Source organism: Terrapene carolina, unplaced genomic scaffold (genome assembly GCF_002925995.2).
Source record: "Terrapene carolina triunguis isolate 2854851 unplaced genomic scaffold, T_m_triunguis-2.0 Scaffold113, whole genome shotgun sequence".
NCBI lineage: Eukaryota > Metazoa > Chordata > Testudines > Emydidae > Terrapene > Terrapene triunguis.
In genome coordinates this window covers 11,988,868-12,060,956 of record NW_020664464.1, presented here as the reverse complement: position 1 = coordinate 12,060,956, position 72,089 = coordinate 11,988,868, and the positions used below count along the sequence as shown (strand labels likewise).

At 40.4% G+C, this 72,089-nt stretch overlaps 1 protein-coding gene across 1 annotated transcript; it reads right to left on the bottom strand.

Annotated features, from left to right (window-relative positions):
- Window positions 1-18,740: 18,740 nt before the first annotated feature.
- Window positions 18,741-67,611, bottom strand: ALDH1A1 (aldehyde dehydrogenase 1 family member A1). The gene is made up of 13 exons (XM_024211020.3): window positions 67,455-67,611; window positions 56,094-56,198; window positions 46,788-46,928; window positions 40,900-41,029; window positions 39,692-39,753; window positions 38,280-38,408; window positions 35,121-35,234; window positions 32,470-32,572; window positions 31,564-31,748; window positions 25,425-25,589; window positions 23,667-23,824; window positions 22,010-22,084; window positions 18,741-19,352 (listed from the first exon to the last, which is right to left on the bottom strand). Exons 1-13 carry the CDS (start codon window positions 67,548-67,550, stop codon window positions 19,280-19,282), a joined length of 1,536 nt encoding a protein of 511 aa, XP_024066788.1. The 5' UTR covers window positions 67,551-67,611; the 3' UTR covers window positions 18,741-19,279.
- Window positions 67,612-72,089: the final 4,478 nt, after the last annotated feature.

Here is a 72,089-nt window from a genome sequence, read left to right as displayed (position 1 = left end):
GGTAGGATTCTGGGAGAGGGTGTGTTTATGCTACAGGGGTATCTAAGGGGTCAGCACTCGTTCCAGAGTGCTGGGCATGGTCTGTATTCTCAGGAAGGGGTGCTAGACTTGCACCCTAAGAGTGTACATAGCAACCCCAAGACAGAGACAATTCAGAGACTCTGGGAGGATTAATAATGCAATAATAAAATAAAAGACTAATAAACAGGCAATTTAAAGTTAACACTAGTGAATGAATACTTAGCTATTACTTATATCCTGATAGCATGTCATCAAGTGTGGGTAAAAAATACATCAGTCTGACAACTAAATCCACAGGAGAAAGCACTGGGAGAAAATATATGTTGGAGAGAAGTACAGCAGAAATCCTTGTATTTTTTCCTTTTATATTTGCTGATTAAAAAAAGCCATCTGGCTCAGAGTGAAAATACATGTGCATTGGTGTTTTTGCCAGCAGAGGTCACAGCAACACAACCCATTACAGTAGTCATAGCATAGAATCTACGACATTAAAAGTTAAAACCGGTGTGATTTGTTTACTTGAAACCTGACCATTTAAAAATAATTTATGTTCAATACCTTGTATTTGTTTTATGAGTTTTTTTTAATAATGTTTTTGTTAACCAGAACAAATAATTAATTAACAGAAATGTGAGGGTTTTGTTGACAGTGTTCAGTGTAATACCAGCACACTAACACTGTTGTTCTGTGGCTATATAAAAAGAAACTGAGGAATAAGGAACTGAAAAGGTCATGTGACAAACCTAATCACTAGAACTGGGCAAATTCTACAGCAATTTCCCTCTAACATTTGTTTGAATTTTGAATGAAATAATTTCAGATGTGTTCACCTGGGAATGAGTTTACTGGCCTCAATGTTTCATAAATTCACAGGGGTCAGATGGACCATTAGGTCATCTAGTCTGACCTGTGAAACACAGGCCATTGGCTTTCATCTAGTTACTCCTATATTGATCCCAGTAATGTGTAATGTTAATAGAAACAGCAAACCTTAATCAAATATTGGCAAATATTCACAGAAAGCAAACTTTCAAACTCATAAACATGAGCTTTTGCACTCACAACCTGATTCTAAGAGTTACACTCATACAGTCAGGGAAGAGGAACAATATGCCACGTGACCAATGCCCAAACTAACCAATCAGTTCAGCCTGAATTTTACATTTTGCCTGATCGGTACTCATCTCCAACCAGCTACAGACTAAGAATCATTCCCAGAAACTATTCAGCAAATAGTTTCCAGTAACAAATAAACAAACTAAGCCGCTCTCAGAAAATTCATAACCAGAAAAAGATGAATTTCATCATGTAGGCTCATCCTTATGACTTATGCACCAAGTTCTACAAAGAACACAGCAGTGTTCTAGTTCCAGTTAACTGTTCCCAGTGGCCCAAACAAACACCACCCAAAGAGATTGATTAAAGTGAAGGCTGAAACTTCTATTAGGAATGATGTAACAAAGCTAGCAGAAGAACAGCCAGGTGGCTCCTCCCCACACAAACTACCCAGCAAGACAAGTCCAGTCCAGTTTCCAAACAAACCACCATCAAGGCAAAGAAATCCTAAAGAGGAAGTAGCTGCCAGCCCCTTCCTATGAAATCTATCCAGGGATCAGGACCAAGACCCCCCAGATTCCACCTTACCCTTCCCTCATGCAAGGGGTAAGTATTGAAATGTGAAGTGCCTCTTTTTGCAACTGAACATTGCATGACAAGGCAAGGGCTTCAATATATGGCAAGGGTCCAGCCATATGCCACCCAAACAGGGACTGCCATGGCAACTCTGACTCCCTGCTACCTCTGGAAATCTACACTAGACACCTGCCAAACAGTTGCAAAAAACAAACATCCCTCCCACCCCCTCTAGCCAAACTTCCTGTGTGCTGTAAGGAAGACTAATAACCCCCCACAGCTAGCTGTCATTCTGCAATGTGGAAAAGGTCCTTCCTAGCCCCTCGAAAGGGCATTGGCTGAAATCCAGAGCAGAGTGGGAAATCTAGCTGTAAGAAACAGGAAAAACACAAAAACAAACCCCAGAGAAGGGTGGATGGGACAAAGAAAGCAGATATGATTGGCAGCCCACACCCAGCAGGAGGAATATAGGTTGCCTGATTGTTAACAGATGAAGTAGTGAACTCAGATATTAAGATAACTTTTATTATTATTTTCTCCATTTTAGTCTTTACATGGGGCTGTAATTTTAGTATTCTATGATGTGCCAGAGATATATCGCAAAATCCCATCACCCTGTTTTTTTACATCTCTGCCTAAGCAGTGGCCATTTCTACCATGTTTACAGTACTGGCTAGCATTTTTGAAGCTATCCTCCATTGTTTGAAGGTATCTTTGCATTTTTGTTCCTCGTTCCAAGGCCCCTACACAAAGCCATTCTGTTGGTATCCTCAGTTGCATGGCCCAAGATTCAATGCACACACTTCTCCCTTCCCCACATCTGCCCCACCCCAGGGGTACAGCTCAATGAGGGATGGAATGTAAGGGATGGGGGGGTCACATATCCAGAAATGTGAGTTTGGGGACGGGGGAGGAAAAGGGGAAAACTGCATATGACGATTTTCTGTTAAATGGTGTAGCGTGGCTCTGCGCTGTGCTCTAAAACAGTGGTCCTCAACCAGGGGTCCGGGGCCCCCTGGGTGGCTGTGACCAGGTTTCAGGGGGTCCTCCAAGCATGGTCAGGCTCACTGGGGCTCAGGGCAGAAAGCCAAAGCCCAACTGCATGGGGCTGAAGTCCAGGGCCCTGAGCCCCACCACCTAGGGCTGAGCCAAAGCCTGAGCAATGTAGCTTCGCAGGAACCCCTGTGGCACAGGGCCCCAGGCAGTTGCCATGCTTGCTACCCCCTAATGCCAGCCCTGGCTTTTATATGCAGAAGAACAGATGTGACACAAGTGGGCCGTGGAGTTTTTGTAGCGGCTGGGGGGGGGGGGGAAAGGGGAAACCAGAAAGAAAAAGGTTGAGAACCCTTGCTCTAAAACATCATAAACTTGCCCCCAATTTAGATAATTGGATTAAATATATTTGTATTTTATATAGGGAAAGTCCTCCCCTGCCTCCAAAAGTAATGATATCCCCTTTTCCAATGCATGGCATTTCCCTCCTGTGCTGACAAACTAAACAAGTTAAAGTAATGTCACACAATCCCCTGCTGGAAGGCTAAGATATCCTTTTATATAAATCCTTCTGCAAATATTCCTCTAGTCTACTGATCTGTCTCTAACTATTGCTGCATTTTTGTTGCGCAATGTATTTCTATTGAATTATGGCAAAGTCAAGAGTATATAGAGTAAATGGTAAATAAAATCAGCTTGTCCTGGATTTGGAATCAAATTTCAACTGGATAAGTCACTGCTCCGCTCATTTCCCCTTTGAAAGCCTCATTGCTATGTAGTGCTGTGTGCTCTGAACATTGTGTCTCTTGCAACCTGGCCACAGTATTAGCTTCATTTTAGTGGCAGATGAACTGATCTCTTGTGTAATGAAGGTATTTCTCCTGTACTGACAGCCAGAGAAAGACATATGCAAACTGTGAATGTGTCTTTAAAATTCAGTTTAATCTTATCTGGCACCACACACTAGAAAATGCTGTTGTCATAACTATATGGCTATTGGAGGATGCCACTTCAAGGCACTTAAGAGTGGTTAGGTGCCTTATCTGGGTGCATTTCCATAGTTTAACATGTCAGGACTTCTTTTAAGTTTAACTTCATTCTGAATTTCCCAAGTTTATAGTGCTTGTTTTGAAGATTACTACAACATCCCTGTAATCTCTCCCCGCAGTTTACTGATATGTATGCTCAATTTGTACTTCCATTTAATGTAGGTTTTCTCTGGGATTATAGAGAGAGAATCTATAAATCTTGAGGTCTTGAGCTTTTGGATGAAGGTGGTTGATACATGTGAAGTATTATTATAGGTTGGGATAGGTGAATCTTGTGATTTAGTGACACATCTGAACGATGACACCACTGATAATGCAGGTTAAGAGAGAGAGAGCGAGAGCGTGTGAGTTTGCATGTGTAAAAAGACCACCATTGGCCTCCGTTTCTGCCCCTTTACACAATCTATGTGTAAATCTCCTCTACTGCATCTTCTACCTTCTGGAACAGCTTTTGTGCATCTTTCAAATTCAGTGGGGAATTGATAGGGCAGAAAGCTTATCTGAAAACATATCTTCTCCCTTGCCAGTAGGGAGTCTTGATTTCTTTCAACCACTCCTGTTTATTATTTTTTACTTTGCAACTTTATTATTTAAGCCAGTAAGACAGTTAAAATATGAACAAGATTTGGCCCTGTGTATCTTATCCACGTGAGAAATCCCATTGACTTCAGCCAGTTATTTGCGTGCATAAGGTGAGCAGGATTTGACCCTCGTTCTGTGCATTTTATGGTGTAAAAGTGCATGTTTGCACTCTCTCTCTCATGGGGTGATGGCCTTTTTGCATTGGTTTTTCAGCAGCAAGTGATTTCACAACTGCCGCAATGAGTAAAATTTAAACAGATATTTTCTGTTTAATCATGTAATGGCTTATTTATACAATGAGAATTTTAGTTTTAAATATTTAACTTGTTTCTGGATTCACTCAGCTCTTGTGCTCTTTGTTCTGCCCTCACATTTGTTATACATTTCCCTGGTTGGATGCCATTATTAAAAGTCTCACCTTCAAAATAATTTATTCTGCACAACATTCAAAAAGAAAGGTTTGTTTTAAAGATGACCAGTTGGTTTGTTTAACAAAAAGAGAACTAATTGGAATCTTGTTGGTTCACATTTCAACTTATTCCAAGCCTTTCAGATGAAATATGCTTCCTAGAATGTAAAACAACAACATTCCAAAGTCAACGAAGCAACAGAACTTGGTGGACAGTTCATTCTTCTGCCTAGAGCTTATCAAGATTCAAAGGGGATTGGATATTCATATGATATGGATATCCAGAATTATTACAGTTTAATTCTAACAACAGTTTGGGAAGGAAGAAAACATCATGTGTCAGGGCTTAAACCAATTCTAATTATTAAGGATTAAGATGAGATCTTCTTATAGAGCAGATTATCACACATCTACCTACGATAGTGTTTGTTGCAGCCTCCTCTGGAACATCTGGCTCTGGCAAATTTTGGAAGCAGATGGACCATGCGTTGGTTTCAGTATGGCACTTCCCATGTTCCTATATCAGCCCAACTCATGTGCCTAGTCAGGGATGGTGCCCAATTCAATACTCACTGATGTCACTGGCAGTATCTCCATTGATTTCTCTTGGTGTAGAATGGGGCATTTGGTGAAATGGCTGCTTTAAACAAATTTGGGAACTTCTAGCATTCAACACAGTACACTGCCTGAGAGCATTCTTAATAATCTGTAATAGTTTTTATGCAAGTGTTCCAATTCAAAAAGAGTAATTTAAATTTCTGGGTCAAATCCAGTCACCCAGCTCTCCTTCCAAGCAGCTGATCTGGATGCTAGGGAAGTGGAAAGGGGAAGGAACAACAATTTGAGGTTGCAGTAAATATCATGGCCCTAATAGGTACCCTGCGGTGGGAGGTGAAGGGAAGATCTGTCCCCCCCTCACTGTTTGTCCATCATTACAAACACTTCTTTTTCCAGAGCCACATTATCAGGATAAATTATATGTCATCCCATTCTGTTCTGATAAATAGATTCCACAGTATCTATAACATACCATATAATAGGATAGGATTATTGATACATACATTATGATGTATATATATATGGGTCACAGGCAATCGGTACTTATTCTACATTTCATCTATGTGCACCCTTTACAATATAGTACAACAAATACATTAATTAAAAAAAAAAAAAAACCTTTCAGCTAAAGAAGGGAATATCTTAAAAAAAGAGTCACCTGAGACATCTCTGGTGCTACATGAACCAATAGTACTATCCCTAGCCACAAAGTAACCACCTGGGAACCACAATAGAGGCATCAATGCCCCGTCATTCCAGGCTTGGTATTTAGCAAGGTATGGGGAAGTGACAGATAAAACATCAAGGTTTAAAAAGGGTTCTGCTTGATTAGTTATGGTGAGTACAGCATCCACGCAAAAGAAAGCAACATCATGCAATTATTGAGACAGGAGCATATGATCAGACATGATCAGTCTTACATCAGTGCATAGTCTAATACACAGACATGTTTCTTTTTGTTGCAGGAAACTAGGACACATCTGAAGAGGAACATGGTGACTCAGCACAAGATGAGAGCACTGACTGGGGGTGCATCACAAACCATAAGAGACACTTCATATTTTGTTGATTAGAGAACCTAGGTTCATTAATGATAACATTGCTTAACAATAATGGTTCCAAATCATTTCAGTTGATTGTTTCCATTTATCTATTAAGGTGTAAATAGAGAACTAATGAAGATCAATCTTTTAGTAAACAAATCCTGAGGTGACCTGATATGCACTTTGATACAGTGTGTTTCTTAGATCTTGTGCAGTTTCTGTAACCAAGAGCAGCCATACAGTTGCCCAGCCATAAGTAGTAAGGTGATTCCAATGCATTTTGTGCAGTCAGAGTTAACATTCTGCATATCTCTTGGTTGCAACTTTTAATAACACTAATAGTTTATTCTCCTCAACCACATTAAAATGGAATATTATGGAATATATACTACTTGTGACAGCCCACGGGAAGCAAGCTCATCAGGGAGGAAACATGAGGTGGCAGAAAGTGACTTCAATTTCCCCTGAGCAATGGGGACCATGTGGGGGTTGCATAGTTTAAAAAGTAGGCAGTGTTAGTTGAGAAGGGTGTTTGGCCAATGTGGCCATGGAGTGCTCTTATCCAACATCTCCCCCAGTAACTCCCACCCACCAAGATCGCCTGGAGCTCTGACAAGATTCAGCATTGTTTCCCCCCACCCCACCAGTAAGAACCCTGAGGGCAGCTGGTTGCACTTACTCTCCTTCAGGCGAATCTCCCTTTGGGCCACATGCGCTCCTGCAGGTGCAGGGAGATGTAGCTTGACACTTACCTGTACCAATGTTATTGAACCTGTCACCCAAACTTTCCTGTGTTTTACTGTGCACCTGGGATTAGAAAAACCTTAGTCTGAACATATGTATGACTAGTGTGAAGTTAACAGGAGCTATTGGGTGGTCAGTAATTTTGAATTTCAGGTCTTTTATTTCAGTGTCGGAATATAGATTTAGGAGCTTAAATTTAAGCTTCTCCTTTTTTAAAAATCATGGGTACTGTGGTAATCTGTAGTGCAGAGACAAAAATCGCTCACCTGTCTCTCACTAAAACACCTGCCAAAAGGGAAATGATAGAGTGGTATGATAGAGAATATATAGTAATTAGTGTATTAGAACTGAACAAGTAATTTGCAGCGAGTAATTTGCTCTATGAATTTAGAACCCTTCTCTTCATGAAGAATGTCTGCAAACTGATCATGATTTCCTTTAATTTATTCATCATTCAAATGTATTCATTAAATTATTTTTATCCTGTGGATTAACCATGCTGTACATGTTTGGTACCCAATACTGAAAAGCTGGGCTCTATTGGTTAGTAATGATTGATTGCATAAGCCAACTAGCATTGTTTCTGTTCCCTTGTTTCTATTCCCTGATTTGATGACCCAGAGCGCCTGAAGAAGCTAGTGGGGCCTCCAAGGGGAGGCAGACATTCAGGGAAAGGTAGCAGATAAACAGGATTAAGGATTCCTTTCTGTGCCAATCAGGCCATCCCTGAGGCATCATTCTTAGAAAAATCAGACTAGTATAAGTATTGTCTGGGTGCAGTGTTCAAATCTAGTTTTCTAGCTTCAGTCAGTAATTCCATGTACCTGCACAGTCCTAGCTGTCAAGGACACAGTCAGATCCTTGCCTGGCTCAGTTGACTGTCTCCATTCCATGAAATCCTGTCCAGTCCCCCTTGCCGCAACCAATCCCATAAATTAGACCACACCCAGTGTGACTATTCTCATGCTTGAGTTTACCTTGCCTGTCTTCAAGTACTCAGGTGCATGACCTTAACATACACTTCCATGCATTTTATTGTGAGTAAAACTGATCATTCACAGAAAAACAAAAAGGGGATGTGACTGTGGCTCCATAGTATTCATTTTTCAGTCTGATTGGATATTTGTAGGCAATTATTGTGGAATTCTCTAAACTCTACAATGTATCGAGTACCTCTCTATGGTAGTTTCTCAGAAATCCATTTCTTATTTTGGTTTATATATACACAATGGCTCAAATTCTGTTGTTAATGTGGAGTAATTCCATTGATTTCAATGAGATAATAAACCTCATGCTTAAGGGTTTAAGGTAGTCTCTAACTATTAGGCATACGTTGCATGGCAGGTTATTGAAGCATCTGTACAGGCCACTCTCAGAGACAGATACTGAACTAGATGGACCATGGATCTGATCCAGTCTGGTACTTCATAGACTTTAAGGTCAGAAGAGACAATCATGATCATCTAGTCTGACCTCCTGCACGTTGCAGGCCACAGAACCTCGCTCGCCCACTCCTATAATAAACCCCTAACTGAGTTACTGAAGTCCTCAAATCATGATTTAAAGACTTCAAGTTACAGAGAAATCATTTGCACTAGTTTAAACCTGCAAATGACCTATGCCCCATGTTGCAGAGGAAGGTGAAAAATCCCCGGGGTCTCTGCCAATCTGCCCAGTGGGAAAATTCCTTCCTGACCTTATATATGGCAATCAGTCGACCCTGAGCATGTGGGCAAGACCCACCAGCCAGACACCTGGGAAAGAATACTCTGTAGTAACTCAGAGCCCTTCCCATCTAGTGTCCCATCACCCACCATCAGAGATATTTGCTGCTTGCAGTTGTGGATCAGCTACATGCCATTGTAGGAAGTTTCATCATACCACCCCCTCCATAAACTTATCAAGCGCAGTCTTGAAGCTAGTTAGGTTTTTAACCATCATAGGAATGAAGGTCTGAAACAACCTTCCAAGGGGAGAAGTGGGGGCAAAAACCTTTCTCTAATGTCAGCCTAACTTGTTGATGGCCAGTTTATATCCCTTTGTTCTTGTCTCCGATGTTTAATGGAGACACTCCAATTTACACTAGTGCAAATGAGAAGAATTTGGCTCAAAGCTTTGTTTACTCAGTCCCATCCAACTATGTTCCATCTATCTATGCAACTTGTCCTTTGGACCTGCTCAAATTTCTGATTTCCCCCAATGTGGATTCAAAATATTTGTTCATTTTACTTCCCATTGTGTCTATGAATGAGCAATGTTGCAGATGAAAATTTTGGTTGAAGTCTCTCCTCTATATATTGAATTGTTAAATCACTTTGTGAGATCTTACATACACATCTTGAAAGTACCAGTCTAGAAAAAGTAATGTATTTTCTTTCCATTCTGACTCTGAGGTCACATGAGAACCCTGGAGTGATGTCAGGAATGACAAAAATCATTACTATGTTGGATAATGGAGGGTTATTAATAATTTTCCCTCTTTATGCCAGATGACTTAGTGCTATTAACTGAGATATTAAATTGGGCTTGTGCATTTATCTTTGGGGGGGGGGGAAATCAATAAATGGACCTGAACCTAAGTACAAGTGAGAAAAGGTCACTAGCTCAATAAATTTTCATGCCCATTCATCTGAACTAGAAATCCAATCAAACAGGTATTTTAGCTATGCTGTCTAATGGCACTTAACAGAGCTATGAAAAGCTAGATCTCAAGCCCATTTTCTGTCAGGAGTAGTCTATATTTAATCTTCCTCTTCCTCACATGCCCCATAAGAATCTGGGGATGTTTATCAATTGATAAGATTTCTTTGTGGATCAAGAGAGGCAAATTTTGATAAACAAATAAAACCCCTATTAAATAATTTGTTTTCACCACTCCACTTTTCCTGATTGAAAATAAGGGAAGAATAATCCAATTATTTATCCTATTTAATTGTTTCTAAAAGCTTTAGGTTAGGGCTGGTTAAGAATTCTCCATCTAATTTTTTTCAGTGGAAAATGCAGTTTCTGAAAAGTCAAAATTTTCTGCAGGAAAATTTCATATTGAAACAAATTAATTCAGTTCAGCATTAATCTGTGTCTGAGCTGCGGTAGTGCCTCATGGGAGTTTTAGTTTGAGAGACTCATGCCCCTGTTCTCCGATGTGGGCAGTGCCCTGTCTGGACTACATCTTCCATGATGCACTGCAGTCTCTCCTCTGGTAGAAATTCCATGGTGCTTCGTTGAAGTCACATGGCCATCGTGCATCATGGGAGATGTAGTCCAGTCAGGGAGCCCCCAAGCTGGAACCAAGCCAGAAGAAAATGTTTTAATTCAGAAATGTCTAAATGTTTCATTTTGATTGAAAACGTTAAAATAAAAAATTGATTTTCCAAAAAATCTTGATTCAAAACTTTCCGTTCAATGAAAAATGTCAATATTTCAAGTTGAATCCCAATTTGAGATGAAAATAAATGTCAGAATATCAGAAATTCTGATTTTTGATCAGCTCTATTATAGGTACATTATTTGCTTTTATACAATTTGGAGAAGCCTGAGTGCAGGATGATCTTCAAATAATGAGTGCAATCCTAGGACATGAACAGAGGTCAGGGCTATTTTTAAGTGCATCGTTAATCTTGATTTTTTTTTTTTTTTTTGCAATTGTGGACTGATATTTGATGAACTGAATATTTATATTAGATTCAAAGTTTTTGGAACTGACCTAAAGGGATTACATTTGCATTGTTGTAGCCATGTTGGTCCCAGGATATAAGAGAGACAAGATGGGTGAGGTAATATATTTTATTGGACCATCTTCTGTTGGTGAAAGAGACAAGCTTTCAAGCTACACAGAGCTTTTCTTCAGGTGACCTTGGGCAAGTCATTTCACCTCTCTGTGCTTCTGTTCCCCCACAACCTCATTTTTTGCCTTTCTTATCTATTTAGACTGTGAACTCTTCAGGCCACAGACTGTTTCTTACTACTTCTTTGTAAAGTCCTTCACATAATGGGGCCCTGATCTTGGCTGAGGCCTCAGGTGCTGAAAATAAATGATAGAGAGGTATTGGTTTCACCACTAGACCTCAATCTTGCAATGAGCTGTGAACATAGACCCCCCCTCCCTCATACTCAGCCTCATTAACTACACTGGATCTCTGGGCAAGTGCAAGGAATGGATCCACCTGCATGGACCTCACAGCAGGATTGTGATGTAACAGGTCTTAATACAAATTTAGATTTCCAGCATCAGCTGCTTTATTATAACTAATGATTTATTATTGATCAATTATATAGCTCCTCAGAGTGTGACACAGCTTTGTAGACACATACGACAACCGATAGATCCTTGCCCCAGAGAACTTACAAGCTATGGGTTTGATCCTGCAAAGAGATCCTCTTGAATGGACCCCCACTTCCCACACAGGGTCTCACTGGAGCCAGGGGACTGAATGGGATCTGGGTCTGAATGTGTAGATCTTTTTGCAGGACTGGGCAAACACTGAGAAAAAGGAATGAAAAAGAAATGGGAAGGGATGCAGAATGAGCCCTTCCCCCCCCCCTTTTTCTGGTAGCATTTTATGGCCACTGTGATGAATAATTGGAGCAAGGAACATTACCGGTTATACTCTCTCAAAGAGCCTGAAAGAGAGCCTCATATTAATGGATCCAATGTCCTGCTCCCCATCCTCCATCTCACTGATGCTGGGTCCATATGCCCACCTAGGGTGTCAGCTAAGACCTATACCTTCACAGGCCCTGGTGCTTTCACTTAAAGCCAGCTGAGAGGCAGCTAATGAGTCACCTTTGCAGTGGGCCCTGCTCCTTCTTAAATGGGCCAGTCACCCTGTGACAAGCTGGGAGAGACAGAGATGCAGCAAACAGCAGCCAGTTATATCATGTCTGTGTTAGAACTGCAGTTGTGTCTCTCTGCCAGTTTTAAAGCAAGCATTGCTGGGAAAATTTACACATCATCTTACAAGTTCTTTTGGTTAATGCATGAGCACTCTTCAGTCTTTGAAAAAATGCTGTAATGTTGGATTTTTTTTTAGGGGCGTTGTGGCAAGCAGCAAGAGAATTTGCTCCCTGCTTAATCTCTCTAAGTCAATTTGGGGTCTGAGTTGCTCTCTTGGAACTGGAAATTGGTATTTGGGCTGAGGTCTGTGAAAGAGACAGCCTACATGCTGTTTGTGACCTCTCTGTTCCAAAAAACAAGTTGAACTGAGAACATCACTGATATAGTCTCAAGTGGGATGCCAACTTGTAAGGCCCTGACATCTGATATCATTTGGCAAGGTGAGTTCTTATCAATTAGGGAGTCATCAAGGAAGTTGCCCAGTTTCAATGGTTTGTTTCAAAACATGTAATGCTTATCTAAAATCACTAGATTATTCTGAGTGGCTGGACTCCTCTTTTGATCAAGGTGCATCAAGTCTTCAGTCATAACTGTCAAGGAGTTAGTTATTATTTAGTCATAATAATAATAATAGCCTATATTGAACAGAGGCTGGTGCATCAGGAGGCACATAAATTCAAATATTTACTCTTCTTCAGTCATATCATAATGGTGGCTGTTTGTCCTGTCTATGAGTAATGTTTGTTTCTGATGAAACATGAAAGAGAGCCCGCAACACATTCAAACCCATTTCTGGTAGGTAAGTCTCACTGAAGTCAACTCCATACCAACAAACCCCTTGCACATGTCTCCTCTAGCTTGCCTGTTTCCAAAGCTTTCTCTTTGGAAAGTTTTTGCTACTTTAGCTGTGTTCTGCCCTCTACCCCTAAAAACCCCTGTTGTATTTTGGCTAGCACATCCCCTAACTCTCCCTGTTCACTGTATGAGCTCTGGTAATAATGTGCAAAAGCAGCTGTGGTCTCTTCTGCTTTCTAGGTCAGTTTATTATACTGTGGGTGAATCATCTTTGTCACTGCCCTTTGAGGACTGTTTCATTAGCTGGAATATCAACAGTCAACCCATTCTATTCCCAGGTCTGTTTATTGGACCTGTACGCCTGTCCAATATTTCATACACCAAGTGATTTATGTCTTTCCTACAAGACTGTGTAACACTTTGACTGAATCAGTTTATGTTGGGCTTCCAGCTCTTTAATTTTTTGTTTCCAGAGCAGTTTATTCGTCAAGCCCCTGTTTCTGTCTCTGCCAGACAAAGGCTATAATTCAGCCTCTGAGAACGTTCTTTAGGGCCTCCCACTAAGTTCCCAGAGAACTATCATTCCCAATTTTCAGAGAGCCTGCTTTCACTCTGACAGTTATTTTAAAGTGGGCTTTTCCTTAAAAGGAATGATTTAAATGTCAGGTTTTAGTAAATGGGTATTAGCAGCCTTCAAGCCAGCAGAACTGGCACATGCCTTGAATGAAAAGAGGGGACATTGCAACAATCATGCAGGTCCAACAGGTGGATTTTTCAGGAGGAACCTCTCCTGGAATGGATACTAGGGACTGCTGAGAAGCAAATTTCATGGCTTCATCTTTTACAGCATTAAATTCAAGCTCCTCATCCTCCCCTTGAAAACCCTATATAATCTCACCGTAATCCTTAGCTCTGTTCTCATTTGCTCGTCTTGCTTCTTACATTCCTGCAATTTCTCTCACCTTCTTTTTCTCCCACATGGCTTTTATGCAGTCCCCTACACCTGGATCAGTTACCCCCTTCCATCCCCTTTTTGGCTGCCAAGTTCTTGTGCTTCAAATCTCTCCATAAGCCCTGCTTCATCAGGGAATTATCTTTTTAGCCACACCAGTAACCCCTGCACCCTCAGTGTCTTGAGTGGTTTTTTCCATCTTGCCTTATATCTTAGGATCTGAACCTCCGACAGCTTGGGTGCTAGGTAACCAGGGGATTCTAAGAGCTACATTTATTTGGCCCACCTCTCTTGCCATGACATACTGCTACAGCTGTGGTCAGCAGCAGCCAAGCTAGATCCTCCTCATTATAAAAAAAAAAAGAGGGGGCAGCTGGCAAGGTGTTCTCTGGCAGGGCTGCAGGGAGTCTCTCTCCCACTTGGTCTGAAATAGTCAGAATTTGGTGATGTTCCAGGCATACTACAAAAGACAGCTATTTGAGAGGGCTGAGGGTATGCTTCCTATAATGAAAGGGGGGTGGAAAGGAGCTTTGAAGGTAGCTGGCTGGCTACATTCCTGTTCAAATGATTACTTGAATGCTGCTGCAATTTTATTGCATTACTAATGGTGTAACATGGCAGGGCTTCTTGCCAGCCCAAGCATACACTGCCATGCCCAGTCTCCTTTAACAATGTTTATTGTCCAAACATAAGCAAAGAAAAACATTCCCTTAACTCACCAACTGTCTGAAGTGTTCACAGCTGTCCCACCCAGGGTCTCTGGTGATCCTGCTTTGAGTCTTACAGCTTCCCAGTAGCAGCCAGCTCTCCTACCTCCCTAAGCTCCTAGCTCCAGGGACCCACCACAGGTGTTAACTCCACATCTCTGTGGTTTCTACTCCTCAAGCACAGCCTGTCTCATTTACTCCTCCTTTCCTGCCCTCTGACAGGTCTTTATAGCCCCAGGTATAGCCCTTCCCCCTTTAATTAGCTCAACTGGGTTACCAACTCTGACACACAGGAGCTATGCCAGGTCTACTCAGAGAGACTAGTTGTTCTGTGACAGTTGAATCGGTGTCTTTTCATTATTTAAATCTAATATATAAAATAAATTTGGCAGGTGCCTCAGGAGCAATCAGTTTTCAGCTTTGAAAACAGGCAGCTAGACCACCTCTCCTGTGAACCTTACTCTAAAATGGTGGACACAACTTCACAAACCTGCTAAATAACAGATGCCAGTGAGAGGGCCTGATCAGCCATTGCCCTTCTCCTGTTGTATACCATTGACTTCATCAGACTTGCACTGGCAAAAACCAGGAATAACACAGTAGTGAATGAGGGCCAGAAAGAAAGGGTCTCTTTAATTGCATCTGCAATACTTGTAAGCATAAGACCTCATTTATGCATGCACAAACTAAGTAAGTACAAGCCATTATACCTATTTGAACATGCCATTGACAAAGGTTGTGCCTGTGGATGGATGGAGTCCATAACGTCGTGGCATAGTTAAGGAGACCCTTAGAGCATAGCACAGGGGTCGGCAGCCTTTCAGAAGTGGTGTGCCGAGTCTTCCTTTATTCACCCTAATTTAAGGTTTCGCGTGCCGGAAATACATTTTAACGTTTTTAGAAGCTCTCTTTCTATAAGTCTAGAATATATAACTAAACTATTGATGTATGTAAAATAAATAAGGTTTTTAAAATGTTTAAGAAGCTTCATTTAAAATTAAATTAAAATGCAGAGCCCCCCGGACCGGTGGCAAGGACCCGGGCAGTGTGAGTGCCACTGAAAATCAGCTTGCGTGCCGCCTTTGGCACGTGTGCCATAGGTTGCCTATCCCTGGCATAGCACTTTCAATGAAATGTTCACATGTAGCCCCCAATTCCCCGTCCACCTCCCCCAGGCTTCTGAGGACAGCCTTAGACAGGTTGTAACCACTGCAGTTCTGCTGCATGGGTGGGGAGGGACAGAATATCAAGAGTCGACTCAGGGGATGTGCCCCTTATGTGCTCACAGAGTGAAGCCTTGACCAGGGCGTCTAGTGTGACTGAAGTTAGGAGCTCTTTAGAGGCAGGGTGGGTTGTGGCTGCAGGATCTACTGCTCTGAACATCCTCCAGTTTAAACCCCTCTCCCTGCTGTGGAGAGTGCAGGTACAAGGGCCAGGGAAGTCGTAGTAGTGCCACAAAGTGGCTCTGCTCCTGCTCTGTACTCTGGAGAGGACTCCTCCAGTACCCAGCTGAGTTACTCAAACTGCATATTGGGGCAGGATTTGGACCTTTATGGATAAGACCTTCCATATATTCTGAAACTCTCCTGAGTTGAATGTTTTTGTCAGACAATTAGACCTGATTGACCTTCTTATGTTACCTGGGCTACAGTACCTTGGTTTGCCTCATTCAGACATATCTCAAATACTTTGGACAAACACAAACATGTTTAGTCTTTTAGCCTTATTTAATTGCCAAAAGGTGTATCTCTTTACATTAGCAGTCCTTGAGAACAACTTCAGCACAGTATCAGATTAACCCAGTGTTAGACATGGCTCCACTGGAAAATATTGTGTATTCCTCTTTGGCTGAATGGCGGAGTTTGCCTTTACGTAAACACACACACTCATCTGACCCAAGATGTTTGCAAAGACAGGAGCGTAAAGCCAGTGTGAGATGCCAGCTAGCTGTGTATGTCCAATTTTCAAATGATATTTAGTCATTGAAAGAGGGCACTCTTCATCTGCAAAATTGGAAACATGTTCAGATTTCTTGTGTGTTAGAAACTGCCAAACCACAAAACCAGATTCAAAATACTGCATAAAGCTCTAACAATTTTTAAAAACTGAAGGCCATGAGAGATACATGCATATATCTGAGGACAGATTTCAGATTTCCCTCTGTTTCTATGCCTTCTTTTCTTTTTCTCTTTCTAGGGTGAAATTTCAGAAAGGTGGTCACTGCTGGCTTAACTTTGCTCCAGTGGGCCTTTTGCCACTGACTTCAGTAGGAGCCAACAATCATAGCTTTATAAAATCCTACCTCTAGACTCCACTTTGCCTTGTATCTTGCCAAGTCTTTAATTCTTTTTAGTATCCATGTTTCCGCTGACTATTTTTTCTACAATTTTTTCATCTTTAAATGTTTTGCTTCATTTTCCCCCTCCTGAACCCCTCCTTCCTTCTTTCTTTCAAGAAGGTTTTCTTTTCTGATTTGGCCTCTATTTTACCATCAGTGTTTTCTCTCTTGCTCTTTCCCCCTCAGTACAATCTCCCTCCACCACTATCACCATGCATTTCTATCACTGTTGATTCCCCCTCTACTTTTCTCTCTGCTCAATTTCTTCTACAGCCCCTTAGTCTTCTGCTGATGGGAGCTGGAATGTGGATCCTGCTTATTCTCCAAATGTGGGTGGTGATGAGACTGTTCTGGAGCATGAATGAGTTGATTTTGGGGGTATCATCTTCCAGAAAAGGATAATATAGAATCCTGTGTAGAGATAGGTCTGGCCACCAAGACTGGATCCTGATCTTATCTTCCCCAAAGTCCAGGGGAGTTTGTTAGTATCTGGAGAAGGGGCCAGATGTGAAGTTCCAATCTGGGTTTTGGTTGCGCTGACAAATGTCTCATAAGCTATATCTACACTGTAACGTAAGCCCAAGGTTAGCAGACTCTGGGTTCTATAACCCAGGGCTTCAGTGTCTACACTCATCTGTAACCCCAGGTTAGGAACTGGTGAACCCTGGGTCCCAACCTGGGGCTCCAGAATCTACATTGCATTATGCAGGCCCGAGTCCAACCACCCATATCTCAGATGTCCTAGCGCCTTCCCAAAATATGGCTGCTCTAGCCCTTTGTTTGTGGTGCAGTGTGGGAAAACTTGACAGTACACCAAACTTGACTGTGTAACGGACAAAGAAAATTGACCTGTGGGATACTTTTGGCAGACTCCCAGAGCAAGAGTCCAGTAGGGCTGAGTCTACAGTGCAAAGCAATAGGGCTCAAACCCAGGGTCTTTGCTTGATTCAAGCTCAGACCATCCACCCCATTAGAATCCTGGTCTGAGCCCTGGGTTAGCATGATTTGTGTGTAGACAGAAGGGGAGTTAGGCTTGAGTCTGAGCTCAGGCCCCGTGCTTACACTCCAATGTAGATACACCCCTAATAAATACAATCCTCTTCCATTCTGTACTGTGCAACAGCCTCTGTATTGTACATATTTTCTGTTTACTAATGTACCATATCCTGGCTAATGGACAGACTATATTTGTAGGGCTGTCAATGGGGAGGGAGAGCCAGTGCAACTGCCCTGGGTCTTGACTTCAGCAGGGTCTAGGACCACTAAGCATCTCTGATAGTGGGTCTGTGCTGTTGCAGCACTCTCTGTGCCTCACAGTGCAACTCCAGGTCTAGCTAGTGGCTGCTGGGGTTGCTGCAGGCAGCCTGCAGTGGGAGGGTGTGGGCAGAGGTGCTGTATGATAATATCAACACACTGTGCTTCCACCACATAGTACGAGGAGCCCTATTGTGTGAGAGTAAGAATAGGGGCGAGAGAGGCTGAGAGAAGGAGATGAAGAACAACAAGAGGGATCAGGAAGAAGAGGAGGGGAAATAATGGAGAGACGAGGTTAAAGAGAACAGTTGGAGAAAAACATTGAGGGGGGGTGTATGTACACAAAGTGGAGAAGAGAAACAGGACTGAGAGAGATAATGCAGGTGTACCACCCCAAAGGAACCCTGCTTCTACTTCTTGTCTGACTTTCTAGGGGTTTATACCATGTTCATGACTGAAGTCCTTATTTGGGGGCAGCTAGCCCCTCCCACTGCATGGCTCCACTCTCTCTTTAGCATGGCAGCTCAATTAGAGCTAGTTTGAGTATGTCACCTCAAGTTGCAATTTACACCTCCACTTTTAAGTGTAGACATACCCTAAATGCTGGACTCAGATTATCCTGGTCTCTGTATACCTATGTATTTGTTACAGTTTTCTTCTATAAGTAACATTGTCAAAGAATTAGGCTTTCCTAGAGCCAACTTAATATATTTCTAATGACTTAAGCACATTTAGTTGAGAGTACTGCCTATTCTGTAGCATCCAACGTGTACTGTACAGTGCTCAGTGAATACTATTGCCATTTTAAATGTCAGAAAAAGAAACAATATTAGATTTGAAGGTAGATTTTAATAAGGTTTACATCCAGATTACATGTGTGGAGTACTTAACATGATGAACAAATTCAGCATTCTTAGAAATGTATCCAGAACAAATCTATGATTTTCCAAAGAGACAGAGAAGAATAGCCATTTGATAGTAATTTGTAAGTGCTTTTGCTAAGGTCCTGAAATGTAAAGCCAGCTTGCCATCTAATATTTAGAATAGCACATTAAATCAAACTGCACAAGCTGTATGTATTGGAAAAAAAGACATTTTCATAGCACTACAGATATCTCCCATTGAAAAAAATAGTCCTTTCTCAATAAGAATTTCAAAATTTGTTAGCTATGTTCCAGGCATTAAAATGTCCCTTTCTCAGTTAATTACATGTAAAGTTTCTACATTAATCTCGATCATGTTAATGTAAGCAAATTCCTTATTTGCAAGTTAATGAATAATTTGGGATGTAAAAATTTTCACAACACAATTAACCTTTGCAGATTTGCTTAGCATTTTGAAGATGCTAAATTCCGCCCTGAAGCAACATTATGAGTTCTTCTGTGGAATTTTGATTGTGACAGTCTTAACTTCTGTATATTCGTGAATGCCATATTCTCCCCTAGATAAACGAGAAACAACAATAGCACTCGCTGCAATGCTGATCATATTAGTGATGTCTCAGAATGGATCTGTTATAGTACTGTGCAACTGGCCACATTTTCTTGGTCTCCTTGGAAGTTTTCAGTATAGCTAGGCTACTGCTGGATGCTATTTTCAACACAAAAGCAATTGCTTCCCAGGAAAAATGTGTCAAAGGACTTCCATTTTGGTATGAAACAATATTACTGAAGCAATTTAGCACATCTTTAAACTGCATTTCTGAGCCCCAAATCAGGAACTTGTCACAACATACACCTGCATGCTTACAGAGTCCCCTTGCAGGGACTTCCTCAGCTGTCTGAATTTTCCTAAGATTCTTATTCTTGGGTGAATGAAACATAATTAAACCATTATGGGAACTTTTAGTTAGCAAAGAAATTGTATACAACATTATGTTTAAATATTGTTCAGGCTTTGACATAAACCAACAGAAGTCAGGAAACAAAGTTAAATCAGACTGACCCTTAACCTGTCATGATGGCCCTTTAAATTTCACATTGTGAAATCAGGATGGACCTGTATGCTTTAATTTCAAGTTACCTAGATGTTTTACATTTTATGCCACACTGTCTAGACATAATTGATTGTTTTATAGCATATTAAGCTAGACCTTGCTACAATCTAATTATATCTTGGCTCCTATGACCATACTATTAAGTATGCATATGAGAAAAGCTGAGATTTATCAACTATCAGGACCCTACACTGAGAAATCCTTTACTGAGATTACTTTCACGAGGCAACTTGGCCATTCATAGCATTCATTTATTTACTTTGTAACAGCAAAATTGTATAACCTGCACTGTAATGGTTACCTTCTAAGTTTTCTTTTAGCTTTAGTTCTAGATATAGCCTGACACATTTACTTTCTTGTTCTCTGTGTTATTTATCACACATTTGCTTGTTTGTGTGTCCACTCCTTGAAAATGTTTTTGCCAAATGTGGTGTATAGAAATATAACATAAAATTTTATTCTTTTCCATATGACTTTTCTCCGTAAATTCTCATTCTCTCTCTCTCTCTCTCTCATGTTTGGTTTACTTATGACTCAGATTCCTACGTTAGACACCCAAGCCAATGGAAATGTTGCCTCCTGATTGTCCTTTTATGTCACTCCATTAACTTTGATGATGCACTCCTACACAACATGAGGGAGGAGATTTTCAAAGGCACTAATGGGAATTAGATGCTCAACTTCCTTAAAAACCCTTATTATAGAGAATACCAGTGTTTACATTATTTTTGTACAATTTCCAGTGGTGAAATCATTCTCTAATAACTGTATGTATCTCCTGATTTCTGGAAGGGGAAAAAAAAGAGTGGTTTCTAAAGACAGTGGTTCAGAAATGGCTGCCTCAGGTATTTGACACATACCAAATTTAAAACAGTCTTTGATAGCAATAGCTTAAATCATCATTTGTTCACTTTGGGTGGGATTTTCAAAAGTGCCTAGCTTTGGCCTAGCTGTTCCCTTCAACATTAATGGGAGTTTTGCCAAAAGGAGCAGATTGAGGCCACTACTGAGTGCTTTTGAAAAATCCTACTTGTTATCTCTAGAACGAGAGCATTAACTCAGATGCAGTACACCTGTACATATGTTATTATCAAATTAATTCTGTTATTCGATGCAAGTATCTATCATGAGACTTAATGAAAGGGAAAATATTTATTGTTTTGACTTTACCCTTCAGTTAACAAATTAATGTAGATGGAACATTGTTGCTGTGATATATTGGTGTTCTTTAGAAACTTGCAAATGGCTGCTCTCAATGTATGTTCTGAAAATCAGAAGGCATAATGCTATTTAATGCCACAGGCTTCCATGATGTCAGGTGTTTCATGATATTACTCATTACATGACTCATCACATTTGCTAATATTACAAGTGGGGATGAGTGAGCTGGCTCAGATAAACCAACAAGTGATCCAAAAGGAATATGAACCAAACTTCAGAGATTCAAAAGAGTTTGGTTCGCTTTTCATTTGTATATACCTTTCCACTTTGTGGTTTGAGTCAAAACCAGAGGTAGAAAGACTGAAAGACTGTGAAAGGCTATTTCTGTGGATACTTTTGAGTAAAGTGGAACTGGGAAGCAATTTAAAAATGTTGCCATAAACCTGCAAACCTGGAAACGTTCATCTAAACTAAAATGAACCTCCAAAACTTTTGAAATTTGTGCCTCACTAGTTACAATATGCAGGATGGGTTGAATTTTCAAAAACTGAGCACCCAAAGTGGAATCCACAAATTATACAGGAGCCTTCAGGTAACTGCATGAAAACATTCCTGTGTGCATGCAAAATGGAAAACTGCACCCACAAATACCAATTTTGCATGTACATGTGAGCCCTTATACCTCACCACAAGTGCCCATTCTTTGAGACACTGGCTACAGTGTTAATAATTTAATTACTGACATTTATGAAATGATTTGCCTGATGCTATATGTAATAACAGGAAAGCTCTGAACTTTAGCTGAAATATATGACACTACAGACCCTAGGTAAAGCGTTCTAGTGAGAAATGGTAAAAGTGGTCCCCCAAAGTTGAGTTTTAGAATTCCTGGGAATGTCATGCAGCTAAACCCTAGTGTACAGATCTGAAGCATTACTTACAGTTCTCGTCCATTTCCTGACATTTTAAATCCTCCAAAAGGACACTGAGCAGATACTGAACTATAGCAGTTAACCCTGAAAAAGAAAGATGACTTTACACATCATGGGCCAGATTCTCAGCTGGTGAACATCAGTATAGTGCCTTTGATTTCAGTAGAGCTATGGTGATTTCCACCAGCTGAAGATCTTAAATATACTTACCAGGTATGTTGTTCATAGTTCAGTGAAACAGTAATACTTGCATTTACAGTAGTAGATGTTGGATTTGTACTACAAATTTAGGGTCTTCAAGGGATAATGATGATTTTATATTTGTAACTGACAACTATAACAAATCTCCCCCTATTGAAAAACTGTGAAGTTCTGGCACCATTTTTCAGAGCCCAAGGAACAGACAGTGTCTTTCAGGTTTGTTCTCAGAAACAAAATCTAGGGTCATTTCACTATTCACTCAGGATATTCTGTTGGATTCTGCATGACAGTTCCACTACACTATATTATTTGCTGTTGAGGACAAGAAACCTCAGTAGAAGTGTAATTACCTATGGCAAAAATTGTTAATAGGGCTAGAAACTAGCAGAATTAATAGTGTGGGCAGAGGGAGCCTTCTACTGGTTCAATTGATTAGTTGACTCAGTCCTCAAGAATTTTCAACTGAGAGATTCTTCATTTCTACATCTTCTAATTCCCTTCTCTTTCACTGCCAGGTCCCACTGACTTCAACACTGGCAAGTGAGGATTAGGAAGAAAACAGAGATTTCCACAGAGAACAACATTTATTTGAGACAAGAAAATATATATTTTTTAAATTAGTCTCTTTAAATGTTTTTGGTTATTGACTACTGGGATGCGTCACACTGGCTCTCTCTCTAAAGGGTTTATACAATTTTAAATACTCTAAAGAAAAATACTTACTCTTGAATCAAAACCCTAAAATTACTTTTGTAAGAAGGTGCATTTATTTGGTTTACCAGTAACCATACATTATTCACAAAAGAATACAAATCTTATTGGACAGGGGACTGGTGCTAATTGTGTGGTGTTTAAGATCTAACACAAAATAAGGCCAAGCTTTGGGTCCTTGAAAAATCTGTCTACCCCTTTCACTACCATGTGCCACTTTACTGGTGCACCAGGGCAACTCTCAATGTGGAGAACTGCATTAATTATTTGAGTCTTTCTCTCCATTCAGCTCATCCCCAGGGTGCCACTCCACCAAGGTTGATGTCTGAAGCATTTTAAGAGAATGGGCTTTTTAAGGTAATGTGGGAAACTGAGTTTTATGAACTGAGTTTGACATGCATCTGATGAAGTGGGTATTCACCCATGAAAGCTTATGCTCCAATACATCTGTTAGTCTTAAAAGTGCCACAGGACTCTCTGTTGAGTTTATATTGTGCTACCACAGTATTGTGTATGAAGAGTCCATCAAGTCACCTGGACTTTCTAACGGGCAGATTCATGAGAAATACTAATAGCAAATGAGGTATTGGAGGGCAAGGGGACGGAATCTGCCTCTCTAGAGATCAGAAAGGTTTAGAAGAAAAACATATATAGTAAGTCATGCAATAAAGTGTTGTTGAAATGGCCTCCTATTTCAGCATAGGCTACTTTATAAATATTATCAATGAGGGATAATTAAATCATTGTTACATACCATACTGTTCCAGCCTGAAGAGCAGTTGCAAATGTCAATGCTTTATCAAGGTCTTTGGTAAAAACTGCTGCTGCTAACCCATACTGAGTATTGTTTGCCCTCTTGATCACTTCATCTACAGTTTTAAACTTCATGATTTGCTGCACTGGCCCAAAAATCTATTTCACATCCGGGGGAAAAAAAAAAAGGTGGTTAAAATCTGTGGAAACTTCAGCATGGTTTACTGTTTGAAATAATTTATTTCAAAAGTATTTATTTCTGTCAGATGAGTCTTATTCCTATGTTATTAGTCAAATCAAGAAAATAGACTTTAGGGCATGATAACTAAATGTTCAGTACTATCCTAAGTGCAAGTGAAGTTAGAATAATATGGAGTCTACAATTAATTAAAGTAAGATGATTGTAAACATGAAAATAATTAAAGAGAAACAGAAGATCATTTAATACCTAACATGAAGTTACAGGATGTTACCAGATCTGTTCAGTGTTCCAGTGAACTCTTAAATTACTTATTTTTTCGTCAACTCCATTTTTAAAATTGAAAAAGACATTCAACTTTTCCTCTCATAAACCTTTTATTAGCACTTTATCTCCACAGGTGCCTGCACAACTAAACAAGGAAGCCAAGTAAAATAACTAATTCTACTCTCCTTCTGGGTGTTAACTATTATACAGGAAAATATTCCATTAGACTCAGCTCTTCTTCTGTTACTGGGCAATTAATTTAGCTCTGTGTTCGCAGCCAGAAATTACAATGCTGCACTATTCAGTACTTCTGTAACTAGGGATAGGAGACTAGTACTACATAGGCTCAGTCTTGTTCCCATTGAAATGAATGGGAGATTTGTGCACGACTTTACTAGCAGCAGCATCTAGTCCTAATTTTGCAACTAAGGCTACATGAATTGGTTTGGATAAAAGAAGCAGCCACCTGAACATCCCCCCCACCTCCCAATTAAAATTGAAAGTCAACCTCTGAGGTTCAAAATTGTAAATTAAACTTGAATATTTTTAAATTGTCTCTGCCCATCCTGGTTTCGTCTAGATCAGTGCAGATAACAGAGAGGCTATTCTTGTGGGAGTGATGTTCTAACGGAAACCAGTAAATCTGGTGAGGAAGTATATTTCTGTGAGATTTCCCACCTGACTTCTAGACAAAACAAACAAACAAACAAATGTTCCAAAACAGCTTTCAAATCTATTTGACTGAGAGGTTATTTTTAAACCACTCTCCTGTTGCTCCTGGCCCCTCAGCATTCATTCTAGAGGCACCAGGGCTTTTTTATTCCCTTTAAGTTAATCTGTTGACAGCCAAATTGTGAACCCATGGGGGTGCAGCTACTCAACAGAATAGTTCCACTGAAGTCATTGGGACTACTGCAGCAAATAGCTGCTCATCAAAGGGTTCACAAGCTGTCCCTGAAAGATTTGTTTTCTCTGTTATGTGTTACCCTAGCTCTGGCAGTATAGGGTGATGTAACTAACAATTCCAACCACTGTACCTGTTGTCTCATATATAGACTCTAACTGGAATCTTTTTTAGCCAGGCAGATTATTCTCCTTTTCCAGCACATTTCATTGAGTTGACTAAGCTAATGTAAGTAACTAAGAAAGAGATTGTAAATAGAACCAACCTAGAATGAAAGATTTATTGCGAAAAATTTTATCTACCAAATTGACCTTTTAAATGGATATTTTGTACAGACATTTAAGCAGAGAACTGCGTGTGAAAGTACAGACTGTCATGAATTTATTTACCTCTTCTTTGGCGATGCGCATATCATCTGTAACATTAGAGAAAACCGTGGGCTGGATGAAGTAACCTTTGTCTCCCCATGGACCTCCTCCACATTCCAGTTTGGCTCCTTCTTTTTTCCCACTCTCAATTAGGTCAAGGATTTTACGAAACTGCTCCTTATTAATCTAAATGAAAATATATTGCAGGAGGGATAAAAGTAGCATGTACTGATAGCAATCCCTTCCCAACCCATTAATCGCTCCTTAACAATGCTGTAGCTTCATTAAACCTTACATGTTGAAATGAAACAGCTGGCAAGCCTCATAAATTTTTTCGTCTTTAACTTCTCAAAACTTTACAGGCTTTTCCCATATACTGGTATATGGGTGGAGTACTTAACATGATGAACAAATTCAGCATTCTTAGAAATGTATCCAGAACATATACCGGTATATCAGTAATTAGAAATATAAGCACAGTACAAAGGGTTAAATGTTCTAAATGAGCTGATATTCTAGTTGCATAAAAAATAAAGATTCTCCTCTATAAAATACATTAATTGCAGACTTCTTTCTGTACTCTGAAATATGTGGGATTACTATTGGCCCATGCAAGTGGGCATCACTGAGACTGATCCTGCAGTCCTAATATAGGGCCCGATCTAGCACTCACTGACGTCAGTGAGATTGTTTGGGATCAAGTATACTGGCAAGCCTTCCCAAGAACTGCTGGATTGGTCACACTCTTCTACTAACACTAGTAGAGGGAGAAAACACAGCAGAATTTCAATTCAGTACTATTTCATTTTGTTCTATGACTGGAAGTTGCTGGCATACAGAATAACTGTTGGCATTGAGCTTGAATGGCAGTTTGTTTATTGTGTTACACCAAAAACAAATGCAAGCAACGCCAAGCATATATCAGCTTGGCAGGTCCATCCGAGCAAGATGAGGAAGGAACAGGCATTTACAATGGGAATGCAACTGAGACAAGCCATTCCCAACAAAATGGCAAAGTTGATAACAGAAAATAGAGTTGTACCATGTTAGAAAGTTATTATTGTGGCAGCAAAATAAACACTCTATTGTACAAAATTTCCCTACAGAAAGGAATGGACAAGTAACTCTGTATATGTTTCAAAATATAAAACCAACAACACAACCTGTTTCTTATAGGTTGAGAACCTTCCTATCTTGTCCATTTTCTTTGTGATTTTTTTTCTGCGTGTTTTTGAGGTTCAGCCCTACAAACACCCAGTCATGAAGACAATGAGAGACTACTCCCATGAGTACGGTTACCCCTATCCATTAGTGTAGATAATCTGGACAGCACAACACTCAAGTGAAATCCTGGTCCCAATGAAGTTAGTGGCAAAACTCCCATTGATTAAGTTGAGTTAGGCACACTATGTTTACTTTTGCCCAGCATTTATCAGCATTCTTATTGCGCAGTTTTGCCCATTATTATATCATTTTGCTGAGGGGGGGAAGGGAGTTCTATCTTCTTGCTTAAGATGACATGTACAGTACTTTAGAGAGATGAGGTGACAACTAAACTCTTGCTACAGAATTTGACTTCAAGCCAAATCTCACTGTAATACTCAAATGATTTGTCCAGTTCTTAAAATTGTCAACTGCTAAAACCATTGTTTACAGTTATCAGGGTTGTGTTTTAAAACCTTACTGGTAGAGTTTCTAAGTAAACTCTTACTTAGTTTAGTAATAAGTAAACTCTTTAGCTAATAAAGTATACACAGAAAAGTTTATCTGGGAAGCAGTTTTTCTTCTTTTTCATTCGTTGTGGTCTGGTATCATAATTCACCATGGATGTTTTGCACCTCATCCCTTTTCCACACAGTAGAGAAGGAGACTGGAGAGTTGACTAAGCAAACAGAAGGACAAGGCGGGAGGCCAAACACTTCAGCTTAATCAGCTCTAGTATTATCACACTCATTCCCATAAAACAGTATTTTTAAAAGGCTTTGGAGAACCCTGGGTGATTTCAGTCTATTTTGGAAGGTTCCAACTTACCCAATGGTTCAATAAAAGCTATGAGAAAAGCTTGAAAATATTTAAGAGGATTGAAGTCTAACTGTTTTCCCACCTTGGCCACCCACTATACTTTTAAGCAACTGCCTTATTGTACCCAATAGATATACAAGGTTACTGTTATCCTCATGGGCAAAATATCTTTGATACGTGCAACATCATGAAGAATAGAAAATATTGAATTGAAATAGCTGGCAGTTGTGTCCACTTTCCAAATTAACTCTTTGGGGACTTCAGTTATAATGTAAACTAGATTGTAAGCTGTTCAGGAAAAATTCTGTTTCATACTATTTGTTTGGACAGCACCCAGCACAATGGAGCCTTAATCTGGTAGAGACCTCTGGGCCCTATTGTAATACCCAAATAATAATAAGTGATGATAATGTGTGAGTCAATGTGCATGTACACATGAATATGTGATGATATAGTGTGCTCCCATGAGTACCACTGTGCAGGACCTCCCGAAATAACATCAAGTGTCATAACATTGACAATAGAAATAAAAGTGTCATGACCAGGCCCTTCCAGTATAAGAGACAGGTTTCACTGAGAAGCTGGGAAGCTCTGCTTCCCTATGGAATAAAGCTCTCATTCTTAGCCTTACATGGCTGTTTGATAACACTCTTGGAAATGATAAGACTTTTGCATATAGAATCTCAGATAGCAATCTTGCCAATCCTGGGTATTGGGCTAAAGAGGGAACATTTCTCTAGCAGGTCAATTAAAAAAACTAAAATAAAATGAACCTGTGTCTCCTACATGTTAGAGTTTAGCTGGAGACACCGATTGTCTACATTCTGATTGGGTCCTTTTAATGACATCACACCTGCACACAAATCTCCAGTGGAGTCCAGTGGGACCAAGATTTTCCAAACTGGGTCCCTCAGACACCAAAATAAGTGGCCTATATGGGAGCTGCTGGGTGCTCAGAACTTTTCAAAGTTAGGCCTCTTAGGGTACCTAAAAATGGACTTACAAACTTTAAGCACCCACTTTGCAAAATCTTGGTCCTGGTACCTCAATAATGTAAAGAACAAAACACACACATCCCATGCTCATTATATTTAATGGATATGGGGGAGGAGAAACAAGAAAAATAAAAGCAGCATGAGAGGATGAAGAGAGGCAGCTAGAGTAGAAGGGAAATGGGCAGAACTAAAAGTAAGAGTTTTAAGCTACCTCCTCCCCCAAAGTGCACAGCTACTCTTTCAACTCCAGGGTCTGGCCCACCAGTCACTTTTAACTCACTTTCCAGTACAAAAAATGTCAATATTTCAATTGGAGCTCTTGGTGAGTTGAAAGAAGCAGCTGCGTCACAAACTGCTGCTGCCTTTTGGACTGCGAAGAGGTCGAAAATAGGAACTTACAGAAAAAAGGGAAGGGTTTGAAATAATTACTAAACAATACTGTTGTTACTGTCCTGAATGTGTGTAACTGTTGTTCACCATGTTCAGCTGAATCCAGTCCATCATCCCTTTTTCAATTCAGTTTTGAAAAACAGTCTAAGCAATAGTATAGTATAGTGATTCTGGGGATAAAAGCTCTGCTGGCCTGGTAGGAAGATAAGGGGTGCTGGTGAGCTGAGAATGAAAATGAGGGCAAGAAAGGGACATGGTGGGAGTGGGAAGAAAAGGTTTTTTTATTTTCCTTTTAAACCTCTTCAGAAATGTACCTTTCAGCAGTTTGACCAGTCCTTTTGATTGTGGTAGGTTTGTTTTCCTCTTTCATATCAAGCAGGAGTACTTAATTTTAAACTCAGTACAGCAACAATAACATGAGGGTGGCTTCATGTTAGCTCAGTATTAATCACACACTAGACTAATCACACACACACACCTTAATTCTCTGAAGTTCAGTGTTATGAACACCGCATTCCTTGGTGTTTATTCAACCCAGGATATGGTTGAAAGGACACACCTTTCAAACTCCCCAGCTAGGATTGTTTTGGATGTATTTTTCCATCTTTTGTGATGTCTTTGATTATTTCAAGTGTCAGTACAGTTGCCAGGAAGAGGAACATTTTATAACCATCCAAAGAAGTGGGTTGTAGCCCACGAAAGCTTATGCTCTAATAAATTTGTTAGTCTCTAAGTTGCCACAAGTACTCCTGTTCTTTTTGCAGATACAGACCAACACGACTGCTACTCTGAAACCTGTCATTTTATAACCATTAATTTTGGGGAGTTTTCTTTGCTCAGCTCTAGTTTTATCATCTCTAAGAAGATACTTTTATTCTATAAGGATCAGGTACACAGTGAGTAAAAAAGGTATATTTACAGTACATACCCTACAGTGCCTGCTCCCATTTTAGTCAGACGTTAGACAAGGAACCATCTAACAGCTCTATAAAGTAACCTAAAAAGAATCCTTATCAGTTGCATAATGTTATATTTTAAAATATGCTTAATTGGATATTTATGTAACAGGCTAAGGTTCTGCAGAGCAAAATAGTCACCACCAAATTGTGATACAATGTGTTTAAAATTTGCAATATTTTGGGGAGCAGAACTGGAAGCACAAGAGCCTTGGAGGAGTGGGGAAAATATCAGTAACTGACTTCTGCACAGCTGTTCACTTATAATACAGTGGTAGTACTTAAATATATTATTGTTAGAGGTCTCTGATTAGTATAGATGGGTAATAATAATTTGAACTTCTACAATGGCTTTCATCTGAGTTTTCTCAAAGCACTTTAGGGGGTGGGTAGGTATTATAGTATTATCCCTATTCTATAGAAGAGGGAACTGAGACAAGGAGGTGAAGTATGTTGCCCAAGAACATTTACTTAAAGATAGTAAGGCATAAAATGCTGGTCTCCTGGTATGTAATCCTCTCCAGGACTCTAATATGTGATGTTGCACCCCATAACGCTTTATGGAAATATGCTTATGAATGTAAATATGACATAACTGGAATATGTTTTATGCTACATATGCCATGTAACATATCTCCGCAAGTTATGATCTACTGAATATATTCATCCTATTTGTATGCATGTATCATTTTTGTATTTGAAGTTATAAATATTGGCTGTGTACTTGTGTACCTGGGGTGGGGGGAACTGTTCATATCTCTCTATCAGTGTTATAGAGGGCGAACAATTTAGGAGTTTACCCTATATAAGCTTTATACAGTGTAAAACAGATTTATTTGGGGTTTGGACCCCGTTGGGAGCTGGGCATCTGAGTGCTAGAGACAGGAACACTTCTTAAGCTGTTTTCAGTTAAGGCTGCAGCTTTTGGGAGACGTCGTTCAGGCCTCGGTCTGGGTTTGTAGCAGGCTAGCGTGTCTGGCTCAAACCAGGCAGAGCACTGAAGTCCCAAGCTGCCAGGGAAAATAGGCTTAGAGGTAGTCTCAGCACATCGGTTGGCAGTCCCAAGGGGGTTTCTGTGATCCAACCCATCACAGTAATTAATAATGAATATATTTTAAAGTGTGGTGCCTGTCACAGAGGCCCACTCACTCCAGGAACCACAGCCTCCTCTTTGTGACTCAGCCCTCCAGCTAGGTCACTATGAATGTTTCCCCTTCCGGGGCAAGGTGGAAGGGTGAAACAAAGACTTTCCAGAACAAATTGTCCCAGGCAGTCCACTGTCCTCTGCTTGGCCTGTGCCATGTCCCCAGTGGCTGGTAAGGGAAACCGGGCTCACTCTCTACTCCGGGTTCCAGCGCAGGGACCCTCTAAACAGCAGCCAAGGTCTACACTCCTGTTCCTTGCTGCTTTTCCTCTGAGCCGTCTTCTATCTTCCTGGCTTCCCCCCTCTTTGGGTTTGCCAGCCTCCCAACACTCCTCCCAGGGAATAACTGTGGACTATCCTCTATAGTCCTAACACACCTCTGTTCTCCCGAAGGAGTGACTGCAGCCTACTTCTCTACAGCCTCCTTCTGTTGCCAACTACCTGGCTTTATACAGGTCCCTCCTGTTCCTATCCAGTTGAGCCTCATAGCTGATTAATCACTCCCTGCTCCCTGGCTGCTCCTCCAGGTGCTGCCTATAGGTTAATTGGGCCTAATATACCCTCTCAAGGCCAGTGTGGGGAGTACACCCCATCCCAGTGCCTCTTTGCCATAGCATTACAGGACCATAAAAAGTTAGAGAAGTATAACTTACCTGGGGACCTTGATTTACACCACAAGACAGAGGATCACCAAGGGTAATTTTCTTAGCTCGCTCAACGCTCCTGCGGACAAACTCTTCATAAATAGGTTCTTCCACAAAAATCCTAGAGCCTGCTATGCAGCATTGACCCTGATGGTAGAACAGACCAATGTGTGCAAGTTCCACAGCACTGTCCACTGCAATGAAATGAATATTTAATCAAGTCTCATTTCTTTACCGTCTCTACATATACTGGTTTTGAATGCTCAGAACATGTGGAAAATCTGCCTTGCCTCCCTTTGTCATGCCACCTCATTTGTAAAACTTTCCACTGTGTGGTCTTTTAAGGCACAGATGATCACCTGCTTACATGTATCCAATGCTACTATTCAAAAGACATCTAAATATGATACACTTAGACAAGTGCACCTTTGAGTACATGGTACAGAATTTTCATTCCACATTTTCTCATGATGCTGGGTCAACAGTGCCAAAAGGAGCATTCATTTGTGGTAGCTGAAAATGATCAACTTTCAGCTATCCATCTGCCTGAGTTAGCAGCACTCTTGCCAGTAGTCCAGAATCTCACAGATTCATATCCCACAACAGAAGCTAGTTTTGTACCCAAAGCTGATATTACCACACGTTACTAAGGGCTGACACACTGACAGAAGTTCTGTCCTTCCATGAATGTCAGATCAAGGTCCTTTTTTCCAAATTTTAAGTGAAAATTAAGTTAAAGGTCCTGAGGCATGACTAGAAAAGAATGAAGGATCCCACATGGGTACTGGACAAATGCAAAATATGGTACACATAGAAAAGAAATAAAACAAAAGTGATTTGGATACATTGTCTAAGACCAAGAAGCAAAAGAGGAAGGTAGCTATAACAGGAAAAAAGATAAATAGAACTACTAACAATCTGCATCCGCAAATATGATATTAGGACTTTTCCCTCCAAGTTCCAATGTAACCCTCTTCAGATTACTCTTTCCAGCAGCTTCTTTGATCAGTTTGCCAACCTAAAATGTAGCACAAAAGAGAATTTAATCTAAACATTTTCATAACAAAACCCATAAAATTTAAAAGTGTTGTTCCATCCCCAGCTCTCACTTTCCCAAAAAAGTGAAGGTTGGGTTAGTAACCGTCCAATACAAGAATCATTAAAAAACATTTTGGGGGGATCAGATGGTGGGATGGGTCCCTGAGTTTTATGTCCCTCAGGAATTCCCCCATCCTCAAACCAGAGATAAGCCCAGGTCCCACTAATGCATCTGTGAAGGGTTATTCTGTGGCTCCCTCACGTGGACACAGCACCTCCCTCACCAATCATGTGCCTGTCTTGGAGCAGCACTGAGCACTAACATCACCCTCACCTCTGTAACACAGGCATTCTGAGGTAGGGGGCAGGAAAAGTTGCAGTCACAGGGCACCAGGGCTCTGATCTCCCACCTTCTCCCATTCAAGCAGCCTTCCTCTACTCCAGGCAGTGGGAAAGACCTTTGAAGCACCATATGTGGGAGGGGAGCTGTGGAGAGGGGAATCTCTGTCTGCACAGGCCACTCTTCCCTGGTCCAACGTCTACCTCTTCAGCGGGATGAGGTAAGGACGCCCAGAGGGGACTAGAGAATATGGGAAGGGCAGACACAGCCCATGGCACCATTCTGTTTCCCCTCCACCTATTGCATTATTAAGGGGACTCCCTTGCAAACTGGACTGGAGAAGGTAGGGTGGCGATGCCAGCTTCAGTGTGAGGGATAAAGTGGGTAGAGTCCTGTCTGTTTTCGTTGCAGCCAGATAATTTGGGGGAATTGATAGTGCCTAGATCTTCCTGCTTCCAGGAACAGCTGCTCTTTCTTGCTGCTAAGTTACTCTGTGAGGGAAGGAATTGTCATTGATTCCTGGCCTGGTCTCTCATGGCTGCAGGGTTTGGGGGTTTCCTCCACTTCCCCTGCACCAGCCAGCTGTAAGAAGCTCTGGAGAAGCTCCACCTGCTGCAAACTAGCAGCTAATGGGAAGAGTTATGTTGCCAACCCCTTACTGATCTCCATTAGGAAGGTCTGTGGGGGTTCTTCTCAGACCTAGAGATTCCTGGGAGGAAAAGCAGCTATTGCAGTCAGTGGATATGGACCCTTGTCATATGAGAGGTGTGTTAACCTTTGGATGCTACACCCATGATAGATAAGTATATTCAGTCTCTTACTCACACTCCTATGTGGCACACTCTTATAACATTGGTGTTCTTAAACCTCCCACAGAAAACACATACAGTATAATTAAATAATGCCCTTATTGGGCAACTATTAGCTCAGATCCTTGCTTTTTTGTAAAGTGAGGATTGGGGAAATTATCTGCCACCCCTCTTTAAATTATTGAATGGAAACATTATCAAATGCACTTTTCTTCTCAAAGAAAATTTCCTTTGATATATGAGTTATTGATGCCATCATTTATTTATGTCATGGTAAAGGCCTAAGCAGGGGTAGGCAACCTATGGCACGCGTGCTGAAGGCGGCATATGAGCTGATTTTCAGTGGCACTCAGACTGCCCGGGTCCTGGCCACCGGTCTGGGGGGCTCTGCATTTTAATTTAATTTTAAATGAAGCTTCTTAAACATTTTAAAAACCTTATTTACTTTACGTTCAACAATAGTTTAGTTATATATTATAGACTTATAGAAAGAGACCTTCTAAAAACGTTAAAGTGTATTACTGGCACGTGAAACTTTAAATTAGAGTGAATAAATGAAGACTCAGCACACCACTTCTGAAAGGTTGCCAACCCCTGGCCTATGGCATTAGTGATCATCTACACTAGTGGGTCTCAAACTTTTGTACTGGTGACCACTTTCACACAGTAAGTCTCTGTGTGCAACCCCCCTTATAAATTAAAAACACTTTTTTTATATTTAACACTATTATACATGCTGGAGGTGAAGCAGGGTTTGGGGTGGAGGCTGACAGCTCATGACCCCCCATGTAATAACCTCACAACCCTCTGAGGAGTCATGACCCCCAGTCTGAGAACCCCTGATTTAAACAGAGGCCCATCCTGTAAAGATTTATGCATAAGTTTGACTTTACACATGTGAACAGTCCAATTGACTGTAATAGGATCACTCATGTGCACACATATGCATAAATCTTTGCAAGATTTGCGCCTAGATTTCAGGTGGTTTTCCCTACCAAAATGCCATTGTTGAAATTAAATAGTAGAAAGTTCCATTTGTTGCATTTTCAAATTTTTAAGACAACCTCACCCCCCAAAAAAGATATGAGAATAATATTTTAAAAAAGAAGCTTTAAAATAGTACTGCTAAATTAGAACCAATTGTATCTCATTGGATTCCTTTGTTTGAAGAGCCCTTCCTACAGTACAAACATCGTTTAGATATGTTTGAAGTTTTCAGTAACTAACAAATCATTACACAGACTTTGTTTAACAAAACAGCAGCCAAAAAAGAAAAAAAGTTAAAATAATTACATAAAGCAAGCCAGACACTAAATCATTACTGAGAATCAGAGGAGCAGAGCATTCCAGTTTATAGTTACTTGCATTCAGAATACTACCTGTGTAGAGCCTGTGAAAGCCACTTTATCTATGTCCATGTGATGAGAAATTGCTGCTCCAGCTGTGGGTCCAAAACCTGGCACAATATTCACTACCCCCGGTGGAAATCCAGCCTAAATTGTAAAAACCACCAGAACTATGAGTTAACGATGAAGACTGGACGAGCACTTCTATTACTCTGATTAAATTGTTTCTGTTCTACAGCTCCCCAATAATTTTTCCCCAACCACCCAATAAGTCATTCCCACCCCCAACTCAAATATTTTTCTATTTGACAGTTCTGTCTTTTTTGCTTTTCTTGCAGACTAGGTATCTTGCTCTAATCCATTGCAGACATTCTTTTGGAAAAGCAGACTCATTTTCTGTCATTATTTCAATGCTTTTGTCAAATGGTGAAACAGCATTAATTCAATATGCCCCTCCCCAAGTCAGAAAATGTTTAATGACGTGAAAACTGGTTAATATCTTTTTCAGCTTCATTAAGGCAATTCCATTCATTTGACTGCTGATTTAGAGTGAGATTCTGCTCTGGAAAGTGACTGTAAAAATGTCATTGAAGTGTGCCACACAGAATGGCTTACTTCTTTCCATTGGCACAACCTGAGCTGTAGGTCTTTGGTGGTGGACTGCTAGCAAGGAACTTTCCAATACAAAGTGGGTGGATCTGGCTAGTGAGGAGGCATGTCCGGTGTACCTAGGAAACGGGCTGTTTAGCCTCCGTTTAAAAGCTTCTGTTTAATGCTGTCCTCCTCCCTGGTGTACAAATTTTGGCTTGACTCAAACCCATTGTCTCTCAGTGACTCCAGATGAAATTTGCTCAGTTTACAAACAGAATATATCCGCCCCGCAACTGCCACCCCAGCAAACTTCCACTAGGGTCTGAGAATCAAGTTGGGTTCCCTTCCTGCTCATGGAATCCTCACTGCTAACTTAGACCCAACTGAGGTGTATGGTAAGTATAGTTAAGGTGGGTCTCAATTTCATAGAATGGGTCTGCAGGGCTAGCAGTTAGCAGAAGATTGTTTTACTTTACATGAAACAAATGTGGCATGGAATCACTGAAGGTAATAAACATGGATCCCTTGTGTTATCACTTTAACAGAGTCCCTTTTTAGAGTAGAACTGGGACTTTGAAATAAGAAGCCTTTGAGGCACTTAATAGTGAAATAAAACTCCCAGACAGACACGTTTAATTAAGAATACCACATAGCTGAGACTCATACACATATTGTATATATTTTTTAAAAGTTATTTCATATTCCCTAACATAATAGCGCCCTGACCCTAGTTAGCTTCTAGGCCCTACTACAATATACATGTTAAATTATAATATCAAATGTAATATAATAACATAACATATATAATATAAGCAGGTTTTTTAATTATCTTTTTTTAAACTCAGTCTTTTTAAGTGCTCATTAAAGGTTCCAGATTGACGTCATTGGCAACTGAAGTCCTCTGTTTAGCCACAGAATGGGTCTGCAACAATGAAATCTTCTCCATGCTGCCTTAGCTATGTTTTGTCCCTAACCTAAAAGGACCACCGTTAGGGGGGGAAAATGACAGTGTAGGGTCTAAAAATCTATTCCCTCACTCGTCTCCATAATGAGACTGCCAATGAGGGCATCAGTTAGTGCCAACTGTGACTATGTTGTATTCTGATGTGAACACTTGTCCATGAAGACATGAATTAGGATCACCAATTGGTTTCACATAAAGCAGCTATCAGAGTAACAACTTTTTGCCACTACTACTAAGCTCAGATTTCAATAGGTGATTCAGATGCAAAAGTAGAGCTGCGATGAATTTTGGTTCACAAATTTGGACTCAGAAACAATTTGACAACTTTGATAAAAATTTGCACATTTTAATGCCCTATAACTTATATCGGAGCATCCATCAAAAATATTCAATCCGGATATATTCAAACTTTAGATATACCTGAGCTTTCGACAGGTGAAATTTGGATAAAGAAAACAGAAACAAAATGAAAAATGATAAAACTTGATTTTTTTAAAATGAAAAAAGTAATTCTACTCCTTTCTACATAAAAGTGCCATAGTATTATATCAGTTATACTCTGTTGAACAACAGCACTGAGATTTTGAATACAGTCGACTCCTTATTGCAGGAATGTTAATCTTATATTTAGAGAGAGATGGTACTTCATCAAGGTCAGGGTAGAATTAAGTTAATTTCTCTTTTATATTGCTTTTCAATGGAGCCATCATCTTTATTTTTGCTGATTAAAATGAACAGATGGAATACTTTGAGCAGTAAAAGCAATTCCCCCAAATTGTATTTTCTAGTAAAGTTTTCCTATGTGACTCACTATGAGCAGCATTTGGCTCTTTTGTGAATCTCGTCCACTTCATCATATTTTTATGTTTGCCCTAAATGTACTACGGGCTGTATTTGTGATGAGTCATTGTTATGAGGCAGAACACTAAAATGTGCTGAGTCAGGGCTGATAGTACTTGGGGAAGTTACTGACCTGGTGATTATTGATCTTGGTGGCAGTAATCACATCTAGATAAAGTTTTTAGTTTGTTTTATTGACCCTAACGAGAGGCAGTTTAACCATTTCAACACTCTTCTCTGGCGTCGCTTCTATGCTTGGTAACACCCAGTAACATTACTTTGAAACCAATGGAATGTTAAGGAGTACTGTACTTGAGACATTCAGAAGCACAGGAGGTGTATTATACTTGGACATATTGTACATGAAGTTTGGCAGCAGTCAAGCAGTTTAATTTTATCCTCATTAATCGTAAACCCAGGTGAACAAAATATGTGTTCCGTAAAATCACCCACACAAACAGATTTGTTACTAAGATAACCATGATGATAAACTAATCACCAGTCATCTCCAAAAGCTTCTTGTTTGCTTTGAACTTTGAAAGGTATGATGCTGTTATAAAACAGTCATTTGCCAAGAAATTTAGTTTACTAGATTGTTAATGTGATGGGATTTTTTTTCAGTAGGCTAGATTGTAAAATATGTAAGCTTTTTACCCTTCATTTGCTTCAGTGGTTTGCAGTAAATTCCATAGTACAAGGCTAGATATGCTATTTGCTATTTTGGCACAGTGCAAACTAGTTCTTACTACTGTACTGGCCTCTTCGAAAAGTGTAGTAGTCTGCTGTGGCAAACTTACCTCTTTAATTAAAGATCCCATGTAAATAGCAGTCAGTGGAGTTTCTTCTGCTGGTTTGACGATCACTGTGTTTCCACAACAAAGGGCAGGAGCGATCTTCCAGACAAACATAACCAAAGGGAAGTTCCACTAAAAGACAGATGAGAAGATGTATCCTATTTCTAATACAACATTGTATTGCATTTGCTTTCCCTTCAACAGAAGCATGAACTGTCACATAGGCTGTGCAAAACCCACTGATTTGGGTTTATGCGATTTCAGTGCACTCAAACTGGCAGTTAGAGATCAGACGAGGCTGAAAATACCTAATGCAACTCAAGCGAAGCATGACAAAAGTTGCCAGTTTAGTGATGAAACTGGTGAATCTTGCCATCACCTTCTCTCTCTAATTCCTCACCAGAATTGGCCTATTGAAGGGGATGGGGTTGTAAGTTGCAACCTCTCACCTCCGCATGGCTTTGGTGAATGGTTGATTGGTTCTCTCATTCTCAGGAGTCTTCAAGGAGCGGCTGGTTGGCTTGCTCCCCTTGCTGTGCATCTCCGGAGAGTCAACTGATTGGTTTGTTGTCTCACAATCAACAGGAAATAGCTTCAGGATCACTAACAGCCTGTCCCTCCACCCCACAACCTGCTGTAGCTGGTATTTGAAAAGGTTTACCTTCTACTAGGGTTGGTATGTACTGCTATCATAGGGAATGAACATCATGGGGTACATAAAGAGTCTTTAAATCATCCACACAGCACTGAAGAAACATCTCCTGGTCAAGCTGCTGCAGACTATGTAGCTGGGGCAAGGTGGGCCAGCTGTCTGTTCTTTTGAAAATACTTCACGCAGACAGGAGACAGTGGGTCTCTGTGCCTGCAGCTAGGGACAGAGGAGGGTACAATGTGCCAACTGGCCATCTCTGAAGATCTGTGAGGGGTGAAGTGGCCAGTGAATACACCAAAAGGTACTTGGAGATTTGCAACTTATTATAAGAGATAATGCAGATTGTTTTGTTTACTCCTTGTCTGCCTGTATCCATCTGTTATTTCTTGTCTCATACTTAGATTGTAAGCTCTTTGAGGACAGGGACCATCTTTTTGTTCTGTGTTTGTACAGCACCTAGCCCAGTGGGTCTTTGTCCTTGACTAAGACTCCTAGGCACTACAGTAGGGAAATAATCTATTTTACATTCTAGACTGTACATATTTTAAACAGTGCTATATTTTGTGAGGGGTTTACCCTTCATATGTCAAACACCTTCTGACTTTAGCACAGCTCCTCTCAGGGTCAGGTCCAGAAGCAGTCTGGCCTGAGAAGGAAGGTTCTGATGGTTAAAGATCCATACATTCATTCGTGCAGAGATAAATTTGAAAGCAACTCCTTTTAAATAAAAAACATTTTTTTTAATGTAAAGGCTCCAACTCACAGGAATAATTTGGCCACACACACCAATGGGCTCATGTCTCGTAAATGTGAAAAAGTTTCCATCTAAACAAGAGGAAAAAAAGACTACAGTCAGACAAAAGCTTTTGTGAGAAACAGCTCAAGTATAAAGAAGATAAACTTAGTTACCAAACATAGCTACATACTCTTGTACTTATAAACGATATTTTCAAAATTTAAGTATGCAACAAAAAAATACATCTGGATTCAATCTGGACCTTCCCTACATGCCTCAGTGTTTGAGTCTGCCCAGCCTGGCTGATTTTTTCCTAGTGGCAGCTCTGCTTCTGTCTGTGTGGTGGGTAGGCCTCCTGATGCGGTGTGTAAAGCACACCCACTCAGCATTTTTAATTCCTTCTTCTCCCCTCCCCCCCTTTTTTTTTGAAAGTGGTTTTTAAAAAAAGCTACTCACAATCCTAGGTGCTTATCAGACATTTTTTAATATTAGATTTTAGCTGATGTGAAATCCATTAAGTATAAAATCCTCTTGGTTTCAAATAAACGTGTTCCAGTAAGCCTAGTATAGAGGTCTGTGTGATGCAAAAATCTCTGAAGTTTGAAGTATTTGTCACTCTAGTTTTCCCTAATTCCTCCTTCATCACAAATCTATCTTTCTTAGAGAGAAAGCTGGGCAGCCAAATTCCTTAGAGTTGATCAATGGAAGGGACAACAGAATGGGCTTTGAGCTAAATCAGGTGAATTTCTTCCCTTCCCTTCTTCCAGTCAGACTCTTCCTCGTCCACCCTCAAATAATGGAATCAAAGAATAGTAGGGCACCTCACTTTCTTCTGGCCCAGGTCTTAGTCTTTATTGAGCCAAAGTCCTTTCTTAACATCTGGTTTCCAATACTGTTACACTGTTATGTGTAACCTCTACCACTAACATTGTCCATTTAAAAAAACTCTTCATATTTACTTTCACATGTAGAACCTAATATTTCTCTAGTAAATAATTCATATTCTTTAGTTGAATAAATACCAAAAATGTAAATAAGTAAGTTATGTTAACTGTGCCAAATGTGTAAAAAGAGGCATCTGATAAGGCTTAACCAACCCATATTAATGTTTGTCTGAAATCTTTCCCAAGGCAAGATATTTTTCCACATTACAGAATTTTTAGCAGGAGGCAGTTTAAAGACACATCACACTCATATCAGTTCTGACTTGAAAAGTCTTTCTTAAAACTACTCACCCATTGGAATGGTACGACCTTGAACTTTATCAGCCCAGCCTGCACAGTAGCGTAAAGTTCTAAGGCAGGCTCCTAAATCCATTAAGTAGGCAGTGGAAAAAAGTTTTCCACCATCAATGGCTTCCATTGTCTAGAAGAAAACATATCAGCCATGTATTAATAATGGCAGTTACTTTTTATATCTATCAGTTGTTATTGTCTGCCCAAATTATAGATTTGCAGCTCTGGTATATTCACTTTCTAGAAGGCAAATCACTTTCTGAAGGAAGCAGAGCCACTGAAAAATCAATTTGGAAATCTGCAAACGAGACGTTTCCCTAGGGCTTTACTCTCAGTGATTCATGCAGATAATTTGATAGTGGTGCATTTTAAATGACGCAGGTTCTGGGGAAAAAAACAGATTTCTGTTAGCTGAGAAAGTGAAGCTGCTCTAGTTTAGACTGAGTATTCTACTGATATGTATAAAAAGAGCTACAACCGGAAGCTTCTGGCTCAGATGATACAAATGGATCCATAAATACTGAGCCAGTGGGCCTTCTCAGTCTGCACTCTCTGCACCAGCTTATTCAGAGCTGGTTAACCCTTCTCAATGATGTCCAAGGAATGCAGAGGCTCCCAGCAATGGCAACACCACTCAGGTGTCATTGCACTAGGATACTGTGGTTCTTCAGTATTGTGGGAGACCTTCTACGGACCCTCAATGAAAGAGTGAATAATCTGCAAATAATATGAGCAGGGTTCCATTGTGGAGGGCTCCCAGGGCAGAATGGCATCCAAAACCAAACCAAAGTCTCCCAGTCTGCATATGAGAGGCCTGTACACATGAGGAGCCTTTGATGGAGAGCATTTTAGTATGAAAAAATAAACACCTCCTAAACAATGGATTGTCTTTTATTGGCTAGCTACATAGTGGTAAATAAATGAATAAAATCCTCTAACTTGGTTTCCACACTCAAGCCCTCCCTCCACCCCTGGCAAATAGCCATCCAAAACATTAACTCTCAGAGTGACAAGTTAGTGATTCCAAATCTGTAATTTTCCCCTTGATCATGGATGCCCACTTCTGTCAGTACTCCAGCCCAAGAGTTAATATTAAAGAAATCCCACGTTCCACTATATTTTGACTTCATGTTACTAAAACTTTTCAGAATAGCAAAGATGTTGTTATAGAAAAAATAAATAGTTAAAATTAGGGTTGGAAAGTAGGTTAACATAAATTAAGAATGGACCTGAACATTTGCCCATAGTTCAAAATAAATCAGAACTGAACTTTTAAAACATTGTTGATTTGTGTTTTTCACATTCATCCAGTTGTACACTTACTGCTTTTTGAGATTTCTGACCTAAATGGACCCAGAATGTACAAGCAATCTCACAGAAACACCTATTGCTAGTAAGGCAGATTCCCAGGCTGAGATACAGATCATGGAGGTTTGAGTTAAACCTCTAAAGGTTGGGATGTTTCACTAAGCAATCAAAGGTGTACATGTTCATTCAGAACTAAGCTGAAGATTAAGCAAACTACTCAGAAACCTCTTGGAGACTGAAATATTGTTAGAACAGTTTTTCTCATGTCTCCCTATGCACAAGGATACCAGGGGTCTTAAACTGTGTGAAGGCTCTTGTGGGGATCATCAGTAGGAGAAGCACCTAGTATTTCCTGCTCCCAGTTAGGCCAGAAATCCCAAAAAATCCTCATGTACTGTATCGGAGTTTCAGCATTTATGCTTTTGGTCCTGGCCAGATGTGCAAACTCATGCAAAAAAAATTTTTTTTAAATGAATTGAACTAAAATAAAAACAAAACAAAAAACCTTTGGATTCTCCTTAAGTTTTGATTAATGGTGTTTGCAGGGGTGTTCTAAGTTTATCCAAATTGGTTCAGCTTTGGGAAGGGAAAAATCTCAAACTATTGTTGATGAGGTCTGGAAGGCACTGCATTCAATAATAATGACGCAGAAAAGGCAGACTTGTTCAATAAATATTTTTGTTCTGTATTTGGGGGCGTGGGGGGGGGAGGGTAAGAACCAGATCATGTACGCATATCATATGATGCTGACACTCTTTCCATTCCACTAGTATCTCAGGAGGATGTTAAACAGGAGCTACTAAAGTTGCACATTTTTAAATCAGCAAGTCCAGAAAACTTACATCGAAAAGTTTTAAAAGAGCTGTCTGATCTTGCTGGACTGTTAATGATGATTTTCAATAAGTTTTGGAACACTGGAAGTTCCAGAAGATTGGGAGAAAGCTAATGTACCAACATTTAAAAAAAGGTAAACAGGAAGACCTGGTAATTATAGACCTGTCAGTCTGACATCAATCCCAGGCAATGTAATGGAGTGTCTGACAGAGGACTTGACTAATAAAAAATAATTAATGCCAATCAACATGGATTTATGGAAAATAAATCCAGTCAAACTGACTTGATTTTTTTATGAGATTATAAATTTGGTGTATAAAGGTAATAGTGTTGATGTAATAGACTTCTGTAAGGCATTTGACGTGATACCACACAACATTTTGATTAAAAAACTTGAATATAAAATTAACACGGCACACATTAAAGGGATTAAAAGGTGGCTAACTGATAGGTCGCAGAATATAATTGTAAACAGGGAATCATCATCAAACGGATGTGTTTCTAGTGGAGTACTGCAGGGATTGGTTCTTGGCCCTACATTATTTCGCATTTTTATCAATGTTTATGAAGAAACGTAAAATCATAATTGATGAAGTTTGCTGATGACACAAAAATTGGGGGAGTAGTAAATAATGAAGGGGACAGGTCACTGATACAGAGTGATCTGGATGGCTTGGTAAATTGGGAACAAGCAAACAGTATGTGTTTTTAATATGGATAAATATAAACATATACATCCTGGAACAAAGAATGTAGGCTATGCCTATGGGATGGGGGAACTCTATCCAGGAGAGCAGTGACTCCGAAAAAGATTTGAGGGTCATGGTTTATAATCAGCTCGACATGAGCTGACAGTGCAATGCTGTGACCAAAAGGGCTAATGCATAAACAGGGGAATTCTGAGTAGGAGTATAGAGGTTATCTTGCTTCTGTATTTGGGACTGGTACAATTTCTCTTGGAATACTGTGTCCAGCTCCGGTGTCCACCATTCAAGAAGGATGTTGATAAATTGGAAAGGGTTCAGAGAAGAGCCATAAGAATGATTAAATTATTAGAAATCATGCCTTATAGTGATAGACTCAAGGAGCTCCATTTATTCAGCTTAACAAAGAAAATGTTAAGGGATGACTAGATCACAGTGTTTAAGTACCTACGTGGGAAACAAATATTTGGTAATGGGCTCCTCAATCTAGCAGAGGAAGGTATAAAATGATCCAATGGCTGGAAGTTGAAGCTAGACAAATTCAGATAGGAAATAAGGTGTAAATTTTAAGTGTGGGTAATTAGCTATTAGAATAATTTACTAAGGGTCATGGTGAATTCTCCATCATTGATAACTTTTAAATCAAAATTGGATTTTTTTTAAAAAAAAGATATGCTCTCGGAATTACTTTCAGGAAGTTCTATGGCTTTTGTTATACAGGAGGTCATCCCAGAGGTCTTGGAATCTATGAATTTATGAACACTTCCTATCTAAAATGAAAGAGGGATCCAATATCATGTGGAAGGTGTGGGAAATAAAAACAAATTAAGGAAAACAGAGACGTAAAAGAGGTTTTGGTAGGGGAGGGAAGGAGTAATTAGATATTATAGGATTGGCAAGTAAAAAACAAATCTGACTGCTTCAACTGTCTTGTGAAAGTAGCTTATTTTCCTTTTCTCTTCATAGAGCTGGACAGGACCTCAAGAGGTGATCTAGTCCAGTCCCCTGCACTCAAGGCAGGACTAAGTATTATCTAGACTATCTCTGACAGGTGTTTGTCCAACCTGCTCTTAAAAATCCCCAATGATGGAGATTCCACAACCTCCCTAGGCAATTTATTCCAGTGCTTAACCAACCTGACAGGAATTTTTTCCTTATGTCCAACCTAAACCACCCTTGATGCAATTTAAGCTCATTGCTTCTTGTTCTACCCTCAGAAGTTAAGAACAACAATTTTTCTCCCTTCTCCTTGTAACAAACTTTTATGTACTTGAAAACTGTTATCATGTCCCCTCTGAGTCTTCTCTTCTCCAGACTAAACAAACCCAATTTTTTCAATTTTCCCTCATAGGGCATGTTTTCTAGATTTTAAATCATTTTTGTTGCTCTTCTCTGGACTTTTTCCAATTTGTCCACATCTTTCCTGAAATGTGGCACCCAGAACTGGACACAATACTCCAGTTGAGGCCTAACCAGCGTGGAGTAGAGCAGAAGAATTACTTCTCGTGTCTTGCTTACAACACTTCTGCTAATACATCCCAGAATGATGTTTGCTTTTTTTGCAACAGTGTTACACTGTTGACTCTTACACCTATATAGGCTGTACTGTATGGCAAAGATACAAATATCAGTATATGTCATCATTAAAATTGGTATATAAAATCCACATCAAAAGTACGACTCCTTTAAAATAGGTAAACCACTAGTTCAAATAGTGGAAGGCTCAAAATGTAGCTCCCCCAGTGTTTCCCAAGAAGTATGACAGCTAGTTCTTCCGTTAGGTCTGACAGGACTAGGTTAGAGTGGGTACTCTGTTGAGGAAAAGTATACGTTCAGATCTGATTTTTGAAAAATAAACTGCCCAAGACACTAGCAGTTGCCAACTCTCAAGTGTGAGCAAGTGACCACAGCCCCTATAAATCTTCATTTTTGGTTTTAAAAGCCTTTTGGAATGCAGGCAAGTGTTATTTAAGAAGACTCTATAGCCAGAAAGAAATGGAAGGACAAATGGATATTTCTTTGCAGATATTTATGTATTTTTGTAGGCTAAGTATGCCGGTTCTGTTACATTAAATTGTTGGTGCCATCTGCAGCTGCTGGCTGTATAGTTTGAATGCTGTAATTGAATTACTCTGGGTGACGTGGTTAAATCATTGTGTTGTCTTGGATGTTAGCTACACTGGATGCTTATGGCTAAATTTCTGGGACCTTTGGCAGCAAAACATTGTCCCAGGTCAGGATTTTGTGAACAATTACAATACCTGCTGGTTATTTTTTATGTAGCTAACTACTATAAGACCCTATCTCTAACACTGCTTGCAATAGCAAAGTGAACGTCTCAATGACAACAAAATTGGGCTACAGAGAAAGGTATAGGTAAATATTTTGGACCAGGTACACAGCTATTTGCAGCACTGATGTAAAGTTTTAAAGTGCATTAATGCAAGTTGTCAGCCATCTGATTGTTAAAATGTTCCAGTAAGGAGCACTCTACTAAATATTCAGAGTTAGGTGATCCTCTATTTGCTCACCTTCTCACTGTCAACAGAAAATATGTTGCTGCCTTTGGTCTTTGATTCAAAATTTGTCAGATACAAGGGAGGGGGGAGGAGGAGGAGCCAGTGGCAGTGATGAAAACGGTGCATTCATGAAATCCAAAATTCCTTCCATCTTTAAATAGTATCCACTGTAATTCTCGAAGAGCGGAGCTTCGCTTTTAGGCCCTGATTTAGCAATTTTGAGCATGTACTTAAATACCATTGAAGTTACATTGATGTTAGTGGGAACTGAGTATGACTTAAAGCTGAGCATGTGCTTAAGTGCTTTGCTGAATGAGGGTACAAAAGTGCTGGTCATTTAAACATGCCAATTAGCAATACAAAACAAGCCAGTCAGAGACTTGGCTGAAAACAAGCACTGACATGGCCTGATTTTCAGAAGGACTGAGCACCAACTTCTCCCACCAATGCTGAGTCCTTTGAAAATCAGGGCATCAATATAAGACCACCCTTTCCCTTCTCTCTGTAAATGCTTTATACTTACAGCTAAGACTAGACGATCTCTTTCAATTAAGTCAGCTAGTTTATTTAAGAGCCTTCCCCGTTCTGAAGCATCCATTGTACGCCATGGCGACCCAAGCTGAAAAGCTTTTCTCGCTGCTTTAACAGCTTTGTCTATGTCCTCCTGTGTGTGAACAATATGGAGATTTATTTGATTGATATTTGATTCTGTTATATAATCCTGTTTTTTGCTATTTGTACAGCACCTTAAGTGTGCTAGGCAGAATAAATACAAGAAATCAACCTTGCTGCAAGCAGCTTACAGTCTAATTAGAAAAGAACAATCATTTTACATCTCTTTTTTTCAAACATGCTCACGATCACTTGAAAAGTTTCCCAGTTATATGAAGTGATATAGGAAATAGCTGAAGTCTCAAAGCCCATACATAAAAGTATATTAGGGAACTCCACTTTTAAGTCTAGATTTTCAAAAACTTACCCCCCATTTTAGCACCCACAGTTATTTGCAGTTATATTTCAATGTCCAGGTAATTGCCACAAATCAGGCATCTAAACATGTAATGTAGCCTAACTTCTGGACATAACCCTCCGCCTCTCCCCCCAAAGGCTTGGTTAAGGCCAGTTTCAAAATATGTCTCTTAAAATATTTCATATGATGACCACAGATGTATTTTTTGGAAAACAAATCATCTTTGTTTTTTTAATTGTAAGTGCAGGACCTAAGCACTCTAAATCATGGAAGCATCTGATTAATTGACCAGGTTTTAATTGCCAACCCTAAGCACTCCACAATGCTGGCACTGTCTCTACATTAAACATGTTAACTTGTCAGCCTATGGCAGTTTTTATAATACTGTTTATTATTAATCTTTTGGCTTTCACAACGATGGAGCAATGTATATTTCACTGTGTGGAATTGTATTTACATGGAAGGTGTTCTAGGATGCAAAAGAAGCAATTAAAGGCCTACTTAGAAATGATTTTCAGTATTTGAGAGTTTGTCGTACTTCACACATCCTGCTGCTCCTAATCCAAGTAAAATACAAATGGAGGTTCAATTGGGCCATTTGGGTTTCTTTGAAAGCGTATTTCTAGAAAAAGTAGGAATCTATCTGTAGCACAATTTTCTGTGCAATTTGCATGTACAATTTAAGCAGCAACTTCTGAAAATTTGTCCCATGCTGTAATTTGCCTGATTCTCCTCTCACACTGGTGTAAATCAGGAGTAACGCCACTGAATTCAACACTAGGGTAAAATTGTTGTGAAAGGAGAATCGGGTCCAAGATTTTAAATTAATATTGATAACTGAAATTGAATTATCTTTGGATGACTTAATGAGGGACAAATCATGTCATGGAGAGCTCAGAAAGCAAAAGAACCAGTGCAGACTTGCTATGCAGGCAGGATCTTCCAACAGTGGGTACTTACCATCACAGCACAGACAGCTCCACAGTGGCTCTCTGTGTCCAAGTCAGCATGGAGTTTGGGGGCAGGATAAAGGAAAGGAGTGTGTGGAGCGGGTGGATTCATGACCATGTAGCTCTGCTGACCAATCCCACCTACATGGGAAGGCACGGTAGCTCTGGGGAATATTGAGGCTACAATAAAGCTAAGATGTAGTTCCGCTAATATTTTGTAGCCTGATGGAGATGGAGAGGATTCCTTCCACAAGGTACCAGTGGAGCTACCACATGCATAGCCCATGTATTTGGACATTGTAAAGGGATAAGGATTTGATCCCAAATTGAACATTTATACTTATCTGTCACAGATGAAAAAACTACACCTCTACCCCGATAGAACGCTGTCCTCGGGAGCCAAAAAATCTTACAGCGTTATAGGTGAAACCGCGTTATATCGAACTTGCTTTGATCCACCGGAGTGCACAGCCCCGCCCCCTGGAGCACTGCTTTACCGCGTTATAGCCAAATTCATGTTATCGGGGTAGAGGTGTATATACACTGTATGATGGAATGTAATCCACATACTGATTTAGATGTAATGTTTTCCTACAAGTGTAAAAAAAAATCAATGGTACACAATGTCTCTACGGTCTTATGCCCTACCCCTTCACTCAGCATGAATACCAGGGGAAATGCACAGCAGAATGAGGGAACATCCACCCTACAAGCCCATGGAGTAGCCTTGCAGCGGCTCTGCAGAGGCAATCTCAGCTCAATGGCTGAAGTAGCCCTCATGTACCCTTAATGTGGCCCTGCTTTGAGAGAGAGGATTGAATGGTCTGCTCAGTGGCAGATCCTCTTCCTCACTCCCACAAATTCATGACCCATCTTATGCACACATAAGCCAATAGTGAGTCGTGGGTGCTCAGCACCTCTGACAATTAGGTCACTTATTTAAGTGCCTAGTTTAAGGCACCCAAGGGGAAAAAGTTGGCCTAGACCATTTAACATTGTCTCAAATGTGTCTGAAATTCTCATTTTAATTATTTGTGGTTCCAATATCAGATAATGAATGGAATGTGCAGATCTGACTGTAAAAAAATGCAAATATGTTCAAGACATTTTCCATCATACTTGTTGAAATTTCAAAATTCTCCCATGCACTCTATCAGATATTAATGACCCAGAACAACTGTATAAAATAATAATTAATACGAATTAATTTTATGATGCCTATCGGCCTAAGGATAATAGATGCTTATAGTCTATATATGATCAAATGCTTATTTTTGCAAGGATCTTTTCAACTGTACAGTCAAAAATAGCTAGTTAGAATCCATAAAACCAGAAAGCTAAACTTAAATTCAACTAATTAAGTCCTGTGAGCAAAAAATATAAAAGCCTGCTCTGTCAGTTGTATGAGACTAAATTTAATATAGAAATCTACACCAAGAGACAGAGACAGATAATTATGCACAGGGCCAGACTTACTAGTTTTTTTTTTTACACTTGTTATAAATGTGCATTTACTTTACATCTCACTGACCATTTGTTAAATAAATGTAGTCATGCTTTATTATTACTAGGGGCCTTCAGGATTAGTGAGCATAGCCTGAAAGAGCCATCTAACTGAAAGGAAAACAGTTCCCATCCACATATGTGTCTGTGCTTTGTAATCTTCACTTTAAAAAAAAAATACCACTGAAAGGCAGTGTACAGCTCTTTGTTAACTCTATTGTACACACAAATTAAATTCCTAAAATCTCTTGGCTCATTATCTAAAGACTAGACTCTAGAATATTAGGTTTACAATGACTGTGTAATTTACTAGATTTGTACATTTCACTAGACAATTTAGTTAATAGCAGTTGTCATTACACATTAGTTTACAAAATTACTGGACATGAAGCAAACCTGTATGCTGAACAGCATTATCTCTTTATTTAAGGAGTTGTTAGATTGCTTGTAAAGAATGAAAGCTACAAGAGTTTCAAATGTTAAGTGAACAGTTTCAGGTCATGAGTAATTTAATTTGAGGATGATCAAATATCAGGTCAACCTGATTGCAATGTAACTTGATTTTTAAAGATTAAAAAGAGAAGAAGTAGAAGGGTAGCATTTTACATGAAAGGTACCTACAATGCCAGTGACATACAATCAGACAATCAAGAGTGGTTATGAAATTCTTTGCATAAGGACAAAAGGAATGAAAAATGAAGACGAAGCCACGCTGAGCATCAGATACAGACCACCTGGACTGGAGAAGGACAAAAACGAAAAATTCCAAGACCAGATTTCATAGGGCCAGATTTACTAGTGTTTTTTTTAAACAAAGGTGAGGGAGGAAAAATCTTGGACGCCCCCAACCACTTGGTGCCCTAGGTGACCGCCTAGTTCGCCTAGTGGTTGCACCGGCCCTGCACTGAGCATTTGTTCAATAAATGCAGCCATGCTTCCTACATCATGAGTCTTCCTGAGATATTTGAAACCATGGGAAACCTTCTCATGAGGGACTTTATCTAGCCATCTGTTTTATAAGAAATAGATCCAAACTTGCATAACAAAGATGTTCCAAACATTGCCAGGTATCTTACAATCAGCTCTTGTGCTTGGACACCTATCAGACAAATCACACTTGGACCTGAATCCTATCATCAAATCCATGGTGTAGGTATCTGGTAAAGTGCTGAAACCGGTAACTTAGAATCCACAGAATTATGCTGTAGACAAAATATTTTATGCTGAATCTGGATCTGTACCATATTAGGGCCAAACGATTACTGGAAGGGGATGGGAAGCTGAGCAACAGAGGCACTGAACTGTGCTCCTATGTATTCAAAGGCTGAACACATAATAAAGTAAACAAATTATTTGGTCTAGTTAAAACCAATAAAACTGGGAGAAATCAGAAAAAATTAAGAAAAGGGGCATTTAGGCTAAATATGAAGGGTTTTTTGTGACAGTGAAACTATGGGTATGACACTCTGCAATGTAAGTCCAGGCCCAGATTCAGGCTTGAGCCAAACCCTCTTTTGTCTACACACAAATCTCTCAGGCTCAGACCTAGGTCCTAGGACCCTGCAGGGGTGGAGGGTTTGAGCCCAAGTCAAGCCAAGACCCAGGATTTAAGCTCTATTGCTTTACCGTGTAGATGCAGCCTCCTCTGACCTGGTCCTGGGAGTCTGCCAAAAGTATCCTACAGTTCCATGGGACAACTTCCTTTGTCCTCTCTGTCCTTAGCATCTCCAATCCACTCAAGGGAAACAGACACAATCCCCATTGGTGTAATGCAGCAGCTTGGTAAGTCAGTGTTTAACCCTTCCATTGTCTTTCCAATGCCAAGCTATAAACACACCATGAGAGAGCCTTCTGGGTTTCCAATGAAGGCTGAACAGAAGAAGTCTTTTGCAAATCATGCTGCTTCATGGTCATGGGAGCACAGCCAGATTTGGGTAAAACTGGTACAAAGCCAGCAAAACAGTGGACTTTAGTCAGAGTACTTGGAATGACCATGCATACCAGCAAATAGCAAAGAAACTGGCAGCATTCCAAATTTACTGGCTCGGTGACCAGTGCAGGGAGCGGATTAATCGTCTCAAACCAGGGACCAGAACTGCACCTTGGGCAACTCACTGGCATCATGCCCATTTTATGAGGAGTTTGACTGGAAACAGTGAACTGTGGGGAGGGGAAGTGGAAATGTTTTCCATTTACTAATCTAATCCATGTCAGTTAGAAGTAGTCCATGCAGTTCATAGGTGACAAAACCCTTTGTGTCAGATTTGACTGGAGTTTGAAATTTTGTCCAGAAATGGGCGGTGAGGATGGAGGGGGGATAAGGAGGATGGCTGTGGAGTTCTATGTGTTTGTGTGCAGCCATAACAGGCTAAGCCATGTGGAAGATAAGAAATCATCCTGTTGATTCATGAATTCTGACCCAGTTCCAGGTGCTGATACACCTCTACCCCGATATAACGCGACCCGATATAACACGAATTTGGATATAACGCAGTAAAGCAGCGCTCCGGCAGATCAAAGCAAGTTCTATATAACATGGTTTCACCTATAACGCAGTAAGATTTTTTGGCTCCCAAGGACAGCGTTATATCGCGGTAGAGGTGTAGTTACAAACTTTTCCTGAAGCACGAACTCCAGATAGGAGTCGCATTTCAGAAAAGGGAGTATTTTCCTAGGCCACGGCGGTAGCTGACCAGTCAATTCCACTCATAGATGTGTTGTTCAGTCACTTTACATATGAATACTTCAGCTGCATACACTGCAGGTTTCCTACCAGCAGGTTGGAATAACATCTTTCTTTGTCAATTGGGCACAAAAAGGACTGTTATGTCCTCCAAAATGTGGAAGGCCTGAAATGGTAGAAAAAGGTCTTGCAGCTCAGCTACTGATGCCTCCACCTCGCAAGGCTAAGTAGTTCTACAATTTTTAGAAAGCAAAAACCAGCTTTCAAATTTTAACTTACCATTGTCCCTGTACTTCTGTTGCTGCAATTAAGCAGGCTGTGTCCAGGGAGCTTCTGTGGTCTGAAGCTTGGAAAAGTAACATTTTCAGTCCTTGAAATACCACAAGAAGTTTGTCTATGCTCCTGCACTGAGCTTATGAGAGACAATATCCCTCTGTAACTTGTCCTGTACCAGGCCCCTTGACTTCTTCTGGCTGCAGCTCCTCCACCGCTCATCTATACTGCAGCAGAAGCCTGGGCCAATGGACCTTCACAGACTGTTTCCAATAGGAAGTGTTTCCATGATGAACATATGGCTGAAATTCTGGAGAAGGCCAACAAGCAGGTCCAGCACCAAAGACGGAGGGACTTACACCGAGAGGAAAGTCATGGTGAGAGGCAAGAGGAAAGGCTCAGGCTGGCTGCACAGCTTGAGGGCAGGATTTCAGCATGGGAGCTGGCACTTGTTTTGCAGTTCCTGAAACAGGAATGGTGACTAAAGGAGGAGGAGAGAGCTCAGCAGAAAGAACTGTCTGAGCAGCTGATATCACTAATGGCTGCAAGAGTACCAGCTCCTGCTGCATCATCCACACCAGAACCTGACTCTTTTGCATGGTGCCTTGTGATGCAGTCCAGAAACAGCTGGGAAAACTCCATGGCTGGGTGGCCCATGCAATCAGGCCCCATGAACGAGTGGGTAGGGCAACTTTGCCCCATGCTATCCTCCATATTGACCCCCTCCCAACTCCCCCAGCACCAAGTGTGGGGCAAAAAGGAAAAGAAGGGCAAGGAGAATAGGAGGTGGGGGCAGAGAACATGCAACAGTAGGGGGGTTCTGTTTGCTTTTGTTCATGCACTTTTTTTTTTAAAGTTCTGTTGTTACTGGTGTTTTGGTGGGGTAATGGCAGCTGGCCTTCCTGGCAATGGGTTAATGTTGTACTTTCCTAATACATGTTTATAAATAAAGATTTTTATTTTATCAACAACGTGTATTGCTATCACTGTATCACATCACACAATGTATATTTCAAATAATAAAGGTAAACACATGATTAGGGACAATTAGGAATTAATATGCAAACACTAGTCCTGTAAACAGTTAGCTACCTCAATCCATATTTTAATCACTTCCGTACATCAGTCCACACTGTGGATCAACCACCCAACCCCATTTGGGAAGTAGCCATAAGTATATTCCATGACAATCAATCTTCCACCCCTCCCCAAGCACTGAAACCTCTACCATCAATCAATGAGTCCCATGCTGCCACCCCTGACAAGCACATTCACAAAGGTACTATTATCCTTCTTCCATTGGGCCATGCAAGTTTATAATGTGGGAGCACAAAGCATCCCTGACTTCTGCCTGGGTGCATCCAGCTCCAGCAGTGGCTTCTGACTGAGTGTACCGATTCAGTGGCCCCCCGCTGTGATAGCTCCATTCGGGAGGAAATGACTCGCCTCTGGCTTTGCAAAGATTGTGAAGAGCACAGCAAGCCACAGTACAGCATTGATGGCAGTACAGACACTGGAATCCAAATGGGTCATAAACATCTCCAATGGGATTTCAATCTGTCAAAAGCACTTTCAACAACTATTCTACACCAGCTGACAGCGTAATTAAAACATCTTTTGCCAGGGCTTCTGAAAGCAGGGTACAGTTTCATAAGCCAAGGCAAAAGGGGTTACATGCGGTCCTCCGGAATAATGGTGGGGACAGTGACTCCATTGATGACAGTGTCATTTGGTGGGAGTAGTGTCCCAGCTTGTTCATCCTCAAAGTCACAAAAGGGACTGACCTAGCCTCTGGCCATCTCACGATTTTAGGGTAATTGTGGTATGATCACATTTGAAGATTCAGCCCAATAAGCATTTCTTTATGGCTGTTGACTTAGTGGGAGTTATGTATATACAATGAAAGCAGGACTGGGTACTTAGTATTAAAACAGGTGCAAAATATTTTTAATGAAATGCAAAAGCCCCCCAAAATTGTGTTTTCTGCATTTTGTTATTAATTTCATCACACACCCATTTATATTCACAAAAATCATTATTTGTGTGCAAACTTCTTGAAGCAAAAATGGGCCAATTTTGAGGCCAAAAATGATGTCACAAATGAGAAAACTTTATAGAAACAGAAAAAATGTGTGCCTGTGTATACGTGCATGCTTGGGAATGAACATACACAAAAGCAAATATTTGCATGAATGAAAACATTAACAGATAAAACCAGTAATTTTTTCCACAGGTCTAGTTAAAATTTTTCTACAGTTGTCAGCTGGAAATAGAACACTCGCATCTCAGGCTTCCTTTTAGAGAGTTCATCCAAAAAATGTCTCTGGTCATCAGCTCTAAAACTATGGAAACAAAAGAGCCTACTATATTTAAACATATCACCCTGTACTTGATAATGTGCACTGAAACTAGATAGTATTATTAAGCAAAGTCTTTTCAAACAGAAAATTATACAAAATTATGAAAACAGGAAATTTGCTCTTGAGTTCTTAGGGTTCCAGATTTTTGAAGTTACTGTATATAAGTGATTTTTTCCCCCCCAAGTGGTCTTATACATGGCAAAATAAGTACATTTATCTTCAGCTATTACCACCTTTTGCAGTCCTCCCATCAAACCTTAACAATTAAGCATGTATGAGTCAGCTCTGTTTCGCAGAAACTGGTGCTGGTGATTCAGCAGGCAGCATTCATCACTGCAAATCTGTATTAAATCAATGACGTGCTGTGCTGTAAGGAAGCACTATCTTATTGGAAGTGTCATCATTCACAAAAGACATACATACAGTGTTGTGACCACTCGTTAGCAAAGTTTCCCTGGCATTTTATATAAGAGTCAAGGATTAGCGTGGTTAGCATGGCCAAACGCCAGTGTGGCTGACTATTATAACTGTACTTACATAGCAAATGCGCTTAGTGTGAGTAGAACTGTTAAGAAAGGCTTCCACAGTAAGCAAAACTTTGAAATAAATCAGTTAGTGATGAATAGGTAGTATCCCAGTTATTTTCATCAGATCAGGTATATCATTATATCTTCACTGAAGGAACAATCAGAACAAGGAGTTGGGCAGTATGGGAGGAAAGAATTCAGACATAAATAGCCAGAATAATAGTAAGATGAATCAAGAAAGCAATTAGCCAAACACAGGGTTTGGGGCTTTGTTTCTAAAATACTCTCTTTTTTTTTCAAGTTTACTTAAGCGACTAAATCCTTCTCCAGTGTACAGTAGTTTGGGAACCTGGAGTAGTGCCTGATACAAAGATCTTGATCCTGGTCTCAGGGTAATCAATAGCAAAGCTGTCATGGAGCCAAATGCTCTGCTGGTGGAAGCTGGTATAGCTTCACTGAAGTCGTGGAACTGTGCCAATTGGCACCAGCAGAGCATATGTCCCATTGCCTTGCTGGATTGGATACAAAGAAAGCCGTGACATGACGAAGCTTTAAAAACCTACCTTGTCTCCTTCTTCTACCTCACAAATTTTATCTCCAGTTGCAGGGTTATAGACTGCAAATTTTTTGCCATTAGTTGCATCATGCCATTCATTATTTATAAATATCTGCAAGGAAATAAGGAAACAAAGAGTGGAACATCATCAATAACACAGTTTATTACCTGTTTCAATGAAAAATCAACATGGTATCACCCGATAGCTGAGAGCTATCCAATGATCCTTTTTTGTTTTAGGTCCCTATGCATCAATGGGGAATAGGCCCCTTCAATTTCTGCAGAGTAAATACGGATACATAAATGTGGAATTTTAAAGATTTTGAAAATTTCAGTAACATTCACCTATCTGCTTTGAGTCACCATTGACTTAAAAATGCAGCCATTCTCTCATGGTTTTCATCTCATATAATAAAATAATTGCTTCTTTAAGATTATTGGCACTCAGGGAACTAGCACAAGTGGATAGAAGGTAGTATCTGACTTATAGAGTCTTCTATCCACTTACACAACTACTGCAGCTCCTCTAGTATTAATATACGCCTTCAACATGGGTAGGGATAACAGATGGAACTATGTAGCAGTATATTCTCCTGTCCTGCTCCTCTGGCATACAGGGATCTCCTTGGGGAACTGAACTCTGTGCCGCACAGGGAATGTAAACTCCCTGTATAGCCCTCTTGAAATCCTGTCTCCCCTTTGCCCAGCAGAACCACACAGGTTTTGCTGCCAGGGGAGCCTTTTTGCCTCAGAGGCAGACAATTTGTCACCTAACAGAAGATGTCAAACAACTAGGTCAGAGTAGTCGTAGATGTTTTGGAGAGATCAATTTTATTTAACCATTTATCTAACTTTTCTTTCATTTCCTTTCAAACAACACGTGTCTCTGAAATGAAAGACAACACTAAAGAGCTGCAGCCAGTTTAATGAAATCTACAACAAAGAAGGAACCACTGAGGCATAGTGCAAGAGCCAGAAAATGTGTTTTGTATACTCCTCTACTTCCATATCACAGGAGAAAAATAAAAAGGAACACTAATCTCTGTGATTTTATTTCCAAATCCCTCTGGCCTGCGGATTGGTGCTTCATTAAATATGATCCTAATAAAAGCTTATTTAAAAGCAGAAATGTAATGCTATTAATCTTTTACAGGAACTAAGGGATCTATTTCATTTCATGGAGGAGTATCCACAGATCAAGAGGCATTTACTAAAATAACACTGCTTATTTAGCAAAATCATGGATTGTCTTTGTAATTATTAGATGGATCTTAAAGACACATTGCACATATATTTCAAAATGCATGCAACGATGCTAGAAACTTATTAAAACTGTTACAAAACTATAAATTGTTGTGTTATTTAAGTGAAAACATTGTGCAATGTGATATATGTTAAAGCCTAGGAAGTTTCACACAAACACAAAGTGAAGCTCTCAGAAGTCTAAAAGTGAAGGCTGTCTATATGCATTACAATAGTATGGGCCTATTTTTCTGCTGGTGCTGAGCTGCACCAAATTTACACCAACAAGAAACTTGGCGCATGGTCTTTAATTACATAACCACATACACCTCTACCCCAATATAACGCTGTCCTTGGGAGCCAAAAAATCTTACCGCGTTATAGGTGAAACGGTGTTATATCGAACTTGCTTTGCTCCGCTGGAGTGCGCAGCCCCGCCCCCGCAGCGCTGCTTTACCGTGTTATAGCCGAATTTGTGTTATATCGGGTCGGGTTATATCGGGGTAGAGGTGTAGTATTTTTAGACAAGATGGCTACCAACTTTAGTTCCCAGGAGAGCTCCACTTTGCAACCTACATGTACTTTTAATTTGGAGGGGGGTGGGGGAGGCGGTGTATGGATTTTAAAATGTATCTGCTATAGTGTTATATATTTTGTGAAAAGGGGATTTCCAATCATAGGAAATGAGAAAAAAATAAAGGTTTTCTGATATACAGTAGTTTTTTTGTGATTACGTCACCACGCACTTTGAGTGTCTTCACTGGATCCCCGTCATCCACCACATCAGATTAGCATTTCTTGCCCTCACATTCAAGGCCTTACACAACTTTTCTCCACCCTATATCTCTGATTAAATCTTTTATCATGTCTGTCTCACCATTTTCCCTCTACAAATGACACCAGACTTGATGCTCCATGTATCTCCTTCTCTCACACATTTCTCTGTGCCTTATTCCATGCTTTTGCCTTTGCCTGGAATATCTTCCTCATCCCAGGTAACCAAACCAGCAACTGGTTCTCATTCCAATGATTTCTAATGACTAACTTCTTGCACGGTCTGCACTAGAAGTGGGCTAGTAACATTTAAAAACAAACAAACCAAACCAGTAAGCTATTCTCCCCTCTAGGTATCCTGTCTTATTGATTTCTGTCTTTTTGATTTTAAGCTCTTATATAATATGGTACTGAGCATATTTTTGGCAATTCACAAATATAATGAATAACAAAAAATGTACTGTGGCCAGTATAAACCAAAGATAATCAAACTGGTTTATGCAGGAGCCTTAAAACTGCTGAGATCACCATCCAAAGATTATTTCATATTTGCCAGGAACTGCATTACATATGCAGCTTTAACCTTTATGCAGGCAGAAAGAGCAGCGTGTGCCAAGTTCCCTTTTTATAGCTGGAAAAACCACCCTCTTGCACAGATAAGAACATTGAGATATCCTAGCACACAAGCACACTTTAATAAAACTAGATGGAATGGATATCGTTATCCATTATCAGTATCATTAAAAGCACAAATCAAGTCACTCACACAAGAAATGATTTGATTATCTTATTAGCAGATTCACTCTTACTCTGGAATAATCCCCCCCAAGAAGAATTCCTTAGACTGTCTGGCTGACAACAGGAGTACTTGTGGGCACTTCAAATGTGAGCACTTTCTTCAAAGACAGCAGAGAAGTTTCAGGATTGGCAGGGATAAAATCGCCACTCAATCTTATCTGCTTTTTACTCTGAATTTTGTAGTCTGTTCCATATGCCACTTTCCTTCCCCTTGCTATTAAACCACACCGATCATCCTGAAGCTGACTGCCTATGTTCTAAAACTACACAAAATGAGGATTTCATACATGGGTAATTCTGTCTCTCTCCTTGGTGTTTAGTTACTTGTAAATCCTGCTTGAAGGTTAGTACGAGTGCCTGTTCAGTCGGTATAAACAACGTTTCCCTATAAAATGCAGTGAAAGAAACCACAGCAGTTGCTATCAAAAAAGTCAACATTAACATACAATTACCACCAAGTGGTATTGGAGGTACTGCAGTTATTTTCTTTTGTAACTACAAGGAAAAATTGACATCTCACATATCACCATGGTAAATTAGGGTAAGCGTTTTTCTTTATGGTGAACATAAACTAGTAAACTGATTATAATAGTTCTGCATCAAATACTGTGATCTCTTTTGTGCCTTTAAGACATAACCTCTTTTTGAGAGTGGTGCAGAACTGGACTGGCCCAGCAGTTGCTGAGAAAGTGAAACAGGAAAAATGCCTCCCCATATATGTCAGATCTGTAGGGTTCTAACTACGGAGTGCCTGTAAAATCTTAACATTGATATTGAATTTTAAAAGAGCCCAGTGGGAAATAAGTCACTCAACAATCAGGTGATAGCTCAGTGGTTTGAGCATTGGCCTGTAAAACCCAGGGTTGTGAGTTCAATCCTTCAGGGGGCCATTTAGGGATATGGGGCAAAAATCTATCAGATGATTTAATTGGGGATTGGTCCTGCTTTAAGCAGGGGGTTGGACTAGATAATCTCCTGAGGTCCCTTCCAACCCTGATAGTCCATGATCTCTAAAGTACTGGTTTCTACATAAATGTTAACTAGAACAAGGTTTTGTTTATTAACTGGGCAAGATCCACACTCCATTAAAGATTTCTTCACCAGCTCTGAAGAGCTAATTTTTCTTTCACAAAAAAGTCAACACTTTTTTGGCGAAATACCTCACAAGCAGCATATAGTTTGGTTTAGAAAAGGAAGTAGGAAAAACATCAGGAAGAAATATCCTAGTGGGTAAAAAGATTAGTGCTCACACTGGTGCTTGCTATTACCTTAGCCATTCTTTATTGTGGGCATTATTATATAAGAAGACCAATAGTAAAAATAAGTACCATCCCCTATCAAGTCTTCTCCATTATCTGTGGATCCAGACCCCTCAATCTCTGCATTATATTTTGCAACAAGTGGAGGTTTTTTAGTGGGCATATCTCTATGAGCATAGCTAAAACCATCACCTTCTGGCACAAAGATCCTCTGTCAGTCCCTCATATTACCACCACAGAAACAAATCAGAGGGTGCAGAAGGACAAAGCTGCAGCAGAATGAGCACGAGAAAAAATTATTCCCATTTCCAATATCACCCTGTTCTGTAGCTCAGCCTAGTAGGAATTTGTTTTAACTTGTTTGATTTCCCAGTATGCTACAGTATGCCAAATTCATATCTGTCTGTGAAAGGAGTAATAGTGAAACATACCCTTTTTGGAAGTTGTGCAAATATTGGTTTAAGTACTGCATTTAGAGTACTGACACAAGGGTATTATTTTAGTGTCCCTTACTTATTATTGTTCCTAATGTCATTTCCTCCTAATCCCAACCTTTCACTATGTACAAACCTGTTCAATGTACAAGAACAGTGAAAATTGCAGTATCCAGACATCTCCATTAGGATACATTATGACTTTGCTTATACAGGTATGAACTAAAGAAAATGGTACAAAAAGCCAAACTCCAACCTACACACAATGTTACATATGTTGTAACACTGGGTATATTCCGGAGTATGTTGGCAGCTATGCTCCTTTGGAGTGTACACCGCATGGACACATGGGTTGGGGTGTACTGAAAACAGAAACAGCTAGTGCACAAGCCAACGTGAACAGACACTGCCACAAAGATCAGCCTCTGGCTTGCTTGCATTGCAGTACACTCGTTGCCCATGCTTACGAAAGCAGTAGCAGTTATCTTCCATCATGGTGTGGCAGTTTGCTGTCAGATATCCAGGTCTTCCATAGTAAGGTGTTTCTTTTGCCAGATGTTCATCCACTGTTGCACATGCTGCATGGGTGTTCACCTGTAAGGACTGGACATGACTCATTGGGTTTAAGAGTTTTTGACAAGTCAAATCTTTGCTGCAAGTAACTTTTTACTTAGAAATGTTATTGTGTGCACTGTATAGCTATTGTTTTCACTGAGATCTTCAAGTAAGATGGCAAGTCTCATAATGGCCATATGAAGAGCTGTCCTTCACACTCCTGTCCTTTCCACTAGAACTAGAACTCAACATTTGTTATAGATGGATTCTGACACGGTTCTACAGTTCTGAAGCTTTATATTTAAAAATACAAACCCAGATGGTAGCTCTATGGCGGCTGCAAACAAAATCTCATTTGATTGGCATTCATCTTCAGTGATAAAAGTATAGTAAAATCCTGATTCTCCAAACTACTTGGGTTACAGGAATTCATTCCAGATCATCAGAAATGTGGGAAATTGGCAGCTCTGCAAGGGTTTAGCTTCAGCCTTGTAAGGTTTAGGCAAAATTGAAGTCTTAAATTTCTTGTCTGGGGATTTTATTCTATGGCTTTGGGCTCCCTTGCCCTTTTTATGGCTCAGTTTCACAATCTGGAAAATATAGATAATCTTTCTCCATCCCACAGGTGTATTGTGAAAATTGATTAGTGTTTGCAAGACACTCTTAAGACAAAGAGGGCTGTATTTTACTATTGTTATTTATCACACACAGACAGCATTTGACCCACAGAGGGCTTGGTGTGAAGTGGAACCTACTGGAGCTCTGCAGAAAGAGAGAAGGTTTCACAGGGTTGCACAGTGTGCACGTCTACTGTATGCTGTGGAGCACAGTTCTGCAGGACCTCTTTATGTGCGTGACCAAAGGTCTCTTTAAGGGTGGCACAAGGCAGAATTATCTGCTGTGTGAATCCTGTGGCATTTGGTCCCCAACTGGCAACTGGCTACTCTGCAAAGGCTTCAAGCCCCGAAGGCTTCAATAGCAATTGAGGAGTGGTTCCTAAACTACTCTATGCCTTCGGCGAATGAAATTCCTCATCCCCAGCTCTGCAGCAATCCTCAGCGTGTACCCATGTTACAAATTGGATTTACCCCATGTTTATCCTTTAGCAAGAAAGATTTCCATCTAACTAGATATAATTGTTGCCCACTGTAAAATAGTGGGCAGATATGCCAGCCAGGAAGGTAAAATTACACCCCATCTCCCCCCAATAAATAAACCAGTTCAATCCAAGGTTATTTCCTCAAGAATGGCTTCTATCATTACAAAAAGACTCAAAACAACAGCAAAACAACTTAAAACACCTGAACCTGGCCAGCAAGTCTTAGGGTATGTCTTCACTACCCTCCGATCCTGCGGGTAGCAATCGGTCTATCGGGGATCGACTTACCGCATCTCGTGAGGACGCGGTAAAATCGATCCCTGATCGCTCTGCCGTCGACTCCGGAAATCCACCTCGGCAAGAGGCGGCAGCGGAGTCGGCGGCAGCGCGGCAGCGGTCGACTTTCCCCCGTCCTCACCGCCAGGTAAGCCGACCTAAAATACGCAACTTCAGCTACGGTATTCACGTAGCTGAAGTTGCGTATCTTAGGTCGGAACCCCGCTGTAGTGTAGACCTAGCCTCAGTAAATTGGGAAGGGAAGAACACACTCTTCCCTACAGGTAACCTTTTCTAGGTATCCTATAATTCCTGTCATGGAGAGACTCTCTCTCTAAGAGCCATCATATTCCCTCACAGTGAGCTCACTGCTCAGGCTACCCATTGCATTGTTCCAAAGGTGGTCACCTGACTCCCTGGTCATGTGCCCTCTAGACTTGCAGTCCCTCCTGGGAAACTACATTTCCCAGAATGCCTGCTCTTAAGAGGCCCAAGGGATGTAATAGGAGCACTGTGCCCAATTACACTAACACGAAATCAAAAATTTGAAACACAATATTGAAAAATAACTGATATCCACTTGTGTACACTCTTATCAACTGTGATAATTGCTCCAAGTTTATAGTTCTGTACTAGGGTTGCCAACTTTCTACTCACACAAAACCAAACACCCTTGCCCCGCCTCCTGCCCTGCCCCTCCTCTGAGGCCACGCCCAGCCCCTTCTCACTCCATCCCCCTCCCTCTGTAGCTCACTCTTCCCACTCTCACTCATTCGCTCATTTTCACCGGGCTGGCTCAGGGGGTTGGGGTGCGGGAGGAGATGATGGCTCCAGCTACAGGCTCTGGGGTCGAGCCAGGGATGAGGGGTTTGGGGTGCAGGAGGGGGCTCTGGGCTGGGAGGTGGAGCCAAGGAGTTTGGAGTATGATAGGGGGCTCCGGGATGATGCAGGGGTTGTGGGAAGGGGTATGGGCTCTGGGCTGGGGGTGCAGGTTCCAGGGTGGGGCCAGAAATGAGGGGTTCAGAGTGTGGGAGGGGGCTCCAGGCTGGGGCAGGGAGGTGCAGGCTCTAGTGTGGGGCCAGGGATGAGGGATTTAGAATGATGCTCCAGGCTGGGACCAAGAGGTTCAGAGGGTGGGAGGGGGATCAGGACTGGGCCAGGGGGTTGGGGTACAGGAGGGGGTGAGGGCTCTGGCTGGGGGTGTAGGCTCCAGGGTTTGGCTGGGGATGAGGGGCTTGGGGGGCAGGAGGGTGCTCTGGGTTGGGATCAAGGGTTTCGGAGGGCGGGAGTGGGATCAGGGCTGGGGCAGGGGGTTGGGGCATGGGAGTGGGGCGGGGGTGCAGGCTCCGGGCAGCGCTTATCTCATGCAGCTCCCAGAAACAGCGGCATGTCCCCACTCCGGCTCCTACGTGGAGGCGTGGCCAGGTGGCTCTGCGCGCTGCGCCATCTGCAGGCGCTACCCCCAGTTCCTGGCCAATGGGAGCAGCAGAGCTGGTGCTTGGGGTGGGGGCAGCATGCGGAGTCTCCTGGCTGCCCCATGCGTAGGAGCTGGAGGGGTGACATACTGCTGCTTCTGGGAGCCGCAGGGAGCCTGCCTTAGATCCACTGCACCACCGACCGGACTTTTAATGGTCTGGTCAGCACAGCTTACCAGAGCTGCCAGGGTCCCTTTTCAACTGGGCGTTCCAGTCCAAAACCAGACACCTGGCCACTCTATCCTGAACATCTGTGGGTGTTTGATATGGTATGAATGGAAAATCCCACCAATTCAGCCAAACCTAAAGAGTTCCTTGAACCATCAAAAACCAGTCAATTAAACCTGAAACACTATTAAAGGGAATCTGCAGGGTCTGATTCTGCCCCACTTTCTTTGTGCTAGATCCACAAAGTGACTTAAGTATTGCAATGCTGAGCATTATAGTGCCTCACTTTTAGGCATCTTGCTACCCAGTGAAAGCCACAGCCCCAAGTTAGGCACCTAGGCCCTATACAATGCATAGGGAGAGTTTGGCACCTAAGATCGGGACCCACAAAAGCCAGCATGCTGCACAGGGAGCCACCTAAGCTAGTCAATCAGAAATGCTGAGGAGATGGATATAACATAAGTTCTGCCCCTCTCAGGGAGTTAGATGCCTAAATTCTGGGATTCTCAGCCATGAACTCTCTGCTGGAGTTAGGTGTCTAAACCATGTTTTGCAAGAAATGCCAAGGAGGCACGCAGGTGAGGAAAAAGGCCTCCCTTATATATTTTAGCACTCACCCAGGACACTGGAGACTTTGGTTGAATTCTCCTCTCTGTTAGGAGTGGAGAAGAAAGTTTGAATGCAGGTCTCTCACCAATCAGGGGAGTACTCCAACCACTGGGCCACAGAGTCATTCCTACTCTCTCGTTGGCCCAATGCATATTTAATTATTCATACACATTGGAACAGCTTCAATAGGAGAGACTGAGAGACCTGCAGACTAGAATATCTCATAATCAGCTAGTCAGGACCCTCCCTTGACAGGTGGGGGAAAAAGTTCAAATCCCTGCTCCACATCAGACAAAGGGGGGCACTGAACCCTAGTCTTCCACATTCCAGGTGAGTGCTCTAGCCACACGCTAAAGGCTGTGATGGAGGAGTCCTCCTCATACTCCCTCTGCCCCGGGGCTATTTTGTGTGAAAATGCCTGCTGGATCAGGTGAAATAGGCAGAGGAATGCCTAGTCTGAGGATCTTGCCTAGTCTGAGGATCTGTGCTTAGGCATAAAATAGGTGCCCAGGAGCCTTAAAATGAGCTGGCTGTGTGCATCCTCACTGGCAGAAACATACCGTATGTAACCGTGGAAACTCGGGCACCTAGGGATTTTAGGCACCTACAGGGTTAGGTGGCAGCTGAGCAGGGTTTGACACTTTTTTTTAATTTTAAACCATTTTATTATTTCCCCTTCTTTGCTTCTAGCTGCAATGATTAAAATATATTGTATATTTATGTTTCACTTTTCCTTTATTTACCGTAAGTGATTTAACTTTCCACACACCATGGTCTTCCCTCAGACACTGTGAAGAGCAGTGGTGGCAAGAGAAATATTGTTTTTTCTGCTATCTCATGTAATTTAACTTCCTGATAAGTAACTAATTGTGCTTTGATGCCTGGCTGTGGGAGCAACATAGGACCTGCTCTTTTCAGAAGCATCACAACAGAAATAATTTGTTAAACAATCATTGTCTAATTCTTTAGTGTAACAAAGTAAAATATTTACCAGTACATGTGAGCCAATTTACATTTCTTAAATACCTAAAATACTTACTGATTTCATTGGCATGTCGCTTAAGGAGTTTAGGGTATAGAAGGAATTCAGGATCATTCCCCAATTCAGGATCCAAACTATTTTTAACAATTTAAAAATTAATCCATCCAAATTAAGAGCATGAGAACGGCCATACTGGGTCAGACCAAAGGTCCATCTAGCCCAGTATCCTGTCTTCCGACAGTCACCAATTCCAGGTGCCCGAGAGAGAATGAACAGAACAGACAATCATCAAGTGATCCATCCCCGGTCACCCATTCCCAGCTTCTGGCAATTGACTCTTCAGTGTGTTAAGTATCTCTTTAGAATGCTTAGTTCAATCTTTATGAGAAAGGTACAGACTATGATCTGGGAATATTTATATTTGGAAAAATTGAAGGTTAGCTCAAGAAGTCGCAACAAGAACATTTTCTTGATTGTTTTACTTGTGAACTTTTCTGTATAGCAGTAACATACTATGTGGCATTTTGATTTGTGTCCAGAACTTGAGATAGCCATAGCTAGCAAAAGCTACAATTGTTATAGAAGTTTCTCAGTTTCTGTTTATTGCTGCATTTCTCTTTGCTCTACCAAACATTGTACCTGAAAGTCTGAGATTGCAGAAACTACCAATGACTTTGCTGTTTGCTCAAAGTTTAGAGAGTCTTGCAACTCTCTGTGTACTGTGGTACAAAACACATAAAGTGTCTTTTTAAGCCAGGAATACAAGTCTGGTTTTAGGGTTAGCCCAGAGGATCCATTTCATGCTTACCTTATCTGTGTGTTTTTAAATGAGCATGGAAAGAATTTGCTATTGTACAACGTTCCTGATAATACTGACTAATTAGCAATGGTGGACTTTAGCTGTTTTATTGATAGGTACTTGCTTAGCAAGACAAACAGGTTTATTATCTGTAGGAAAATATGTCAAATGCAGGAGAACCCTTGCTTTAGTTTTGTTTTATTTTATTTTTTAAAAAAAACCTTCTTCCAGACCAACATCATTGGCATAATTCTTAAACTCTGTTTGTAAATATCCCAGTTTATTTAAAAATTAGACTAATTGTTAACATATTCTACAATTACATTTTATTTTCTTCCTGTTCATTGAAATGATGTAAATGTTTCCTTCTCTGGGTCATTTACATTTTCCAGGATACTTATGACCACATATCTTAGCTTCTGCAAAAAATATGGACAGCACACCAAAAAATAGTAGTATAAAACTTACCAACTCTTTAGAAGAGTTTCTCATGACAGAAGAGATCAGAGAACATTTCCAGAAATTACAATATAAGAATTAAATGTAGGTAAACATTTGTAAATACACAATTGAGTTAGTGAGACAAGGGTGGGTGAGGTAATATCTTTTATGGGACCAACTTCTGTTGGTGAGAAAGACAAGCTTTCAAGCTTACACAGAGCTCTTCAGAAAAGATAGTCTCTAAGGTGCCACAAGTACTCCTGTTCTTTTTTCAGAAAAGATATTATCTCATCCACCTTGTCTCTCTAATATCCTGGGACCGACATGGCTACGACGACACTGCAAACAATAATTGAGTTAGTGTTATTTCGATGGTTTGAACAAAACTACTTAAGTACATATATAGTCTTATATGAATGCCTAAGGCAAGTTAATAAACATGCATAATACTACTAACCTTAGTATACTTAATTTTCAGATCACTGAGTGGTGCAGGCAAAGCTGGAGCTGAATTGCTATCTGGGATTTGTTTTTTCGTATTTTCAGTTGACATGTTTAGTTAGTTCCTGAAACACAGGTGAAATGAGGAATCAGAGAAGCTGAGTGATTTTGTCCTGACTGAGCATTTAGCTTTATTTGTGCTATTTTGTCTGAACTGGCTATGGTATATTTGCATACAAGACTATGATTGGATGAAAGATTTCACTGCAAAAAGAAAATGACACTACTTATTTCTAACACCAAGGGCAGCAGTGTTTTCACTTAGGTTGAAATCTGTATGATACAAATTCTTCAGAAATAAACTGTATTGAAAGACATTATGAAAGTTTGCAAATATTAGAGCATTTCTTGTTCTTACCTGCAAAATATCTTTCTTAGATCAGGCAGGTCCAGAAATTCGAACCTGGGCTCTTCAGTTTGGAGGTAGAGACAAATGTGTTAGTTCGGGGTGCAGGCAAAGCCTTTCCCACTAGAGAGCCAGGCAGAATAACTTCCAGAGCTGTAAAGTACTCAATTGTGATTTTAATACACTTGGAACAAATCATCATTCCTGTTGATAACACTTATTGTTGTAGAACATGTGGAATGAGGACAATGTATTAATATAAGGTCCTCATACCCTTACCAAAACCAAGTAATTTAAAGGAGGGACAAAACGATGGACCTGCCTGATCAAAGAAAGAAAATTTGCAGATAAAAACAAAAAATTGCCTATTCTTTTTCCGAGGCAGCTCCACAGATTGTAAGTAGCATTTTTTTCAGCAGTGCCCGCTAGAAAGGGTATCTGAATTTATTAAAATAACGATGAGTAATTCATTATGAAAAGTGGACTGCTGGAGTACTATTGCATCCAGTGCCCCTCTCCTGAAGAAGGTGCCCACTGATGCTTGTATATGTTTAGTTTCTATTACTTAGTGTGGAGCAAAGGTGTTTACTCCACACATCTCTTCATAGAAAGCACGAAACTTCTGTGTCCATGAGGTTGCCATCAGTCTTGAAGAATGAGCATTGAGTTTTTGTGGAGACACTATTCTAAGCTTCCGATATGCCTCCTGGGCCTGATCCAAAGCATACTGAAGTCAATGGAAAGTCTCATTGATTTCAACAAGCTGTGGATCAGGCCTCATCTGAGCTGTCTTGCAATGGAGAATGTAGAGGCTTTGTTGCCTCTCACTGATGGATGATACAGGCCATATAATTAAGCTGATCTTCTGATCCATTTGGATCTTTCTGTATATATCTTAGCAGCCCTCCTGACTTCTAATATGTGCCACAATTTCTCCACATTCAAGATCTATAAGGGAAAGATTAGCCATTAAGAAGCACTGTACACTAGTTTGCGTTGAAGCCCTGGTATATGCAATCTGTTTCCCTTTATAGTGTCTCTTCCTGTCTTGATATGCACTTGAATTAGAGACACTTCAGGCCTTTTACTGCTTGCTACCACTTTCATTTGGGAAGCATGGTTTTCACTACCACTTTCACTTGGGAAGCATGGTTTTCAATAGCACAACAAAGATTGACTTTGCAAAGTCCATACTTTGCAATAATTTTGCTGTGATTTGGTTATCAGTTTTCCTATAAATAATTCAGTCTCTAGTTAGCCAATCTGTTAAGTGTTCAAATTCACATGATTTAGCTTTATCACTCAGGTCTGCAACATAATGATCAATGGCCTCACTTGTTTTTTATGAAGAAATGTGCCTTTTCCAAATGACATTTTCCTGAATCACATTCTCATTTTCATGTATCACAATATTCTTGAAATTTTTGAGTTAAAATAAGATACCCTGAAAACAATGGCACATATCCCACCTCCCTATATATTATGAGAGTGCAAAATCTCATCAGATATTATTTAGAGATCCTGGAAAGACTCTGAAAATCCTTGCTTCCTTTTCCATGCTATTCATTCTCCTTCCCAGTTTACTCTACCTTCCCAACTGTTCCGTGACCAGATGCAAAGAATTGGTTTTTTTTCTTTCAATCTCGGATGGACTTAAGCTACCTTCACTACAAGAAGTGCACTGACTCCTTTCTTCCCCTCATCCTTGCACCTTTTTGACAAAGTGCAGTCCATTAAAAAGCTTACCTGCTATCTTGATCCTCGAGCTTCTCATATTATCTGATCCTGTCTGCTGAAACTTTTTGCCTTACATTACTATTATTGTCAATAATACCTTTACTTTTCCCAACTTTTTACTTCCTATGACTGCCTGCCTCTTTAAAATTTCTCCTTTCTACCTGAAATTCTAACTGTAGCCCTTTCTCAACAAAATACCTGATTCGGTAGATTTCTGTGAGCTATCTAGCCACCTATCAATCAGCAACATCCTTGACCATTTTCAACCTGGGGTTCACTCAGGCCTTAGCAGAGAAATTGCCTCTTTTCGTGCTCTCCTCCTGCTTCTTTTCACCATAATCAATTCTTTCCCCCTCCTCATTCTTTATTAAATCTGTGAAGCCTTTGACACAGCAGACCACAACATCATTCTGGACCTCCTTTATAACTGGGTAGGCAAATCTCATCACATACACATTTGTCAAAAGGTTCTTTCCTTGTATCAGGTGACGATTCCTTCTGTGTGGAAAGATTGCTCTTCGATACCAATGCGCAATGTTCAATCCTTAACCAATTGCTCTTTTCTATCTATCTTCTCCATCTCAATCATCATCTTATCTTTACCTTAAACCTCAATTAAAATATAACATCTGGACATATTGTTTGACATCGTTAGTGACTCTGATGGAGCAGTCAAGTAAACTTGAAAGTTCATGACAACTTTCTTCTGCAAAATATTTTGAAGATGGAAGCAAGTGTGTCATCCTCAAATCTAATTCTATCTCCCTTCTTGATTCAGACATCCAATCTCCCCTCCCGGTCTGTATCTTTGGCGTCTTCCTGGGATCTCACCCATACCTCCAAGGTATGGAAATCTTCCTCTTCCTATCACAACAGTATTGCCCATGTGCCTCTCTACTTCATCTTACACTGTTATCTCACCACTGCTGGTGTGAGCGGCAGATCCTCAACTTACAAGAGATTTCCTGTAACTAGATTCTCCATCTATTTTCAAATGCTATCTGATAGTACAACTTTTCTCCCTGGTCTAAACCCGTTGATTTCTTTTTTCTTCTAGTGCTATCTTTAAAAAAAAACCTTTTCAATTGTGTTATAAAACTTGTTAATGTGTTTTGGGATGCTGTTTATGTGCAAGAAGCTGTACAACATCAATTGTATTGTAATGCATTACATTGGTTTCTTCACAAAGATTAAAAACAAGAAAAACAAAACAAACAAACAGAGAGCCACCAACAGGGCATTTCAGAGCACCCAGTTACATACCTCAGGTATAGTAACATTGGGAGATATCACCAAGGTTGTAAGCACTCGGTCTTTAGTCATATGTATTGCAACACAGGCTTGGCATTGAGCTGTTTGCCAACAGCTTCATGCCTCACAGAATCATCAATAAAATTAGTCACTTGATATATCTCATTGCATAACAAGCAGGACAGAGTTTGATGTCAAGTTTTTTAGTAAACATGCTTTGTGATTTTCTACTGATGCAATTACTGTGCTGTGGGTGTAGACTGGAATAAACCTGTCACCAACTAAGATTAAGGGCTCTACTTGGGTTTTTTTATGTTGGTTTCCTTCAGTGCTCCTCAGAGGTTACATATAATTTGGAAGCTATATAATCTACATGGTATTTCCCCTTCAGTTATCAATAATACAGAAGCATGAGCATTCCAACTACTTCATAAATGGAGAAAAAGAAATACCCATTCTGAACCTTTCATGGAAGTAGACATGAATTCCACATTTTTGAGAATACATTCAAATTCAAGTTGTTTGTTCTTGTCGACTCTCTCCAGCCCCATCCATTCAAGTTGCCAAAACTTTCCTCCAACCCAAACACCTCCATCCTGATCCCTTCCAAGCTTTCTCCTCCCACCCTGGGTAAAATGTTCCAGAAAAACTACTTCTAGCAGCCAAAATCCTCTTGCTTCTATCTCCCTTGGCCTTGACAAACTTGGATCAACTAGAAATAGGTCTTTCACAGTTGGCATTGCATCTTTCCACAACTAAACCAAGTTTGTTCTACTATTGTATATGTCATTATTCAGTGAAATTTTATCTTCCAACTTAGAAACTTACAAATTTTAAGGATCAAATTTTGAAAGATTTAAAAAACCCATTTAAATCATATGACTCATTATTAACTAAACTTCTAAGCTATCAAGCCATCCAAAGTCAGGTTTAGTTTATTATGGATATCAAAATGTGATCAGATTACAAATGCACTTGAAAATGACAGTAGTATGTGAAGCACTTCAGTTCTGGTAATCTTATTCAAGGTATATTCAAGGCAAAGATATAATCCTTTATGGAGATCCACAATCTCAAATGTGGATAATGTAGATCAGAAGATGAGTGTATTTTAGAAGATGGCATAAAGGGGGAAGTGAACATAAAGGTCGTGGCCAGAAATTCATATTGTGAATCTGATACCTCTGGGGACAGCATGTAAAATACATATCTTATTTTATAGGGTTACATTACACCATTATCACAAAATTGGTTATA

Bases quoted from the DNA above. Each gene is read 5' to 3' on its own strand.
- ALDH1A1 (XM_024211020.3), bottom strand. From the start codon at position 67,550: ATGTCAACTGAAAATACGAAAAAACAAATCCCAGATAGCAATTCAGCT. The intron at 23,825-25,424 runs GTAAATAAATTC...GATGTGAAATAG, and splicing joins TGCGCATCGCCAAAGAAGAG to ATTTTTGGGCCAGTGCAGCA. The intron at 19,353-22,009 runs GTAAGTAATGCT...TCGTTTATCTAG, and splicing joins TCAGGAAATGGACGAGAACT to GGGAGAATATGGCATTCACG.